This window comes from Canis lupus, chromosome 18 (genome assembly GCF_011100685.1).
Source record: "Canis lupus familiaris isolate Mischka breed German Shepherd chromosome 18, alternate assembly UU_Cfam_GSD_1.0, whole genome shotgun sequence".
NCBI lineage: Eukaryota > Metazoa > Chordata > Mammalia > Carnivora > Canidae > Canis > Canis lupus.
Genome location: NC_049239.1, coordinates 41593027 through 41665115, shown reverse-complemented (window position 1 = coordinate 41665115; position 72089 = coordinate 41593027). Strand labels below are relative to the sequence as shown.

General features: G+C 36.8%; 5 protein-coding genes and 2 pseudogenes across 5 annotated transcripts; 4 read left to right on the top strand and 3 right to left on the bottom strand.

Annotated features, from left to right (window-relative positions):
- Nucleotides 1-33: 33 nt before the first annotated feature.
- Nucleotides 34-963, bottom strand: LOC119864131 (olfactory receptor 4C45-like). Its single transcript, XM_038562485.1, has one exon. The coding sequence runs from the start codon at nucleotides 961-963 to the stop codon at nucleotides 34-36; it is 930 nt and encodes a 309-aa protein (XP_038418413.1).
- Nucleotides 964-12063: 11100 nt separating this feature from the next.
- On the bottom strand, nucleotides 12064-13061 carry LOC119864130 (olfactory receptor 4C5). Its single transcript, XM_038562484.1, has one exon. The coding sequence runs from the start codon at nucleotides 12994-12996 to the stop codon at nucleotides 12064-12066; it is 933 nt and encodes a 310-aa protein (XP_038418412.1). The 5' UTR covers nucleotides 12997-13061.
- An 18906-nt stretch (nucleotides 13062-31967) lies between these two features.
- On the top strand, nucleotides 31968-32900 carry LOC119864129 (olfactory receptor 4C12). Its single transcript, XM_038562483.1, has one exon. It carries the CDS (start codon nucleotides 31971-31973, stop codon nucleotides 32898-32900), a length of 930 nt encoding a protein of 309 aa, XP_038418411.1. The 5' UTR covers nucleotides 31968-31970.
- Nucleotides 32901-36998: 4098 nt separating this feature from the next.
- OR4C10C (olfactory receptor family 4 subfamily C member 10C) lies at nucleotides 36999-37928 on the bottom strand. Its single transcript, NM_001388637.1, has one exon. It carries the CDS (start codon nucleotides 37926-37928, stop codon nucleotides 36999-37001), a length of 930 nt encoding a protein of 309 aa, NP_001375566.1.
- Nucleotides 37929-52017: 14089 nt separating this feature from the next.
- Nucleotides 52018-52931, top strand: OR4C58 (olfactory receptor family 4 subfamily C member 58; the record flags this gene model as incomplete). Its single annotated transcript, NM_001388636.1, is given in 2 exon segments — nucleotides 52018-52354; nucleotides 52356-52931. Coding segments are annotated over 2 exon segments (913 nt in total), but the record flags the coding sequence as incomplete, so codon positions are not given.
- OR4A47GP (olfactory receptor family 4 subfamily A member 47G, pseudogene) lies at nucleotides 63916-64845 on the top strand (annotated as a pseudogene).
- LOC119864299 lies at nucleotides 70053-71327 on the top strand (annotated as a pseudogene).
- The last annotated feature ends 762 nt before the right edge of the window (nucleotides 71328-72089 follow it).

The following is a 72089-nucleotide window of genomic DNA, read 5'->3' as shown; positions in this document are numbered from 1 at the left end:
AGATTTTTAATGTAAATACTCTAATCATAATATTCATTTATCACCAGTTTTCATTATTTGTCCCCAGAGTTTCTTCATGACATTTTTTACTTCTGAATTTCTGAGGGTATAGATTAAAGGATTCAACATAGGAGTTACTAGGGTACAAAACACAGTCACAGCTTTGTCAGCAGGGAAGGAGGTCGTGGGTCTCAGGTACAGGAATGAACAAGGTACAAAGAATAAGATGACAACAGTGACATGAGAAGCACAGGTAGACAGGGCTTTGCGACGCCCTTCAGAGCTATGAGTCCTCAGGGAGCGCAGGATGACAATGTAAGAAGCAACCAGCATAGAAAAAATGAGCAAACATAGTGATCCACTGTTGGCAGAAATCAGGGGCCCCAAAGTGTGAGTGTCTGCACACGTTAGCTCCAGGAGAGGTATTAAATCACACATAAAATGGTCAATAACATTGGGGCCACAGAATGGTAACTGGATCATGAACAAAACCTGGATCCCTCCATGAACAAAGCCTAAAATTCCAGCCATTCCTACCAAGAAACCACAGACAGGTCGGCTCATAATGGTCATGTAATGCAATGGCTTACAGATGGCTACATAGCGGTCATAAGCCATGGCAATTAATAAAATGATCTCAGCACCAGCAAAGAAATGTTCAGCAAAGAGTTGAGTCATGCAGCCATTGAAGGATATGGTGTTCCGCTCAGAGATTAAGTCAAAGATCATTTTAGGTGCTATGGAAGAAGAGTAGAAGCCATCTATGATGGACAAATAGGATAGAAAAAAGTACATGGGAGAACCCAGAGCTGGGCTGATGAAGATGGTGACCGAGATGAGTAGGTTACCTGCCAGTGTGATCAAGTAGGTGATTAAAAATACAGCAAATAAGAATTTCTGCAGTTCTGGATTCTGGGTCAGGCCCAGCAGAACAAATTCTGTTACATTGTTCATCCTTTCCATGGAGTCAGCTTGGGTTATGAGCACATGGTCCATCTGGAAAGATCATAGATTTCTTTTTTTAAAAAAATGATATATTTATTTATATGTATTTTTTTTATTGAAGTTTGATTTGTCAACATATAGTATAGCAACCAGTGTCCATCCCATCAAGTGCCCTCCTCAGTGCCTGTCACCTGGTCACCCCATCGCCCTGCCCACCTCCCCTTCCACTTTCCCTTGTTCGTTTCCCAGGGTTTTGTCATGTTTTGTCACCCTCTCTAGTTTTTCCCACTCACTTTCCTTCCTTTCCCCTATAATCCCTTCACTATGTCTTATATTCCCTATATGAGTGAAACCACATAATGACTTTTGACTAGTATTTTTAATTCAACACGAAAATCTTCCATCACTTCTTTGGTCCTGGTGTCTGGGATTGATGGACCACACCTTCCATCACCTCTGCTTTGGAGATAGTTGTAAAAAGAGTCAAAAGGTTAAATTTCTCTTATTCACATACATACATTAAATAGTGACAATATGTCATAAACTCTAGAATAAAAGCAACGTGTTATTATGAATGTTGACTTATGATTGACTTCCAGACTCTGGCTCTGAAACCTTACAGATGGCTTTCTCTCATTGTTTTTGGGACAGATTTCATCAATGGCAATTATTTTGAAATTATATTTGCTCATTGGCATGAATATAGGTATATGACACAACATTCTTTAAAAAGTCAACTGTATATCAGATAGGAAGTGCCATCCTTACTATGTCTATACAAGCATTGTTCTTTGAGCTGTGATTCCTTTCTGTCAAACGAATGCACATACACACAGAGAGACAGAGTTGCTGATGGAGTGTTTCCCCTTCAGAATGCCAAGGAACTATATAACAGCTCTCTTAGCTGCATTCACTTGGCAGCCCTGGATGTTGTATCTGGCTAAACATGGCTATTACATACTCACTCTCCCACATCTTTACATGCAGATGTGTAAGTGATACAAAGATCCCTGAAAGTCCTCAATATTTCTTCAATGAATTATTTATTTATTTATTTATTTATTTATTTATTTATTTATTTATTATTGGTGTTCAATTTGCCAACATATAGAATAACACCAAGTGCTCATCCCATCAAATGCCCCCTCATTGCCAGTCACCCAAGTCATCCCCACCTCCCGCCCACCTCCCTTTCTACCACCCCTTGTTCGTTTCCCAGAGTTAGGAGTCTCTCATGTTCTGTCTCCCTTTCTGATATTTCCCACTCATTTTTTCTCCTTTCCCATTTATTCCCTTTCACTATTTTCTATATTCCCTAAATGAATGAGACCATATAATGTTTGTCCTTCTCGGATTGACTTATTTCACTCAGCATAATACCCTCCAGTTCCATCTACGTCGAAGCAAATGGTGGGTATTTGTTGTTTCTAATGGCTGAGTAATATTATCTGTGCAATTGTTCTTTCATCACATATAGAATAATGCTCTAGAATAGATAAATAATTTTAGTCAATTTTACAAATGGAATTAAATGAGTCATGAGGTTTCCCTGAATTTCCTACTATTGAGACAGAAGTACTAAGATAAATACAATTTTTTCTTTTGACATAAGTTTAATCAGTTAAGATGAACTTGAAGTTTTAATTGTCAATTGGTGAAAAAATTGAACATATACAAGAATATATTCTTTTTTGAATGATCTGTGCTTGGATTTTAAATAGGGAGTACATGTTACAAATGATCATGGGATATTTTATTCCTTCTCCCCCTTTATTTCTCCTTCCCCAATCCCTGCCAAAAAATACAACCACATATTTTTTCCTCAAAACTTTCAGGGCACAGAAGTCAGCATCATGACCTCTCACCTTCAATAAAGATAAGGAAAGATATCTTTTGTTTTCCAGAAAACTCAGGTCTCTTTAGTTGTTTCTTCTCTTCTCATGGCTCCTATAGGTGGCAAGTATGTGCTTAATCATTATTAATAGATTTAATTCATGAATTCTAACTTTACTGTGGCAACATGAAGGTCACGAAAAGGGGAAACAATTTCAACTTATCACATATAGAAACCTACCCAAGCAATCCACTTCTACATACATGTTAACTACAATGTTAAAAAAGTGACATTAGTGGTTCTCAACAGCATCTTGCGTTGCAGCATTATAGATTACATTTTCTACTTGTATTTTCATGTCATCATGTTCAAATTCATTTTTAGGGAAAAACATTACATTCAATTCACAGAACATAGCTATAAAAACTATATGGTGAAAATACATGGCTAAATTAAGTTGATCTGCTTATAATTTGAGGGAAAAGGTTTAGTTATTACCAACCTGGATCTAGTTGATTGTGGATTCCACTATTTTTAGACCATACCCAGTTATTTTCTTCTCCTGAGGGCATAGCTCCACAGCTGAAAATACACTCTGTGAACTAACAAGTGGGACACTGGAATTCTCTATTAGACAACTCTTCCAGTCTTGGTCATTTTAGTTTATTTTGGTTCCCATTATTAGTCTGAACTTATCCACAAAAATGAGCTTTTTATGTTAGGAAACTTCAATAGCTCTAGGATTTAATTTCTACTCACTTTCCTGGCCTTCTATGAAAGTATAAGCACATCATCAAAATACACATATTTTTTCAGATCTCAGAACTATATTTAATCTAAAGTAAAAATAATGGGAACAAAGAAAAATCTTCAAGTCAGAAAAAGCTAGTATATGGAACTATAAAATGTATAGGTGCATTGGATCCACTTGATTGAATTTTTTTTTTCAAATCCTGCAAAATTTATGTTTCCCAACAAGTTCATGAGCAGTAGGGAGAAAATTCTTTTTATTCCTGCTTTTAAACCACTAAGCTTGGAAGCAGTGTCTCCCATATAAATTTTAAGCTTGTTGGTATATCCATCTATCATCTATCTATCTATCTATCTATCTATCTATCTATCTATCTATCTATCTATGCTGCTTCTGTCATTTACTTAAATATCCAATAATTCTTTCTTCATTGACTTAAGAGAAGTATTTAAATAGACTTTCACTAAGTATGGGATTTGGTAATGCATTGATCTCTCAAGTCCTCAGAGGATTAGTAATTGGTCCTGTTGGAATCTTTGCTGGAAGCAACTGCTATAGTCTTTCATTTTCTCCTACTTGGCACCCAGCAGCATCATTAGGAGGCCAATTTTAGAAATGCAGTTGTGCCTTGGTTAAACAGGTATCTCTGGCTGTAGTTTAGGGTGAGATTTTGGTCAGATAACTTGGAAAGCTTCATGATAGGGCTTAGTTGATCATTTTGACATTGGTGAGCCTGGTACAGGATCGGGGGTGGTTTTAGGCATAGGTCAGAGTTCAGAGAATGGATTTCTCTCTGAAAATATGATTGTTCTAACTAATATAGTTGTCCTGAGAATAGAAATGCCAGTTTTTAAGGTTATGTGCCATGTTACTCTGGGAAACTGTGACTTTTAGTGGCTGACAAGGAGACTCAGATGGCAAAATTCTCAGCTACCAAAGATTGGGTAATTTATGAAACATATATCTATCAATTTCCTTTTGGGTGGCGTGTGTCTAGATGGAAGGGTCTCATGATTGTTGAGGGGAATATAGCTTTTCTCTTTATCTCACACAAAAGGAATTATGGAGATCTACAGTAAAGAGGAATGGTTCCACATGGTAGCTATTGAGAAAAATCATAGCTAAACATTATATATGGACATTCAGAGGTAGAGGATGGAAACACTATAGAAAGGAGGCTCCACTACAATCTTTTCTCCCTCCACTTGTGAGGGATTGAAGAGCTGGCTGAAATCCTGCACAGACTCATCTTTAAAAAAATCAACCTTTACCTTTAATGAAGCTGATACACTCCCGAATTCCAGAACCAGAATGAGAAACAGTGCCTTCAGCTCTGTCCCCAACAATTAACAATTTTGCTCACTTATGGCTGTCCCTCTCCCTTGTTTTTCTTTTAATTGTGGTAAAATACACATAATAAAATTTTTTTCCATTTTAACTATCTTTAAGTGTACAGTTAAGTGGCATTAAGTACATTCACATTGTTGTGCAAACATCTCCAACAACCATCTCTAGAACTTTTTCATTTTTCCACACTAAAAATCCATATCCTTTAAACAATCATTGCTCATTTCTCCCTTCCCCTAGATTCCGGAAAACATTTATTTCTGCTTCTATGAGTGGGACTATTTTAAATATTTCATATTAGTGGAATTATGCACTGTTTTTTCTATCATGGGCTTATTTTACTTAGAATAATTCCCACAAGTTTCATCCATATTGTCACAAAGAGAGAGTTTCCTTCCTTTTTAAGGCTGAAAAGTATTCCGTATATCTATATCTATATCATCTGTATCTATATCTTTATACTATGTTTCTTTTTTTTTTTTTTTAAGTCATGCATCTGTTGATGGACATTTAGGTTGTTTCCACAGCTTAGCTATTGTGAATAATGCTGAAATGAACATAGGAGTGCAAAGAATTCTTTGAGATCCTGATTTCAGTATTTTTGGATTATACCCAGAAGTGGGATTGTTGGATCATATGGTGTTTTTAATTTTTTGAGGAACCTCCATACTGTTTTCCAAAGTGACTGTACAAATTTACATTCATACCATCAGTGAACAAGCGTTCCCTTTCTCCACATTCTTACTAATACTCTCTCTTGTCTTATCGATAATGGCCATTTTAACAGATGTGAAATGACATATCATTGTGGTTTCGTTTTGTATTTCCCTGATAATTAGTAATGTTAAGCACATTTTCATTTACTTGTTGGCCATTTGCATATTTTCTTTGTGCTAATGCCTATTCAAATCTTTTGTCTATTTTTTAAAAAGCTTTTATTTTTGTTTATTCATGAGAGACATGCAGAGACATAGGCAGAGGGAGAAGCAGGCTCCTTGTGGGAAGCCTGATATGGGATTCAATCCCCAGGATCCTCGGATCATGACCTGAGCCAAAGGCAGACACTCAACCACTGAGCCACTCAAGTGTCCCTCTTTTGCTTATTTTTAAATTGGTCTATTTTTGCTATTGAGTTGTATGAGTTCTTTGTACATTTTGGATGCTAACCCCATATTAAATATATGTTTGCAAATATTTTTCCCATTTATATGTTGTCTTTTCAGTCTGTTAATTATTCCTTTGTTATACAGAAGATTTTCAGTATGATGTAGTCCTGTTTGTCTGTTTTTGCTTTTGTTGTCTGTTCTTTTGGTGTCATATCCATGAAATTGTAGTCCATTCCCATGTGATGAAGATTTTCTGCTATGTTTTCTTCTAAGAGTTTTATAGTTTCAGACCTTACATTTTAAGTACATTTTAAGTTGATTTTTTGTGAAGGTATAAGGGTTCAATTTCGTTCTTTTGCATGTGTATATCCAGTTTTCACCAGTACCATTTGTTGAAAAAATTATTCTTTTCCCATTGTGTATTCTTGCCACCCCTGTCAAACATAGTTGACTATATGTATATGCATGGTTTTACTTGTGGGTTCTCTATTCGGTTGTATTGGTCTATATGTCTATCTTTATGCTGGTACCATACTGTTTTAATTACTATAGCTTTGTAATATAGTTTGAAATCAGGAAGTGTGATGCTTCTAGCTTTGTTCTTTCTTTTTTTTTTTAAAATATTTTTATTTATTTATTCATGAGAGACACACACACACAGAGAGGCAGAGACACAGACAGAGGGAGAAGCAGGCTCCATGCAGGGAGCCCGACGTGGGACTTGATCCGGGGTCTCCAGGATCATGCCCTGGGCTGAAGGCAGGCGCTAAACCACTGAGCCACCCACGGATCCCCGCTTTGTTCTTTCTTAAGGTTGCTTTGACTATTTGGGGTAATTTGTAGTTCCATATGAATTTAAGGTTGTTTTTTTCTTTTTTTAAGATTTATTTATTTATTTTAGAAAGAGTGAGGGCATGAGTGAATGGAGGAAGGGGCAGAAGGAGAGGAGATCTCAAGCAGACTCCCTATTGAGATCAGACTCTGGCTTGGGGTTTGATCTCATGATCCTGAGATCATGATGTAAGCTGGAACCAAGAGTTGGATGCTCAACTTCTGAACCACCCAGGTGCCCCAGGATTGTTTTTTCATTTCTGTGAAAAATTCCATTCAGATTTTCATTGGGATTGTACTGACTCTAGATCACTTTGGATAGTATGAGTATTTTGACAGCATTGACTCTTACAATTCATGAACACAGGATGTCTTTCCATTTTTTGGCCTTTTTTTTGTTTGTTTTTACTTTCTTTCATAAATGTTTTGTCATTTTCAGTTTACAAATCTTCAAACTTTTTAGTTCATTTTATTTCTAAATTTTTAATTCTTTTTTTTGGTAACAGTAATTCTGGACTTATAAAGCAAGTTTAGAAGTGTTTTTTCCTTTTCAGATTTTTAGAAGTATTTGAGAAGAATTGGCATTTATCCTTTAAATTTTAGATTTCACCCGTGAAGCTTCTGGTGTGGGGTTTTTCTTTCTTGGGAGGTTTCTCAGTATGGATTCCATTTTCTTGCTCATTATTGTTTTTTTCAGATTTTCTATTTCTTCATGCTTCAGATTTGGTAAATTGTATATTTATATTTATATATTTCTTCCAGGTTATGCAATTTATTACCATATAATTGTAATAATTTCTTATAATCCTTTTATTTCTGTGGCATGAGTCTTTCATTTCTGATATTTTCTCAGTCTAGCTAAAGTTTGTCAGTTTTGTTTTACTTTAAAAAACAACTCTTAGTTTCATTGATTTTTTATATTGTTTTTCTAGTCTATTTCATTTATTTCTGCTGTAATCTCATTCACTCCTTCCCCTGCAACTTTGGAGTTAGTTTTTTTATTTCTTTTTTCTTTTTTTTCTTTTTTGTTAGTACTTTTCTGATTTCTTAAGGTATACTCTTAGGTTACTTGAGATCTCCTTTTTAAATGTAGGTATTAATTGTTATAAATTTCTCTTCTAGTATTGCATCCCATAGGTTTTGGTGTACAGTTTAAAATTTTTGTCTTGAAATGTTTCTTTTTAAAAAATATTTTATTTATTTATTCATAAGAGACACACAGAGAGAGAGGCAGAAACACAGGCAGAGGGAGAAGCAGGCTCCATGCAGGAAGCTTGATGTGGGACTAGATCCCAGGACTCCAGGATCATGCCCTGGGACAAGGCGGGCACCAAACTGCTGAGCCACCCAGGGATCCCCTATTTTGAAATGTTTCTAATTCCCCTTTTGGTTCTTCTTTGACCCATAGATAGTACAATAATGTGTTATTTAATTTCCATGTATTTGTGATTTTTCAGTTTTCCTTCTGTTTTTGATTTCTAGTTTCATTTCATCGTGTTCAGAAAAGATACTTTGTATGATTTTAATCTTCTTAAGTTTTTCAAGACTTGTTTTGTGACCTACCATATGATCTATCTTGCATAATCTTCCATGTGCACTTGAGATGAATATATATTCCACTGCTATTGGGTGGACTGTTCTATATATGTCTGTTAGGTCCATTTGGTCAACACTGTTGTTCAAGTCCATTGTGTTCTTACTGATTTTCTGTGTATATGTTCTAACCATCATTGAAAGTGGAGTATTTAAATCTCTTACTATTATTGTGTTGTTGTCTATTTCTCCCATTAGATCCTTTAATATTTGCTTGATATATTTAGGTATTCTGATGCTGGGTGCATAAATATTTATAATGCATCTTCCTGGTAAACTGACCCTTTTATAGTTATATAAAGTCCTTATTTATGACATTTTTTGTTTTAGAGTCTATTTTGTCTGACCTAAGTATAGTCCTTGCCCTCTTTCAGTTGCCACTGCATGAAATATCTTTTTTTCATCACTTCACTTGAAGACAATGTGTGCCCTTAAATCTTAAGTGAGTCTCTTGTAGACAGCATATAGTCATATTAAAAAAAAATCCATTTAGTCATTGTGTCTTTTGATTGAGGAGTTAACTCATTTACATATAAAATAATTATTCATATGTAAGGACTTACTCTTGCTATTTTGTTTTCTGTGTGTCTTGTAGTTCTTCCGTCCCTCTTTTCCTTTCTTACTGCCTTCCTTTGTATTTTGTTGATTGTTTAGTATTGATATGCTTTCATGATTTTCTCTCTTTGTTTTGTCTGTAATTGGTCTAAATTGGTCTGTAATTGGTCTAAAGGTTGGCATTCAAATTTGAATGTGTAGACTTTTTGTTTTGATTACTCAATTATCATTAACGCTCTCTTTTGTACCAGATACTTTTGTTCCTATTAGTTGAGGCAGAAATCTATATAACAGCTATTTCAGAGGTGAAGTGTGTCTTTCTTTTTTAAAGATTTTTTTATTGGAGTTTAGTTTGCTGTCATATAGCATAACACCCAGTGCTCATCCCACTAAGTGCCCCCCTCACTTCTAATCACCCAGTCATCCCAAACCCCTACCCACTTCCTCTTCCACTACCCCTTGTTCATTTTCCAGAGTTAGGTGTCTCTCATGTTTTGTCACCCTCACCGATATTTTCACTCATTTTCTCTCCTTTCCCTTTATTTCCTTTCACTAATTTTTATATTCTCCAAATGAATGAGACCATATAATGTTTGTCCTTCTCCCATTGACTTATTTCACTCAACATAATACCCTCTAGGTCCCTCCACGTTGAAGCAAATAGTGGGTATTTGTCATTTCTATTGGTTGAGTAATACTCCATTACATAGGTAGAACACATCTTCTTTATCCATTCATCTGTCGATGGGCACCAAGGCTCCTTCCACAGTGTGGCTATTGTGGACATTGCCGCTATAATCATCAGGGTGCAGGTGGCCCGGCATTTCACTGCATCTGTATCTTTGGGGTAAATCCCCAGCAGTGGAATTGCTGGGTCGCACGGCAGCTCTATTTTGAACTCTTTGAGGAAGCTCCACACAGTTTTCCAGAGTGGCTGCACCAGTTCACATTCCCACCAACAGCGCAGCAGGGTTCCCCTTTCTCCACATCATCTCCAAAATTTGTTGTTTCCTGTCTTCTTAATGTTCACCATTCTCACTGGTGTGAGATGGTATCTCATTGTGCTTTTGAGTTGTGTTTCCCTGATGGCCAGTGATGTGGAGCATTGTCTCATGTGCTTGTTGGCCATGTCTATGTCTTTCTCTGTGACTTTTCTGTTCATGTCTTTTGCCCATTTCATGATTGGATTGTTGGTTTCTTTGCTGTAGAGTAGAATAAGTTCTTTAGAGATCTTGGACACTGGTCCTTTATCTGATGGGTCATTTACAAATATCTTCTCCCATTCTGTGGGTTATCTTTTAGTTTTGTTGAGTGTTTATTTTGCTGTGCGGAAGCACCCTTTTTGAACTTGGCCACAACAACTTCTTGCAAGATACATCCATGACGGCCAGAGAAACAAAAGCAAAAATGAATCACTGAGACTTCATCAAGATGAAGTGTGTCTTTGACCGAAAATTATCTTTCTGGGGAATCATGTGTGAGATTGTTCAATAGCTATATCTAGAAGAATTTCATATCATTTTTTTGTCTTTAAGCAGAGAAAATAATTTATTCTAGGAAGAGCCCAGATTACCGTGTAAATGGTGCCCCTGTAATCGTGCAACAAGGCAGCATTTATTTTGGGATTAATCCTCTCTCATTTTTCAAAACAAATTCATTTTTGATTGATCTTTATTTCTCAGCATAATAAATCTACTTTGACTACATAGTTGGGATTAAAGCTATGAATTTTCAGTAAAACACATAATAATTATGCCTTTTTTAAAAAAAGATTTTATTTATTTATTCATGAGAGACAGAGAGAGAGGCAGAGACATAGGCAGAGGGAGAAGCAGGCTTCCTGTGGGGAGCCCAATGCGGGACTTGATCCCAGGACCCTGGAATCACAACCTGAGCCAAAGGCAGATGCTCAACCACTGAGGCACCCAGGTGTCCCACCATTATGTCTTTACCTTAAATATTTTAATTGTCCTATTGGTTATATAATCTATACCCAAAGCTTTACAGAGAATTGTTTCTTAAGCGGAGAGATTTTCCATATATTGTGACACTTTATGCTGATAAGCAATGCCTTTTGATCAACAACTTGTAAATACAGAGGGGTTTCTAATTGGAAGAGACTTTAGTCTCTTAAATGATTATTTAATCAATTACTGGTATGAAAGATGAACCATCAAAGATTACAGAAATGGTCAAGATCATGTGTCATCAGGGAAATACAAATCAAACCCACAATGGGATACCACTTTACAGCAGTTAGAATGGCTAAAATAACCACAAATGTTAATGAGGATATGGAGAAAGGGAACCCTCTTACATTGTTGGTAGGAATGCAAGCTGGTACAGCCACTCTGGAAAACTGGATGGAGGTTCTCCAAGAAGTTAAGAACAGAGCTACCTAGGACCCACCAATTACACAAGGGTATTTTTCCCAAATATACAGATGTAGTGAAATAATGGGACACCTGCATCCCAGTGTTCATAGCAGCAATGTCCATAATAGCCAAACTATGGAAGGAGCCAAGATGTCCTTTGACATATGGATGGATAAAGATGATGTAATATTATTCAGCCCTCAGAAAAAATGAATACCTACCATTTGCATTGATGTGGCTGGAACTAGAGGGTACTATGCTGAGTGAAATAAGTCAATCAGAGAAAGACAATTATCATATAGTTTCACTCATATGTGGAATATAAGAAATAGTGCACAGGATTATAGGGGAAGGGAGGGAAAACTGAATGGGAAGTCATCAGAGAGGGAGAAAAACAATGAGAGACTCTTAAGTATAGGAAATAAAGTGAGAGTTGATGAAGGGGAGGTGGATGGGGGATATGGTAATTGGGGGATGGACATTAAGGAGGGCATGTGATATGATGAGCAATGGGTGGTATACACAACTAATGAATTATTGAACTCTACATCTGAAACTAATAATGTGCCATATGTTGACTAATTGAATTCAAATAAAAAAAGATTACAGAAAGCAAGGGAAGCAAAATATACTTAAACTCACATATTTTGACCTGAAGACCATTGATCTTTCTGTTAGTCATACTTGTTCTTAAAATATGAATGACGTTTGTCTTTTTTTTCTTTTCTAGTCACATGAATTGTTATTACCCAAGATTACTTTGTGGCTCCAGAGCTTCCTCATGGCATTTTTCACTTCTGAGTTTCTGAGGGTATAGATTAAAGGATTTAACATGGGTGTTATCATAGTATAAAACACAGCCACTGCTTTGTCGATGGGGAAGGTGACCATGGGCCTAAGGTACACGAATATACAGGGTACAAAGAATAGGACAACTACTGTAACATGGGAGGCACAGGTAGAGAGAGCCTTACGCTGTCCTTTAGTACTGTGAGTTCTTAGAGAGTAAAGGATGAGGACATAGGAGGTGACAAGAATAGAAAAAATGAGCAGACACATCAGCCCACTGTTGGCGGCGACAAAAAGTCCAAAGATGTGAGTATCAGTGCAGGAGAGTTTTAGCAGAGGAAAAAGATCACAGATGAAATGGTCAATGACATTGGGGCCGCAGAAGGGCAACCAGACTATAAAAAGAATTTGAATCAGAGCATGAAGAAATCCCCCAGCCCAGGCCACGGCCACCAAGTTGGCACACATTTGCCTGTTCATTGTGATCATGTAGTGTAGGGGCTTGCAGATAGCCACGTAGCGGTCATAGGCCATCACTGTGAGCAGGATAATCTCAACTCCCCCAAAGAAATGTTCTGCAAAGAGCTGAGTCATGCACCCACTGAAGGAGATAGTTTTCTTTTTAGCAAGTAAGTCAAATATCATTTTGGGAGCCATAGTTGAAGAGCAGCAGCTATCTATGAAGGACAGGAAAGACAGAAAAAAATACATGGGGGAGCCCAGGGCTCTGCTGGTGCTGATTGTCACGACAATGAGTAAGTTGCCTGCCACAGTGAGAAAGTAGATGACTATAAACACAGCAAACAAGAGTTTCTGCACATCTGGGTTCTGCGTCAGGCCAAGCAGGATGAATTCCGTCACGTTGTTCATTTGTTCTGTGAACCCACTTTGGCATCTGGATAATTGATTTATCTGCAAACAGCACAGGGATTGCAATTGTTGCAGGCACATTTTGATCCAGCAAATGATTTCTGTCAGGATTGTTTTTTGTGAAACTTATGGAAACCCCAAGCAGATAAATTCATACATAAATAAAGTTGGGCCTTATTACTGGTCATATAATGAACACATAGCCTCTTTAGCCTCTGACAGATACAGATACGTAGACATATGCACACACACATTCACATACACTCATCCATAGACATAAATACAGTTTTACAATTGAACGCTCCTTCCTGTAATTGCGCACTGGTGGATATTCTCTGAACAATTGCGATTGTATTTTCTCCCATATGAAAACTGGAATGAAAGGAGGACCTGTAAGGAGGAGCAGAGGCTTGAATTCATGAGAAGCTACTGCCCTGGGTCTCTTCTCTTGTCACCTGTGCTGCTGAGGCTAAGCAGCAATTTGTTATTCTTGTTGCTTGTAACTTGTTTCAGGGTGACTATAAAATATCAGGCAACTCCAATTTGAAATTAAGAATAAAGTAGTCACATTTCAGAAAAAACTGAGTGTATGTTTGAGGTTCCACTGAGATTATCTGGCAGTTAGATTGGTGAGCTTACACCACATTTAAACAGAATTGTCTAAGAACATCATCAAACATGAAAAAGGGAGAATATCCTGAAGAGGATGAAAGAACATGATTCAATGCAAAATTCTCCAGATTTATTAGAAACTTTAGAATTCCCTGTGGGGAGAATTTGTTTTATGTAGTTTTCAAGGGTATTTGGCATATAAAAACTCAGTTTAAGGAAGGCTAGGAGAAACTCTGGATGTATTTAGAAAACACATTTTTTAAAGACAAGGAAGCAAGAGCATATAATTTGTTGGATGTTCTTTACAGTCAGATAGACTGCTTCTTCATTCTGTTTTCGCTGCTTAGCAGTCATGCAATGATATGTACAGAACTTAGTCTTACTGCGTCTAAACTTTCTCACATATAAAATAGGAAAAATAACAAATAGCACAGGGGGATTGAAGAATATCATTCCTACATAGACCAAAGTTTTATCCCAAGGGTAAAACATAGCTTTCTTACACACTCCAAATTCTTGAAAGAAGAATAAAAATGAAAAGACTTCACATATAATTATTCTTATCCTTGAAATATTTGATTGACATAATATTAAGGGAGAACATACATGAAGATAAAATAAATGAAGTATTGAAGAAGTTAGAAAACAGCCAGTTATATCCAGAAAAAAGATTGAATGCAGAAATCAGTATATCATAAAAATACTAGATTTGATAAATCCATTCAAAAGTTTTTTTAATATTTCAAAAGTACAAATAACTATGCACAAATACAACTGATAATGAAATAAGCTTAATAAGAAGCAAGTGTGATCATATTACAAAAGTACCTTATTTTTAAAGAATATTTAAAAGGATATGTGTAGTTCATAAAACATTTTTCAACATCTGGATAGGTATTTTTCAAAATAGAATAAATCTTCATGACATCACCCCCAAAAAAAAGAGGTAAAAGAGAGAACAAAAAGAATAGAGTGTATTAAACGTTCAAATAAAATATAGATTCATTCAAAAACAGAACACAAAGAAATAAATATATAATCTCTGAATGGGGAAGAGTATGTTAAGCAAAATGCACTGGTATGAGATACAGGACAATGGATTCAGTTACATAAAGATCTAGAGCAACTGGAAAAATACTTACAACAAGTATAACAAGTAACCATTATTATAGAATTTTTTTTTTTTTACTAAAAAGGTCTACTTATACCATTATGAAAACAAGGGCAAAGCTAATAAAAATATCACTCTCAAGGTTAAAGTAATAGACACCTAAAAATTCTCTATTTCACAAGTCATCAAAGAAGTACCATATAAAAACAGTGAGATGCTTTTAACTGGCAAGTTGGCAAAAATTTATGACAGTTATATTACGCAGTGCTGGCAGCTGTGTGTTGATATAAAATATTTGGGAAAGAAACTTGACTCTATGTAATAAGGGCTTTATAAATGGTAATGTCCAGAACTCCTTACGCTTGGGAATCTATTCTAGTTAAAAAATATGGACAAAAATTATGCATACAGGTAGTATTTTGTATTTTTTAAATAATAATTAAACATAATCCAAATTTCTGCATAGAGATGAATAACTGAGCAATTATAGTGATGAAATATCAGGTGGACATTGAAGTTATTTACAAGAAAAGTTAATAGTGTGGAAAGATCCTTCCAAAATCATATTGAGTGGAAACTACAGGATATGAAACAGTTTATATATTATGATCTAAATTGTTCCAAATGACATATATACATAGAAAAGTGTCTGAAAAAAGTCCCTTGCAAAGACTAATAGTGCTTACTTGAATTATAAGTTAAGGGCAATTTTTATATTCTTTAAATTTTTTTAATCTAAATTTTCTACAAGGAGAATAGATTACTTTTATAATCAGTGGAACAAGTTAGTAAAAGAAATATTTTCTTAGTCTCTTTTTGGGTTCATAATATCCTGAGTGACTGCTTTTCTTAATAGACCTTATTTGTGACAGTAGATACTGATATTTAAATCTAACTCACCTTAAAATGGAGGACCCTAGTATCACCTGGAGAACAGAATATTAATTAAAAAATTACAGGTTGTACCTACCTGCATGAATGCATTTGAGAAAAAAGTAACAGATTCATTCCAGAACAGGTATCTTAATTTGGAGCACACTTGACATGGAGGTAGCAATCACTGACCCATTCCTAGTGGCTTCTTTGCAAGTTCATTCATTTTTATGTTAGGTATAATATTTCTCTTATTCACTTTGTGACTTGAAAATGATTGCAGAGAGAAACTTCCTAAATAATTCTGAGTTCATTGGCTAGGTTTAGGTTTGCTTCCTAGGGTCGTACCTTCCTCTGAATGTGACACATGAACATCTCAGCTCAGATCATAAATTTCTTTACCTAGCTTCCAAAGTGTTAGACTTCATACCATATAGAGGGAAAAAAAATCTAACCATTGGGGGGACATCTCTTTCCAAGCCAGCTTACTGCCTATTTGCCAGTACTTTTTTGGTGACTAGATGAGGAATATTATAAAGGCCACTTGATCTAAAGCCTTGATAATAGTAAACTTTGTTAAAACAGAAAAATTAGGGATTGCAAGCACCATCCTATCAGCAACAAATGAAAGATGCCTTGGAGTAGCAGGAAAGTTAGCTGAAGTTAGCTCTTTAAGCCTTTTTCTTAGTAAGACTATGCTCAGTCAGAGATACCTCCTTTGGTCTTGGAAATCTGGATCCAACTGTATTGGAAACTCAGAACAAAACAGCTTCCGTGATGTGTGGCTGGTTATTTTTATGTGGTCAGCTGGGTCTATCTTTATCAATATTTTCCTGTGTGGTTTCAGGGAAGTATTTAAATAGGTATTACTCAAGTGCAAGGAGTTAAGGAGGCTCTGTCTTCTCAGCTCCCAAAGGATTAGAATTAGCAACTTCAATCAAGATGGTAGCCACACCAATTCATGATTTCTCTCTTGTTGCTATGGCATCTGTGACCAAAGGGATAGGAGAGAACCAGTTGGGTTGGGTTAGCAGCCCCTCTATGACTGTGTCTAGAAAATGATCTTAGAGTATGGGACACATGGCACAGAATATTCTAGTCATGAGAGTATGGATGCATGAGTCAGTGAGAGTCTATAAAATAGCCTTAATACTACCTATCTCACAGAGGTCTGGAAGTGGGGTGGGGATTGAGCAGATAACACATGATAGTATCTAAACCAGTGAAAAACTGCTATTCTATTGCTAATGCCCCAAGGATGGACACATGTAGGCTAGAGAAAGTGCTCTTAATAATAAAAATCTGAATCATGCTGACAAGAAAATGTTTTGCTGTATCTTCTATTTGCTAACTGTGTGACTTTGTTCTTCAGCCTCTTTTTACCCAAGTTCCCACATCTATAAAAAAGTGGGTGATAATGGTACCCGTCATAGGACTGTTGTGAGGTTTTACGAGATAATGCATGTGAAGTGCTGGAATTGTGCCTGGCATTGAGCAAAGGCACACTGCTGTCTGCCATTTTCTGTGCAGAACATTAAAGCTCATGGTATGACCAGTTTGGGTCTCTGGCAAGAATTGCCCCAACTAATATAATAATATAATATAATATAATATAATATAATATAATATAATAAATATAAAAATATAATATAATATAATAAATATATAGTATGGTGCTTGCAATCCCTAATTTTTCTGTTTTAACAAGCTATATAGATATAACTTATCTTCTTACTCTTATGGTTGCTAGAATCTGGCTACATACAGAAAGGAGAGAAGAAAGTTTTAAAGTATCAAATACTGATTCATAAGTCAGTATAATTCCAAAATCTTGCTACGAATATTTGACCTTGTCATCACTAAAAATCTGACAGGGAATTTGGGAGTCCTTGAAAAGGTTGTAGGAATAAAGGAAATGTGGACACAATGAGAACTGACCAAATAATAAATTTATGCCAAGTATGGTATTTCATATAATTCTCACATAAACCCCATAAAGAAGATATTAGTAATTATATTTTATGTGTGAAGAAGTTGATGCTCACGTGAGCATTATTTGGTCAAGATCAGAAAAGCTAATCTTTGGTAGAGCTTGTATTTATTTATTTATTTATTTATTTATTTATTTATTTATTTATTTATTTTTAATAATAAATTTATTTTTTATTGGTGTTCAATTTGCCAACATACAGAATAACACCCAGTGCTCATCCCGTCAAGTGCCCCCCTCAGTGCCCGTCACCCATTCACCCCCACCCCCCACGCTCCTCCCCTTCCACCACCCCTAGTTCGTTTCCCAGAGTTAGGAGTCTTCATGTTCTGTCTCCCTTTCTGATATTTCCCACTTTTTTTTTTTTAGTAGAGCTTGTATTTAAATACAAGAATCTAATTCTAAGCCTGAACTGTAGCAATTATGCTGTTGTAGCAGTTAGACACTGATTCTGTGATGTGTCTCATGTACTAGGAATGATGGGTGTGGGGGTGCTGATCTAGACCCTGGTGGGTTATTTAGAGGCCCTGGTTCTACCACCAGTGGCTGGCAGGACACATTCCTCAGACAGATCCCATGTGTAGCAGTGACATGAGGAGAGCCACAGAGAGAAAAACATTTTTAATCTTCCTTTCCTGCTTTTGGCTCCAATATGGGAGATATGCCTAGACATTATCTTGGAAGTTTTGTTTCTGGGAATTTTCTGATGCCTGTAGAATAGAAGAATGACTGAGCAGATGTTAGGACCAAGGACATCCTCTACATGAATGAGATGTGGTAGGGTCCTAGAGAAATAATGCACCAAAGCCATAAGCCTGGGTGTGATACTTGGTTCTTCTATTTACAAGATTCTGTATATGTTACTTCACTTAGTAGAGCCTCTAAAACAGCCCTAAATAGATTTGGTTTGTTGGGAAGAACACTGAGAGACTGAATATAATATCGTCCAATGAGTGTGTTATGCATAGAAAATACTTGGGAAATATTTTTCTGAAATAAATTGAGAGAAATGTTTGCATTTTATACAACTGTGATACTATTGGCTATTATTTATTGAATCCTGGCCAAGCTGTGTGATCTTGGCTAAGTTATTCATCTTCTCCATAGCTTGGTTTCCTTTTCTGCAAAATAGAGAATATTATGTCATGGAGTTGTTATCAGAATTAAATTAGTCAGTGAATGGGATATGAGATTGAGGGTGAATATTTTTCAGCATAGGAGAAACTTGATCATGTTTAAATGCTAGTGGGGTAGAGCTAAGAGAGAGGGTGGGGGAGGGGCAGAGAGTTTGATTACAGATCTGAGGAGTGTGCAGCGGAGGCACCACAGAGTGGCTATTTTGCAGCTTCTTTCTTTGTAACAAAACTCCATTTCTTCTGGTTTAGGTGGCCAGGTGTTTGGGGTAAAGTGTGGTCCATTCCCAGGCCAGAGTTGTGAATCTGGATTAGCCTAAGGCAATTAAGGTGATTTTCTCCTCTTTTCCAGTGATCAGTTTAAAGGTGGGCATGTGACACAATTCTGGCCAATGCAACAAGATAGAAACTATGGAACTTTTTCTGGGTGTTGCTTCTCTGTTCCTAAAAAGAGAATCATGAGAAAAATTTCTCTTCTCTGAAGAATGCCTTCTGTAAAGGATGCTGGAATTGCCACCTAGAGGTGCATCAGTGGGCATGTGAACTGAAAATTGCCTTAAACAGCCAAAGGGTGCACACTGTTTGCAAGGTGATTGCTTGCTTGTTATTGGACTTTATTTGAAACTGCCTTGCTTTTTTACGGAAGGATATAACATTATTTGGAGATCTGAAATATCCATAAGTCCCAGATTATATTAGATAATCATTCTAGTAGGTAGAGAAATGAAGAGAATATTTCTTTTATTAAATTGAAATGTAAGTAGAGAACTTGCAAAAGGGGGAACCTATTGAATACATGAACAAGTGGCTATGTTGCCTTTGAGCCCTACATTAGCTCCTTCTGAGGAGTTACCTAACTTCATTGCTAAATGGGTCCTTCCTTATGATCAATTTTTGGGGGATGCCTAATAAACAGTATGGTTTATAGATGATGGCTTGAGTTTGGAGAGCCATCACTCAGTCTGGAAAGCAGCTGTGTAAAGGCTGATTAATTGAAGAGGAAACTAAATCCACTCAGTGGGTTAAGAGCGGTGTTCCTTGTAGCACCAGAAGAACTAGATTATTGCTATCGTGATATGGTATGGCTTTTCTGAGGCTTGGGCAGTAGTCAATGGACTGGCAATGCAGACTGCAAAAGGGTCATTGAATGACCAAAAGATGAGGAGAACCCTGGGTTATATCAAATGAAGGATCCCAGTGAAAATTAATTTAATAGTGAGAAGTAATTGCTGCTAGAAAGGGAGCCAATCAGTTAATGATAATGTACCTGTTATTTTGTTTAATACTGGTGTAACTGGTAGGATTAATTTTATTTTAACAAAATCTATAATACTGATATGATCAAATGTATTGGGAAATTGAATTAACTTTTCCCCATGATGTCCATACAGTGAAATCTGGTTAGAGGAGGGACTAGAATTAGTTAACAATGAGTCAATTGTTATACTAAATCAATATATTGATACTTTTCATAAAATCTTAATTTCAGTAGTGGGAGGAGATAAAATAGTTTTTTAAACTTGTGCATGATGGTGAACAAGTTTGTGGTGGAATATTTGGTTAACTGAAATGTTTCTTTAAAACAATACCCATTCCCTATTTGATGACACAAGTTATTAGCACTTTGGAACTTGTGGATTTTTTTTTGCCTGTTCTATCAATGGTGCAAAACATGCAGGAGAAGGAATGATTATGAGTGATTTAATCTTGACCAAGAATCAGAGGGTGGACTGTGTAAGAAAGTTATTTTACTACTCAACAGGAAAGTCTGTTCTTATTTCTGGTTATGCAGATCTTTGACCCTTGGCTAGAATAAGACCAGTAGGATTTTTGGTCCCAAACTTCCCTGATGACTCCAAGAATCATTTTTTCCTGATGGCTTTTAGTTGGTATAACTGGCTTGACCAGAGGGACATAAACACCTCATTGTAAACTTATGCCTTGAGTTCTCCTGAAGCTAAGATTTCTCTCATGCTGGTCTTGGTGGTTCAACTGAAGATGACGCTTGCTTGTCTGTGTGAACGAGGACTTTTGAGAGATTGTTTGGATATCTCTTGGACCTTCAGTGTTTGCCAGATGCTTGCTTCACAGTATCATTGGTCTTTAAACAAAAGCATTATGCGAGTATGTTTTGTGGGGCTTATGAGTCCTTTCAAACAGGCAAACTTGTGAAATCTTTTCTGTTGATGACTCCCCTAGAAATATTTTTAGGGTTAGTAGCATAAAATGAGATGAACAATGATACAATTCCACAATTTTACATTTTCACCATTTCACAACATTTTTCTGTTGTATTGCCTGACCTAGTGCAGATTATTATGTGTTTAAACTTATGTGTACTGAAGGAAGCTAATATTGATGCCCGAGACACAATATCTTTGCAATTAAAATTGGAAATATGTTTTCCTAAGATATTTTAAGGAAGATCATAACTTCATCTCCTGTAGCCAATTTAGGGATAACTGTAAATGTAGCTCCATTACCAAGTGGCAAGGTCAGTCCTGTGATTCTTTTCCTATCAGAGCTTAGACAATCTGCCTGGGTGTGTACCCAAAGAGGTGTTAACATAACTGCCGTTCTAGTCAGCCCTGTGGAAAAAATAGTATAGTTGATCTAGAAAATCTGATGACAGGGAGAGATTGTGGGCCAAAAGTAGTAATAAATAGAAACAGACAGAAGCATTTATAAGTGGCTCATGATTCCAGAGCAGAATGCAATCATGCTATTTTCAAGAGACCACTTTGGAACAAGAGAGTATTCTTACCACCTCTGTCATATGTCAATGAGGAAAGACTGACTCTAGAAAAACCTGCAGACTTGTTTTCTTCATGGTAGGGGACTTACCCTGATTTTCAGGCTGTACCTAAAAACTTCAACTTGATCATTTGGAGAAAAGAAGTGAGGTTACACATTGATAACCCAATTTATGGACAGTTAGAGTTTGGCTTGGGGTTTATAGGCTATATTTACCATGTGCTCATTTTTCAGTTGACCTGAGAAGCACTACCAATTAATCACATAGGAGATATAAGGTTGAATAAGAAACACTCCACGTGGCCACAGATGGATATGATAAGTTGCTAAGCTGACTGATATGATGGGAAGTAGAATCTTGCTGACTTCCAGGTATGACAGAGCTTGATTTGATCCTTTGAATATACAAAATGTGGAAGTGGAAAGAATGTGTTTAAGGAAAGCAGAAATGAAACTCAGACAGACTTGAGGGAGGCCAACTTGGGTTTGTTTTAATGGCCCAGTATGTCTGACTTCTCTCCTTTGGAGTTATGTAAAAGATATTTATGGAAATTGCTATGACATACCAGATGGAACAGTATTTGGGATGGAACATACCCAATTGATAATCTCATAGGAGCATGCAGTATTTTTTGGTGATATCTTTTTCCCAAACTGCACAAACCCATCCATGTCCAATGGTAACAAAATATCTGGTGATTTAATTAGCACTGTTACTTAATAACCACCTTTTCTTTATAATCTGCAAGGATCTTAGTTGCTGAGTTTGGGGGTACTGAATCCGTCCAAAATAATGTTCATAGAAGTGTATCATGATAAGAAAGATTTATTTCCCCAAACAGGGACACTAGAGGGATATCTTGCAGGAGATAGACTATGGCTAGAAGTTGGCTTGGAATAATGAAGCAATAATGAGGGGACAAAGTGGATATTTGCTATAATGGAATATCATACCTATCACTTTTGATGGGAGAAGACTTGCAGACTTGTACCTTATGCAGGAAAACATACTGGCTATTTTAATCACTGTGTAATCTGATGGTTATGAATTCTAGTAGCCAGGAGTGCTAGAGGGCCAAGGCCAAGAGGTGGTTTTTATGGGAACATTAAGGTAAGCTTAATTTATGGCAGGATGTTATTTCACAGTTTGGCCTTTATTATTTTGTAATGGCCTGATACTACTGATATTTCTGTCAATTTTATCTTCCCTGTGGTTCAACTTGGTTGGGATTGAAAAGATAAAGGAAAGAGACTGTGTTGATCCTATTAGGGAAGAGATGGCAGATAGATAGTGTTACACAATGACACTTGGAAGCCAGTACTTCTGTACTTTGATATCTGGAATATGATGATATCCACAAACCAAGGGAATCCAGAATTTAGTAAACAATGACTCTAGTCACTCTTCCAGTCACTGGGAACATGTGGTGCATGGAGATTTGTTGGGAAGGAAAAAAGAATGATCCTGCAACTTCACTTGCTTTATGGTGTGTGGAACAGTAATCCTCCTGACATGGCTTTTTGGTGGAACAAAGGATGTGTAAGTTCATTGATGAAAAAATATTTTGAGATGTTGATTTGAATCCCACAGTTGTTATAATCCCTATGGAATTGGATTGAGCAAAGAAGAAATGAATTTGGCCTTAGAGAAATTAAAACTGTATGAAATGACTCAATTAATTTGTAAAAACATTTAAAATAACTGGATAATGCATGAAAGAGTACTTGGCCTAGAAGTAAATACTTGAAAGACTTTTGTAGGAATTCGATCACTAGCAGTCTGCTGTGTTTGCAGAATTCTTATTTGCTGTTGAATGGGTCAATACTAGTGGTCACTGAAGTATTACTAGGCTTATTCTTCTATATAATTTATTGTTGAAAGCGTTATGAGATTAATTTTATTTTTATTTTATTTTTATTTATTTTATTTTATTTTTTTTATGAGATTAATTTTAAAAGATAGTTGAGAATATGTAGAAAGGAGATATTGATTGAGGTCAGAGGATGGACTAGGAAGTCAGGAGTTAGAAACAGGTTAGCAACACATTTTCTATTTTTACCCATGAATACCTCAGGCAAGAAGGTAAAATGATTCAGTTAAAAGACCTTATATCTTTCATCCATTTTGAGTTTGAGTCTTTTGCTATGTAGAAGCTTTTTATCTTATGTTCCAATAATTCATTTTTTCTTTTGTTTCCCTTGCCTTTATAGATGTATCTTGCAAGATGTTGCTGTGGCCAAGTTCAAAAAGGGTGTTGCCTGTGTTCTCCTCTAGGATTTTGATGGATTCTTATCTCACATTTAGATCTTTCATCCATTTTGAATTTATCTTTGTATATGGTGTAAGAGGATGGTCTAGTTTCATTCTGCACATGGCTGTCCAATTTTCCAAGCACCATTTATTGAAGAGACTGTCCTTTTTCCAGTGGATAGTCTATACTGCTCTGTCGAATAATAGTTGACCACAAAGTTGAGCGTTCACTTCTGGATACTACATTCTGTTTCATTGATCTCTGTGTCTGTTTTTGTGCCAGTACCACACTGCCTTGATGATCACAGCTTTGTAGTACAACCTGAAATCTGGCATTGTGATGCCCCCGAATCTGTTTTTCTTTTTTAATATTCCCCTGGCTATTTAGGGTCTTTTCTGATTCCACACAAATTTTTTTATTTATTTATTTTTGATTCCACACAAATCTTAAGATTATTTGTTCCAACACTCTGAAGAAAGTCCATGGTATTTTGATAGGGATTGCATTAAATGTGTAAATTGTCCTGGGTAACATTGACATTTTCACAATATTAATTCTTCCAATCCATGAGCATGGAATATTTTTCCATCTCTTTGTGTCTTCCTCAATTTCTTCAGAAGTGTTCTGTAGTTTTTAGGGTATAGACCCTTTACCTCTTTGGTTAGGTTTATCCTAGGTATCTTATGCTTTTGGGTGCAATTGTAAATGGGATTGACTCCTTAATTTCTCTTTCTTCAGTCTCATTGTTAATGTATATAACTGCCATTGATTTCTGGGCATTGATTTTGTATCCTGCCACACTGCCAAATTGCTGTATGAGTTCTACCAATCTTGGGGTAGAGTCTTTTGGGTTTTCTATGTACAGTATCATGTCATCTGCAAAGAGGGAGAGTTTGACGTCTTCTCTGCCAATTTGTTTTTTTTTAAATTTTTATTTATTTATGATAGTCACAGAGAGAGAGAGAGAGAGAGAGAGAGAGAGAGAGAGGCAGAGACTCAGGCAGAGGGAGAAGCAGGCTCCATGCACTGGGAGCCCGATGTGGGATTCGATCCTGGGTCTCCAGGATCGCGCCCTGGGCCAAAGGCAGGCGCCAAACCGCTGCGCCACCCAGGGATCCCTTCTCTGCCAATTTGAATGCCTTTTATTTCTTTTTGTTGCCTGATTGCTGAGGCTAGGACTTCTAGTACTATGTTGAATAGTAGTGGTGAGAGTGGACATCTCTGTCATGTTCCTGATCTTAGGGGAAAGGCTCCCAGTGTTTCCCCATAGAGAATGATATTTGCTGTGGGCTTTTCATAGATTGCTCTTAAGATGCTGAGGAATGTTCCCTCTATCCCTACATTCTGAAGAGTTTTGATCAGGAATGGATGTTGTATTTTGCCAAACGCTTTCTCTGAATCTATTGAGAGGATCATATGGTTCTTGTTTTTCCTCTTGTTGATATGATCAATCACATTGATTGCTTTACGAGTGTTGAACCAGCCTTGCATCCCAGGGATTAATCCCACTTGGTCATGATGAATAATCTTCTTAATGTACTGTTGGATCCTATTGGCTAGTATATTGTTGAGAATTTTTGCATCTGTGTTCATCAGGGATATTGGTCTATAATTTTTCTTTTTGGTGGGGTCTTTGTCTGGTTTTGGAATTAAGGTGATGCTGGCCTCATAGATCGAGTTTGAAAGTATTCCATCCTTTCATCTTTCCGAACAGCTTTAATAGAATATTGTTTCTTCTTTCTTTATTTTTTTTAAGATGTCATTTATTTATTCATGAGAGACACACACAGAGAGAGAGAGGCAGAGACACAAGCAGAGGGAGAAGCAGGCTCCATGCAGGGAGCCTGATGTGGGATTCCATCCCAGGTCTCCAGGATCAGGCCCTGGGCTGAAGGTGGCGTTAAACAGCTGAGCCACCTGGGCTGCCCTGTGTCTTCTGTAAGCATTTGATAGAATTCCCCTGGGAAGCCATCAGGCCCCGGACTTTTGTTTCTTGGGACGTTTTTGATGACTGCTTCAATTTCCTCCCTGGTCATCGGCCTGTTCAGGTTTTCTATTTCTTCTTGTTCCAGTTTTGGTAGTTTGTGGTTTTCCAGAAATATGTCCATTTCTTCTAGATTGTGCAATTTATTGGAGTATAGATGCTCGTAATATGTTTTTAAAATCATTTGTAAAAAAAAAATAAAATCATTTGTATTTCCTTGGTATTGGTGGTGATCTCTCCTTTTTCATTCGTGATTTTATTAATTTGAGCCTTTTCTCTTTTGTTTTTAATAAGACTGGCTAATGGTTTATCTATCTTATTAATTCTTTCAAAGAACCAACTCCTGGTTTTGTTGATCTGTTCTACAATTCTTCTGGTCTCTATTTCATTGAGTTCTGCTCCAATCTTTATTAACTCTCTCCTGCTGGGTTTAGGTTTTATTTGCTGTTCTTTCTCAGTTCCTTTAGGTGCAAGGTTAGCTTGTGTACTGGAGTTCTTTCCAGTTTTTTGAGGGATGGTTGTATTGCGATATATTTCCCTTTCAGGACTGCTTTTGCTGTATCCCAAAGATTTTGAATGGTTGTATCTTCATTCTCATTAGTTTCCATGAATCTTTTAAATTCTTCTCTAATTTCTTGGTTGACCCTTTCATCTTTTAGCAGGATGGTCTTTAACCTCCATGTGTTTGAATTTCTTCCAAATTTCTTGTGATTGAGTTCTAGTTTTAAAGCATTATGGTCTGAAAATATGCAGGGGACAATCCCAATCTTTTGGTATTGATTAAGAACTGATTTCTGACCCAGTATGTGGTCTATTCTGGAGACCGTTCTATGTGCACTTGAGAAGTATGTGTATTCAGTTGCTTTTGGATGTAAAGTTCTGTAAATATCTGTGATATCCATCTGGTCCAGTGTATCATTTAAAGCTCTTGTTTTTTTGGAGATGTTGTGCTTAGATCTGTCATTTGTAGAAAGATACAGATGCAGTGAAACACTGGGACACCTGCACCCCAATGTTTATAGCAGCAATGTCCATAATAGCCAAACTGTGGAAGAAGCCACGGTGTCCATCAAAATATGAATGGATAAAGAAGATGTGATCTATGTATACAATGGAATAAAACTTAGCCATTAGAAATGACAAATACCCACCATTTGCTTCAACATGGATGGAACTGTAGGGTATTATGCTGAGTGAAGTAAGTCAATCGGAGAAGGACAAACATTATATGGTCTTATTCATTTGGGGAATATAAAAATAGTGAAAGGGAATAAAGGGGAAAGGAGAGAAAATGAGTGGGAAATATCAGAGAGGGTGATAGAATATGACAGACTCCCAACTCTGGGAGGCAAACAATGGGTGGTGGAAAGGGAGGTGGGTGGGGGGTTTTCAACATCATTTGTATTTCCTTGGTATTTGTCGTGATCTGGGTGACGGGCACTGAGGGGGGCACTTGACGGGATGAGCACTGGTGTTATGCTATATGTTGGCAATTGAACTACAATAAAAATATATATATATAATAAAAATAAAAAGAATAAGAAATAGAAGTCTTCAAATAGTTTAACGTTCCCCCTTAAGACACTTGAAAAAGAAGAACAAACTAAAACCAAAACAAACAAAAAGAAATAAATAAATGTTAGAACAGAAAAAAAATGAAGTAAAGAATAGACAACAGAAAAACAATCAAACCAAAAGTGGATTCTTTGACAAGATCACCAAAATGACAAACCTTTAGCTAGACTGACTTAAAAAAAAAAGGGAGTTCAGACTCAAATAACTAAAATCAGAAATAAAAGCTAGGACATTATTATCAGCTTTACAAAAATAAAAAAATATAAGTAGATCCTATGAACAGTTCTATACCAACAACTTATATAGATTAGATGAAATGAACAAATTCGAAGTCACAAACTAGTAACTCAAGATAAATGAATAAACTGAATATACTTATAACAAATAGATTGGATTAGTAGTAAGCCTTGCCACAAAGAAAAACTCACTCCAAGATGGCTTCACCTTGAAGTGAATTTTATCGTTTAGGGAAGAATTAACACCAGTCCTTCGCAAACTCTTCCAACATATAAGAGAGGAGGGAACATATTCAATAAGACCAGTATTGCCCTAATATCAAAACTAGACCATACTATCACTAGAAAACTATAACCAAGATCTCTTATGTAAGCATACAAAGATCCTCAACAAAATACTACTAAATTGAATCCAGTAGTCTATAAGAAGGGTTATATACCAAGGGCAAGTGGGATTGATCCAGGAATGCAACGTTGGTTCAAGATAGGAAAATCAATGTACTACACCAAATTAAGGGAAGAAGGACATAATGCTCAGTAAGGATAGCTATTACATTTTTCCCAGTCTGCTATCAACTGCCTAGCCATACATTTAAATATAGCAGCTGCTTCAATTCTCACAATAAGTGATTTTAACATTATCCTTTCTTTCAGGCTGTACAGTACACATTTGCAAGATTGCAGAACATATTTGGCTGTTCTCATCTCCACTGTCCTGAGAATACTATGTGTGAAGAAATTTGAAGAAATCTGTTTGCCTAGGTAAGGTTTCTATTTTCAGGTGGCGAGTGGAACTCCTACACTTCTAAAAAAAAAAAAAGTAATTGAAAAGGTATACAAATCTTTTTTTTTTTTTTTTTTAGATTTCTACATCAGACAAATTGGACAAGGATTTTTACCTTAATTTGGTCTCCAACTCTAGATCTCACTCTGCCTGAAAATATATTAAGTCCCAAGGTTCTTACGTGTTTGTTTATAGTACAGTCAATAGATTGGATTAGTATCTCAACCTCCTCTAATGACCTCAGCCAGGGAGGATATTTCCTCAGGGATATGTGATCTGAATGAAACCCCATGTTATTTTTACAGCTTTTAGCATCCTTCATGCTCCATTTTGTAATACTCAAGGGCTTGGAGGAGGAGTGCTTTACAACACAATTTATAGACCAGGAATGTAGGCTGTTAATACATGAACTTAACGTTCAGGAAAAAGAGCCATTCAGGTGAAGATGTGTTGTTCATAGACAGATTCTCCCAAATATCTATTTCTAAAGCAAAATCTTAAAAGAAAAAACATCTATAATTAATTCCTGAGAGAGCAAAGCCTTAGATAGAAAGCCTTGATGTTCTCAGTATCATCTCTAAACGTGATGGTTCAAGAAGAAACTGTTTTCTTATTTTAAGGGTAGAATAAGAGGGGGGTATTAAGTGATAGAAATATTTGTGTCTTTTTTTTCTATAGCCATAGAACTAGGTGTTGAAGATCAGAAGATTCTCTTAGTACCTAAGGACTTTGGATTCCAAATTCAAATTCAATATTTTCTTCTTCTTTGACTTGAATTTCCAAGGCATTGGAATTTTGAAAATGCCATTGTCTAGTCAGTGGGGAATTGAGAAATATACATGTACATACCATGAAATTTGTACAACGGTATATAATGGTTATTTCTTTTTCTTAAATACATTGAGCATTCTCCCTAACAACAGAGGTAACCATGGTAAGTTAACTAGAACTGCTGATTTTTAATCCAGTTTCTTATATTTCCATTTTCCCTTAAAGGGTTTATAATGAAAATCATTGAAATATTATTTTCGATATTTTATGGGGAACCACTTTGGGATGATATAGGATGTTTTGCAGAAATATTTGTTCTCCTCACTGTATGTGTATTTTTATATATATATATATATATAATGTATCAGGAATAATTTCACATTTTATGGATTCTTGAACCTGGAGACAGTGCAGCAGGGCAGCAGATTGAAGCTAGATGGTCCCTGAAGAGTTTCTGTCAGTGATAGGGCATATGAAATGATGGTTTGGAGAGATGGAGATTGGCTTTTGTATGGTCACTCATATTCTTGAAGCAGTGCTCAGATTTTCATAATTTCTAGTGAAAGAGGCGGTGGTGGGGGGAATTTGTTCTAGTGATAGAAGGAGAGATGAGAGGCAACTGAAAAAGACAGAAAGGGAAATTTAAGATGAAGCCAATATAGGGTGTATGACTTTCACTGTGGTCAAGATAGGTCAGCATGGGAGAGAAGAGAAGGACAACATTTGGATTCTATTTCTTAAGGGAAATCTTAAGCCCTAAAACTGAGAACCATAAGGAGAATGGGTTAATATATAAAATCTACACAAAAGAATGTACCTCCTGCTGCAATTGGGAAACTAAACTAAACTCCAGGCTCAGGGACACTTGCTATTCTGACTGTTAAACTTTCTTGGATTTTGTTCTAACTTAGGTAAGACCTTATTTCTTATATAGTGGATGTAGTCTCAACAATATGATGGAATTTTTGCATTCTTAACTTGGACTTAGCCCATTTTCTTATGGATTCAAGATAGGTATTACTAAAGATAAGAGATGAAGGTTAATTCTTTTTGTCACCTTACAGTGGTTTTTCCTTGGAAACATTCATCTTAAGGGAGGCAAGATGGAGAAAAAAAAATCATTGTATTGAGCATTAGAAGACTTTTTCTTGTGGTCTGATACTAATCAATTAGCTGTGTTTTCTTGGACTTTGTTTCTCTGGACCTCAGCATCCTCATCTTTTAGGAGCATATATGTTGATAAAATGCAAAGTACTGGTGCATTTTTAACGTATATCAATTTTAGTGTTCTATGCCTCCTTGAACTCATTAACATCTGACTCTACATTTAATAGCTTAGCAAAAGAACTTTCATGGATTTTATATGGTTACAGGTGGTGGCTTTCGGTACCAACCCACTTGTCCAAACTCTGACTTTGGCTGATTCTCAGAAGTAAACTGTATCTGTACTGGAGAGGCACTTAGTGCTGAAGAGCTAGAGACAGGCATTCGGGGTTTAAAAACAGTTGTTTCTTTTTAAAAAATCCTTATCACTTTCAACAAGTCATTTATCTCCACTTAACTAGAGGTTCATTTTACTTAAAATATAGATAACAGTGTACCATGTATAGCACTATTTGAAGATTAAGTGAAATAATGCATGTGAAGTACTTAGTATAATGCCTAGCACATGATCAACTCTCAAAAAATGAACTATTATTGTAGGAACTACATAGTATAAAAACAAATCTCTGCCTGCTATTAAGAATGGGGTAAAACAGAGATAAAACAAAAGTTTCCGTTTTGGAATATTTGAGTATATGGAATTTAAACAACAAAGATTTCTGTGCTTGGAAGAAGTTTGTCAGCTTCAGTCCTTACTTTCAATTGCAGTCTGAGGGTTATTTTATGGAAGATCAGGGTCATCCTGCTAGATCAACACCTTTCTGTAGTTCTCATTTATCCAAAAAAGTGGGAATTAGAGGGTTTCAGTGGTAATAGTTACACTACTGGTCTTTGGACTATGACAAGAAAAGAAACTGATCCTGTGCTTGAGTCTGTCTATTAATAGCGGATATTAAATACATCAATTTTGACATAAGACCAAGTTATTCTGCTTGTATGTTTGTTTCTATATGGTATGAGACAGATGAAAATTGTAATAGACAATCATTTAAAAATATACTTAATTTACTTCAAGATTGATAAGAAAGAAATGATAAATGAAATAATGATAATTAATTAGTCAAAGTTGGGGTTTTCTGTCTGATTTTGACCATGAAGCTCCATTTTTAGCCTGGACCTTCAAGAAGCTATAAAAACACATTAGTTGATTTTTGGTTCTCCCAAAGGCCATCTCCTCTAGAGAAGAGTTGGCTATTAGAAGTGTGCTCAATTTTCTTCTTAAGGGTTCTTGTCCCTGGAAAGATTCTCTGATGCATTGGGCTTCCAGAATGGAGACCACTATCTTGGGCCTTGGAACTCTAAGGCGAGCTTCTCAGTGAAGAATTTGTGGGATCATCTGGAAGAGGTGTTCTTTCCATATTCCTCATTCTGTACCTTGCCCATGTGTAACAGGGACAGTTTATCTTACACTTCACTGTCCTTTGGCATTTAAGAGTACATTGAGATACAGAGAATAAAGCAATCTGAGGTCCAGGAAAAAGCGGCAAAACTTAGCTTTGAATACTATATTTAAATACTATATTGAAGTTTAATTGAGTGTCCACTAAGAGAAGTTTTGAAGTACCTATTCCTTCAGAGTTTTAGAAAAGGAAGGAATCATCTGTGAGATTGCTAGAGTACTGTTAAAGGTCAGAGTTTTGGACTGTTTCATGATTTTATGGTTCCTTTTTTCTTTCTTTCATTTTTTAAAGGTAAAGCATTCCTCCCTGGAGTTCTAATCACCTATATCACATAGATGGAAAATAAAAGAAATGTGACTGAATTTATTTTAATAGGTCTTACACAGAACCCCACAATGCAGAATATAGTATTTCTGGGATTTTTGATTCTGTACATGGTAACACTCTCAGGCAACTTGCTCATTGTGGTTACCATTACCACCAGCCAGGCTCTGAACTCCCCCATGTACTTCTTTCTGACTCATCTTTCCGTGATAGACACAATTTATTCTTCCTCTTCAGCTCCTAAGCTGATTGTGGACTCCCTTCATGAAAAGAAAATTATCTCCTTTAGTGGCTGTATGGCTCAAGTCTATGCAGAACACATTTTTGGTGCTACAGAGATCATCTTGCTGACAGTGATGGCCTATGATCGCTATGTGGCCATCTGCAAACCTCTTCACTATACTACTGTCATGAACCATAGGTTGTGCATTCTCCTGCTGGGCGTGGCCTGGACTGGAGGATTTCTCCATGCAACCATTCAGATCCTCTTCACAGTCTGGCTGCCCTTCTGTGGCCCTAATGTCATAGATCATTTCATGTGTGACTTGTACCCTTTGTTGAAACTTGTTTGCATGGACACTCATACCCTTGGTCTCTTTGTTGCTGTCAACAGTGGTTTCATCTGCCTTTTAAACTTCCTCCTATTGGTGGTGTCCTATGTGGTCATCCTGTACTCCCTAAAGAACTATAGCTTGGAGGGGAGGCGCAAAGCACTTTCCACCTGTGTCTCTCACATTACAGTGGTTGTCTTGTTCTTTGTGCCCTGCATATTTGTGTATCTGCGTCCAGTGACCACTCTGCCCATTGATAAAGCTGTTGCTGTCTTTTACACTATGGTGGTCCCTATGTTAAATCCCTTAATCTACACCCTCAGAAATGTTGAGGTAAAAAATGCTATGAGGAAGCTCTGGAGAAAAAAAGTGACTTCAGATAATGAATAAGCAGAACCTTTGAGCACCACATCTAGAAGTAATAGAAGTAATCTAGTGCAAGCCTCTTGATCTACAGATGAAGACATCAACTCTAACAAGGAGCTGAATAACATCAGCAGATAACCACTTAAGCACAGAACTAGGGCTTGAGCTGGAATCCAAACTTCCTGTCTCTTATCCCATACTCTTGTCATTACAACTTACTGCTTTTTAATCCATAAATACTTACCTATTACTTGAAAATCTCAAATATCTTTAGAAGCTAGAACACATGAATCTAGAATATTGGATAGGTATTAAAATAATCTTATTGGATAGGTATTAAAATAATCTTATGTAACAGTGAGATGTTGATTACTACTGATTATTGAGAATAACAGGTTTAATGATGTTCCTTTATTTTTGGCTCTGGTATCAATATAACCTCTTTCTTTTGTGAATTTTCTTGTTTATTAAATTTTTATTATACAGTAAAAAGAGATAGTATTTATCAAATGCCTATAAGACCTATAGGTGTATTAGGTACTATACCACTCAGGGCTCATATAGGAGACAGATAACACAGTAATTTGAAAAGGGGATGTTTACATACAATTGTTTGTTATAGCAGAGCATTAACTGGAAATGGCTAATGATTACTCCGAAGAACGCCCTGGGACTGAGAGATGAATATCATAGAAAGGAACATGTTTAGAAGGTGGAATCCTTCCCCAAGGCAGGGATTCATCTTTTGGAGGAGTAGTTGTTGCCCATTGGATGGTGAAGTTCACTAGCTTGTCTTGGGCCAGAACTAGTTCATGGTAGATGGAGAGAGACTGACAGGCAAAAAAGGGACTAGTAAGGTGGGAACATCCCACTGGGTCACTGGTTGTCTGAGGCAGGTAAACAGAGGACTGTGGCCTCGACTGGCAAGCAGGAAACAACCCTCAAGGCTGCAGTTGGACCAAGGCTGGTGGAAAACGCCCCAATTATGGTGCAGGTCGACTGAACTGAGAACCTGATTTCTGGGTGCCTGTGAGATTCCCTGGAACCTGTCTGCAGAAGTGCCACTGAAACTCATTGGGAAGTCATCCATGGAGGTGGCAGTGTCAATATGACTAGATGTCTTTCCAGCCTCTTCCCTCAAGTACACACTCTGCATGGAGCCTGCTCCTCCCTCTGCCTGTGTCTCTGCCTCTCTCTCTCTATATATATATATCTCATGAATAAATAAATAAGTATAATCTTTAAAAAAAGACTACATATTTAAAAATAAAAAAATAAAAAAATCTTCCTTTATATCAAGTCAAAGAGTATGCTTCTATAAATTTCACCATGTAAATAGGAAGTCTAGTCCTTTTTCCCTGTGATTGCCCTTTAAAGTATATATAAAAATAGCTATCATGTGTTTCTCAAGTCTTTTCTTCTCTAGATTAAATATTTTCAGTTACTATAACCATTATTTACATGTCATGATTTTTGATTCTTCATGATATTGTCACATTATTGGCTTATTAAACATGTCTAGCCAATAAAAATAAAATAAAAATAAAAATATCAATATCAAATTTATTTGCATATTTTAAACTCAAATCTAGCATCATGGGGCTAATCCCCCTTGGTCATGGTGCATGGTATTGAATGCCTTGAATTCAGTTTTGCTGAGGTTTAATTTTTGACCAATAAAATTTCTGAGTCTTTGCATGTCTGAAAATGAATTTTATTTTCATATTTGAATCCTATATTGCATGATACAGAATTACTGGTTATAGCTTTTTTCCTTGAGAACATTAAAGATTTTTTTCATTAGATCCTAATTTCTACTTTTGCTAACAAAAATTCTGATGCCAATCTGATTTTTAAAATTTCTTTCATAGCCTTTTTTTTTGTTTTATAAATTTGGTATCCTACTGGATTTATAATAATAGACAAATTGACACTTTTATAGTTTGAGTTTTGGATATTTTTTTTGCTTTTTTTCTTTCTAAAAATGTCAAAATGGCTACTTGATAGACCACTGAAGACCACCCATAGTTGACCAAATCACACTTTCCATAACTGATATCTGATACTTTTATGGCTTTAATTGCCATCTATATACTCAAAGTTCTTACACTACCAGAGTGTAGGCCTCCAAACTTTCACATCCCAATCATCACTGCAACCTCTAACTACTCTCCTTTGCTAGTCTTATCCCCTTCAATCCATTTCCCACCCTGTAGCCAGAGTTATCATTCTGAAACTCAAATCTAACTATACCACTCCCTGGATTAAAAACAAACTTTCAATGTTTTTGAATTGGTTAGCCATATTGAATTGACTAGGTTTCCTCCGTACTCTTTGTTACCTCCTGGCCTTTTTTACATATTCCATCTTCCAGGACACTCTGCCAATTGACTTATTTCCACCACTGGGTTCTGTTTGTTATGTTATTTCATCCAGGAATCTTCTGATCCTATGTGTCTCTCCAATGTAGTTTCATAGCACCTCGTGACTCCACTCTCTTACATTCGTAACACTTGTAAAACTTCCTCCTGGGAATCTTTCAATGGATTCTAAGGTCTGTGAAGGGAGAATCTGGTTCTCTTTTTATTTACCACTGAAGCCCCAGCAGCTATAAACATGCCTGATACATTTCTTGGGCTCAAAAATATTTGTTGATAAATTAAGGAAGGACAAAAGAACGAATGGGATATTTTATCCTGAGACTTGTGTTTAGAAAGAGCCACATATTTTAATAATGATGTGGTACCAAAAACTAAACTGATTGGGACACCTGGGTCGCTCAGTGTTTGAGCATCTGCCTTTGGCTCAGGCTGTGATTCCAAGGTCCTGGGATTGCATCCCCATGGGGCTCCCCACAGGGAGCCCGCTTCAGCTCTGCCTGTGTCTCTGCCTCTCTCTCTCTCTCTCTCTGTCTCTCATGAATGAATAAAATCTTTAAGAAAGTAAGCTGATTAACAAAAAATCGTAACATAAGCAGGCCACATTCATAAGATACTAAAATGTCACCGAAGGTGGGAGAATATCAAGGTAAACTATCTGCTTATATATTGAGAATTATAGTTTTAATTTATTTTCCATCCTTAGTATAAGCAGGAATAAAAACAAATTGTAGTTCCCCTGAGAGCCCTAGCCAGAATTCTCCTTAGAGTTGAATCAGATAAAGGTGGGAAAGAATTCCCTAGCTTCCAGTACTACTTTCGTGCTCTTTATTTTTGAATTTATTCATCTTCCTTTATACTTTTCATTCATTCATTCATTCACTCAATATGTATTGTGCACCAGACATCATGTTACCTCGTAGAGGCTATTGTTACGTAGTAGACAAGTACTTTAGAGAGTATGACTGTATATTTAATAAATAGAATTTTCTGTCTGAAATCAAAATATTCTTTGAGTCATTACTCTTTCTGATAGGGTAACAGTGTAAGATGGCTGATATTAGCAATAAAAAATGGTTCTGAACCTACAACAGAACTTGGAAGCCTGGCCTAATCTTCACCTACCCCTTTAGATGTTAAATGGCTAAATCTTTTATAGCCCTAAACAGTTACATGTCATAGTGTTATAGGCAACATGTACAATCAATTGTGATATGTGAAAACAAGCAGTTATTCCTGAAAAACTATTAGGCTTTTGTTGTAGATAATGAACTAGTATATTTGCCTGGCATTTAACAGCATTTAAGAACATGATCTGGGAAATCAGCCAGTTCTGATTATTACTGGCTTTCCAATGTATCGGTATCTTTCCTTTTCTCTGTTTCCTCACCCGTTTCCCCTTTCTATCAGTTTCTATAATCAGTGATGATAGCAGGGCCTACCTCCTTGGATAGCAATAAATTCTTTCTTTAAGTTGTTATTAGAAGGAAAGCCTATGAATCCGTATATATGGTTGAAGCTAGTAAAACTAAACCCCAATTTGGTAGAGTTTTCTGAATATGCAAAGTCGTCCTGGGTTATGTTTTCTCTTTTCTTGCATCCATTGGTGCTACTCTCAATACAGAATTTATGATTCATAGTGGTTAATTTATTTCTCCCTCCCTTAGGCATTCCTTGTGGAAATCATCCAAAATGTCATTTTGGCCTTTGTTTCCATTGAATCAATGTTGAGCCCCAGGCACATTTATTTGTCACCTGAAATAGCTTTCTTACTACATAATTTCCTAATAGCATTCTTCATTTGGGCATTTCTCAAGGTATAGATTAAGGGGTTTAACATGGGAGTTATAATAGTGTAGAACACTGCAACTGCCTTATTAATGGATAACGTAGCTGCGGGTCTCATGTACACAAATATGCAGGGCACAAAGAATAGGACAACCACTGTGATGTGGGAGACACAGGTGGAGAGGGCTTTGCGCTTTGCCTCCAAGTTGTGATTCCAGAGGGAGCATAGAATGACCACATAGGAGACCATTAAGAGGAGGAAGATTAACAGACAGATGAATCCACTGTTGGCAGCAACGAAGAGCCCTAAAGTGTGGGTATCAGTGCAGGCAAGATTGATCAAAGGATTCAGATCACACATAAAATGATCTATGACATTTGGATCACAGAAGGGTAATTGGAAAATGAAGAGGATCTGTATAGTTGCATGAAGAAAGCCTCCAACCCACACCACTCCCATTAACAGGCCACACACTCGCCGATTCATGATGGTTGTGTAGTGCAGTGGCTTGCAGATAGCCACATAACGGTCATAGGCCATCACAGTAAGCAGGATGCCTTCAGCACCTCCAAAAAAATGTTCTCCAAATATTTGGGTCATGCATCCATTGTATAGGGTAGTCTTCTTTTCATGGAGCGAATCTATGATCAGTTTGGGAGTATTGACAGAGGAGTAGCAGGCATCAATAAAGGAGAGAGAGGCCAGGAAAAGGTACATGGGGGATCCCAACAATGGGCTGGCAGTGATGGTGATCACAATGAGCATATTACCTACCACAGTGATGGTGTAGATGACAAAAAACACAACAAATACAATTTTCTGCATCTTTGGATTCTCTGTAAGCCCCAGTAGAACAAACTCTGTCACATTGTTCCTAATCTCCATGCGCTTCACCTGATAGTTAATTATATTGCCTAAAGAGAAAATAATTTTTATTAATGCAACCCTGAATTTGCTAAACTTTCCATTCTAATATATAATACATTTATGGATTCTATTGAACTGTGAATTCTTTTGAGGTTGTGTATGTGTTGGAAATACAGATTATGGGTGCTTGAAAATTATTCAGATTGCCTCTCAGTTGAAGTCTTTGTTAAGATTATGGGCATATGGAGCTTTTGGAAACACAGGCAGAGACTACATGTGTACATATAGTCATCCCAGGTGACCAAGAGTCTAAATTGAAGTAGTAGATTATACACACCACGGTAGCCAAACCTGAGGTGTGGTAGTAGATGGATGTAGTCTCCAAACACAGAACCTCAGACTTTTCTCTTTAACATCTCGGAAATGGAGAACCATGGAAGGTAACTGAGAACATGAGTGGTAGGATAAAGAAGACTGTGAAGGGAGGAAGCTTGGATTTTATTCTCGTAAAGATCTTTGTGTGCTTTGCCTGAAATGATTTGAGGTTCATTTAGGGGGTGGAAGGAAGACACAGGAATCGCAGAGGCAGACAATTCATAGTAGTTGAATAAAAAGTAACAGGGCAATGGTGATGGGAATGTATTGGATGGATACAAGAGCTACTTACACATAATCATAATGCATGTTTCCTAAGTCCAATGACTTTAAAATAGCTAGAAATATACTTTTGAACAATTGATTGCTGTGTGCATGGTATGTAGCAAGTACTTTGTGTACATGGTCCTTTTTCATATGATGACCTGTGTGGTTGGTATTAATATCGTTCATTTTGCAGATGAGGAAACAATCTCAGAGATAAATGTTAATAATTATAACAATGATGGCAATATTAACCAAAGCTAACTGAACACTTAGTGTGCTTTAAGTGTTTTTGCAGATATTTGGTTAGGTAAGCCTCACTACAAACCTACAGGATGGCTCATTTTAATCCCTATTTTACACATTAGGGAATAGAAGCATAGAGAAGAAGTTAAGAATCTTGCCTAAGATGACTGAGCAGCTAATAAAGGCTGGAGCAAAGAAAGGTCAGGTTATACTTATGGTTATACTTGTTAATTGTTGGCCCTCCAAATTTTTAATCCATGCCCTTTATTGTTACTTTACAAGAAACAACAAGTTGAATTAGTCATCTCTTTTTGATATGACCATGATACTTGTAATTACTTTAATAGAACTTTATTTATTTATTTTATTTATTTATGATAGCCACAGAGAGAGAGAGAGAGAGAGAGAGAGAGAAAGAGAGAGAGGCAGAGACACAGGCAGAGGGAGAAGCATGCTCCATGCACCTGGAGCCCGACGTGGGATTTGATGCCGGGTCTCCAGGATCACGCCCTGGGCCAAAGGCAGGCGCCAAACCACTGCGCCACCCAGGGATCCCTACTTTAATAGAACTTTAGAGGCAAGCTTATGTGCAGCAGTTTCATCCACAGACACACAGCACACACAATGGCATATAGGAGCTCACAAATCTTAAAAATGTGGTACTCTTTCATTGAACAACCCTTTTTTCTTGATCTCTCCCCAAGTACTAAGTCTTTCTTACTGTATCTTCCTCTAAAAATTGGGCTGCTACACTCTTCTGCAAAATATAAAAACCAGTTATCCCCGTGGTTAATTGTATTGGTTTGAAAATCAGAAAGACCAGAGTACAATCCTTGTTCTTCCATTTGCAATTTATTTTATCTGGGGTGCATTACCTTAGTACCTTACATCCTTGTTTCCTCATCTATAAAGGAAGAATAATAATATCCACCTCACAGGTTATCCCAATTATTTGAAACATTGACCACACTGTTTGGGACACACAAAGGACTTTCATTTAATTTTATGACTGTGATTGCCCCTATGAGATAGGAAGAATTGACAGTTTGGGTAATAATACCACAGAAACATTTAACTATGCAATGAGTTTAGGAAGGATCACCACCAATTTTACACTCAAAGAAACAATAGAGACTTGTGTCATGCATAGAAGTTAATCCCAGGATCTGTTCTCCATGTTTGTGCTTGGACAAACAGCTGCTTATCTTTTTGATTTAATTTTCATATTTGTGAGTTTGTAATGTAATAAAAATGTCTTTTAATTATTATGATTTTTCTTCATTATTAGGAGGTGTCTTATGGTCAAAGCATGGTGCCTAATGTCAGAAAGCAGGGTCCTACCATTTTCTTAATGAGCCCCCAATTTTTTAAGTGTCATATTAGCTAATAATATTCATAAATCATCTTTTGAAGAATTGGGATAAGGATAAATTATTCTATTACTATGTTTGGAAGGTGTTGAAAAATAATGAGTAATATATGTGGGAAGTAACACTCTTTAATAAAGTATCAGCACTATTGAAAAACTTACCTTAGCTGTCTTGGATGATCTTAGTGATGTTTGCCGGGAATATTCAGCAACAGTCCCATCTTCAAACTGACCTCTACTTGTAATAAGTAATTTTCAATATGAAAAATATATCACACTTGGGAAGGGCCTATTCAGATAATTCGCTATCAATTCAACAGTTATTAAGAAACTGTATACATTAGATATGTGCAATTTTGGGGAGTATATCATTATTCCTCAATGAGTCTACTAAAATAAGAGTACTCTTATGAGTCCAAATCTTTCCATTGAGCCTAACACCTCAAAACTTTTTCACAGAAAATCTATTTGAAATGTGTTTTCTGGTTTTGAATTTAGAATGGATTCACTCGAAACACTACAGAGAAATAATCTATTTATGGCTTTGGTCCTGTGGAGCAAGAGGCAGACAGTGTGGAAAAATTACATTCAGGTGGTTCATTCTGCTCATGATGAATCTTGCTCTGGAGAGGTGAACAGAAACATTTTAACTTTTCTCTGTAAAGATATTTAAAGAGGTTTGCATCAATGTTCAGGGACCTTGTCTTGGAGCTCTTGTTTCCTCTCCCAGGAATTAATTATCTCCTTTGATGGAAAGGCTTTGTCTTAGAAACAGTATTCTAAGGAGACGTGTTGACAAACACTCATTCTTAGGTGGAGAATTGTATTTCCTACACTTGGAACCTAAGCCTGTGAGTCTCCTTCCTCTCTGTGTCCTGGGTTGTTCAGAAAACTAAATGCCAGGGCACTCGAATGGCTCAGGGATTGAGCATCTGCCTTTGGCTCAGGTCATGATCCTGGGACCCTTGGATGAAGAGTCTTGCATCAGGCTCCCTGCAGGGAGCCTACGTCTCCCTCTGCCTATGTCTCTGCCTCTCTCTATGTGTCTCTCATGAATAAATAAATAAAATTACAAAGAAAGCAAGCAAGCCAGATTCCATGTAAATAGAAGGATGCCATAATTCCAGTGGAACTGTGATGTAGTTCCCCTGTAGGCTGATGTCACAGAGGAGTTTCTCCTTAATAATCAATATTAAATCTTTTTAGGAACCCACTAATGATTCCTTAAGAGCTAGAGCAGTGAGGGCATAAAGCAAATGGACAGCCATTTTATAGTTCTTGGACCTCTTTTTTCTTTGGCTTATTGAAATATCATGAACAAATAAAGTTGTGTGAATTTAAAATGTATAACTTGATATGTTAACATAAGTATACATTGTGAAATAATCACCACAACCAAGCAATTTAACATTTTATCACTCAGGAAAAAGAACTTTTCCTCTATGGTCAGAAACATGACAGGAATGCCCACTCACCACTGTTGTTCAATATAATACTAGAAGTCCTAGCCCCAGCAATCAGAAAACAAAAAGAAACAAAAGGCATTCAAATTGATAAAGAAGGAGCCAAACTCTCTCTCTTCACAGAAGACATGATGCTTTTTGTGGAAAACCCAAAGACTCCACCCCAAAATTACTAAAACTCATACCACAATTCAGCAAAGTGGCTGGATATAAAAATCAATGCACTGAAATAAGTTGCATTTGTATACACTAACAATGAGACAGAAGAAAGAGAAATTAAGGAATCAATCCCATTTATAATTGCACCAAAATCATAAGATATGTAGGAATAAACCTAACCAAAGGAGTAAAGGATCTGTACTCTAAAAACTATAGAACACTTATGGAAGAAAATGAAGAAGACACAAAGGAATAGAAAAACCTTCCATGCTCATGGATTGGAAGAATAGTTAATGTTAAAATGTCTATGCTACCCAGAGCAATCTACGCATTCAATGCAATCCCTATCAGAATACCATTGACATTTTTCACAAAACTGGAAAAAGTAATCCTAAGATTTGTATGGAATCAAAAAAGACCCTGAGGTCCCTGAGCCAGAGGAATCTTGAAGAAGAAAACTAAAACTGGTGCATCTCAATGTCAGATTTCAAGCCATATTACAAAGCTGTGATCATCAAGATCGTATGTACTGGCACAAAAATAGGCACTTATGTCAGTGGAACAGAATAGAGAACCCAGAAATGGACTCTCAACTCTATGGTCATCTCATCTTTGACAAAGCAGGAAAGAGTATCCAATGGAGAAAAGACAGTCTTTTTAACAAGTGGTGTTTGGATAATTGGACAGTCACATGTAGAATGAAACCAGACAAAAATGAATTGAAATATGAATTGGATGAAAGATCTACATGTGAGACAAGAACCCATCAAAATTGTAGAGGAAAACAGAGGTGGCAACCTCTTTGATCTCAGCTGCAGGAACTTCTTGCTAGAAACATCTCCAAAAACAATGGAAACAAAACCAAAAATGAACTATTTGGACTTCATCAAGCTAAAAAGCTTCTGCACAACAAAGGAAACAGTCAACAAATCTAAAGGCAACTTATAGAATGGGAGAAGATATTTGCAAATGACATAACACATAAAGGAAAACCTTTCTTAGTATCCAAAACCTATAAAGACTTTATCAAACTAAACATCCAAAAGACAAACAATCCAGTCAAGAAATGGGCAGAAGACATGAACAGACATTTCCCCAAAGAAGACATACAAATGGCCAACAGACACATGAAAAATTCTCCACATCACTTGTCATCAGGAGATGACAAATCAAAACCACAATGAGATACCTACCATCTCACACCAGTCAGAATGGCTAAAATTAAGATAGGAAAAAACAAATGGTGAGGATGTGGATAAAGGGGAAACATCTTACACTGTTGGTGGGAATGCAGGCTGGTGCAGCCACTCTGGAAACAGTATAGAGGTTCCTCAAGAAGTTGAAAATAGAACTACCCTATGATCCAGCCATTGTACTACTAGGTATTTACTCCAAAGGTACAAATGTAAAGATCCAAAGGTGCACCTGCACCTTAATGTTTATAGCATCAATGTCCACAATAGCTGGAAAGAGCTGAGATGTCCATCGACAAATGAATGGACAAAGATGTGTTTTATATAGATGCAAAATGTGTTTACACATTACATATATAATGTAATATTACTCAGCCATCAGAAAGGATTAATACTTACCATTCATGTGGAATATAAGAAACAATGCAGAGAATCATAGGGGAAGGGAGGGAAAATGGAATAGAAAGAAATCAGAGAGGGAGACAAACCATGAGAGACTCTTAAGTATAGCAAACAACTGAGGGTTGCTGTAGGGGAGGTGGGTAGGAGGATGTGGTAATTGGGTGACTGGCATTAAGGAGGTCATGTGATATGATGAGTACCAGGTGTTATATAGAACTGATGAATTACTGAAGTCTATGTCTGAAACTAATGATGAACTAACTATATGTTGGCTGATTGAATTTAAATAAAAAATATAAAAAATAAAATAAAAGTCTATTCTTTAACCATTAAAATACTTTGCTATCTTTGTAAAAAAATACATTTGAGTTTATTTATGAACATTCTGTTATGTTTCTGGACATATCTATCTGTTTGTCTTTATGCCAATTAGGACACAATATTGATTCCAGGACCTTAAGAATAAACCTTGAAATTAGATGTCAAATAAGTTCCTCAAATGTGTTCTTTTTTTGAGAGTGATTTGCTATTATAGACACTTTAAAATTTATACATTTTTAAAATAAATTTAGAACAGATTTATTGATTTCTCCAATAATCCTGTTGGGGTTTTTATGGAAATCACATTGAAAATTTACAAATGATACGGTAAAAATATTGGGTTTTCTAGTCCATCACATGTACACATCTCCCTTTATGTATTAAATATTCTTTGCAATATTTTCTACTTTTCATATACCTGTTTTTTTAAGTTATAGATATAGAAGATCAGTTTTATAGAAAGGCATGAAACCAAATTTTTTCTTCTCTTAGATAACACTCTATTTGTTATGACTTTCAACATGCTCGACTACTAAATTTCAAAAACAAAAATTTACTTACAGTAATTATTTTATAGACTGAGAATTACCTAGCTTTCTGTATTTGTTTTTTTATAAATTTATTTTTTATTGGTGTTCAATTTACCAACATATTGAATAACACCCACTGCTCATCCCATCAAGTGCCCCCCTCAGTGCCTGTCACCCAGTCACCCTCATCCCCCGCCCACCTCCCCTTCCACCAACCTTGTTTGTTTCCCAGAAATAGGGGTCTCTCATGTTCTGTCTCCCTCCCTGATATTTCCCACTCATTTTTTCTCCTTTCCCCTTATTCCCTTTCATTATTCTTTAATTTCCCCAAATGAATGAGACCATATAATGCAATTGCACTGCTGGGGATTTACCCAAGATACAGATGCAATGAAATGCCGGGACACCTGCACCCCGATGTTTATAGCAGTAATGTCCACAATAGCCAAACTGTGGAAGGAGCCTCAGTGTCCATCGAAAGATGAATGGATAAAGAAGATGTGGTCTATGTATACAATGGAATATTATTCAGCCATTAGAAATGACAAATACCCACCATTTGCTTCGACGTGGATGGAACTGGAGGGTATTATGTTGAGTGAAATAAGTCAATGGCAGAAGGACAAACATTATATGGTTTCATACACCTGTTGAATAAATATTACCTATATGTCACCGTAATATTTTTATTATGTAAATGTAAAAAATGTAAACCTAATATTTTGTTTCTTAAATATTGGTTATAATTTCAATTTCTAATTGTTTAATGTTTTTCGCAGAAGTATAGTTGATGTTTTAATATTGACATAAACTATGGCTATGCCAAATTCACTGATTGGGTAAATCATTTATTTTAGCACACTTGACATTTTCTCTGTACACAATTATGCCGTCTGCAAAAAATTTTTACAATTTTACTTTTTCATTTCAAGTCTCTATGTGTTTTATTTCTTTTTTTCTTGTTTCAATGATGAGGACCTAGAGTACAATATATAATAGTAAGATTGTATATCCCTATCCATCTTCAAGATCAAGAGGAGTATACATCATTAATATGATGACATCTATAGATTTTATGAAGATGATTTTTATCAGTTTGAACAAATAATTTTCTATTGTTCACTTACTAACTTCTAAAAGAAACCTTAAATCTGGGTTGAAATTTATCCATTTTTAGGCATCTTTTGACATGATCATGTAGTTCTCCTTATTCTATAGTGACTTATTTTGAGTGATATTCGAATGTTAAACCAACCTTTATTCTTAGGACAATCTGGGTATGATTTTGGTGCATTATGATTTTTAGAAATTACTGATTAGATTTACTCAAATTTGTTAAAAGTCTTTTGCACATGTTCTTGTAATGTCATTTGTAATTTAGGCAATGCAGGGTCAAATAATGAGCTGCATAGTGTTTTCTCCTCTATGTTTTGAAAGAGTTTGTATAGGATTAGTTTTATTTCCTTACATAATTATTCAGTCAGTCATTTTTTTTAATTGAACATGTCACAAAAGAGGGTTAGTCAAAAAGACCAAAACTCATGTTATCATCACTCTCCTCAGATTCTTCTTTGTCTGTTTCCACTTTCTTCTCCTCATCTGGGGCAGTGATGGCAGATGGAGCAAGACCTCCTGCTGTTGTAGCAGGAACTGCTGGGCAAGTTCACCAGCCCCTGTGTTGTAGGTGAGGCTCCTGATGTTGCCATTGGCCAGGGCCTTTACAAACAAATCTGGCCAGAAAAGTCGAACATTTACACTGACTGCTTTAATGATGGCATTGATATTTTCCTCCTTAACATTCACCTTCTTGTGATGTAGGCTGAGTAGATGCAGGTGAGGTCTCAAACCAAGGTGATAGTGTGGGCGAGTTGCGGGTGGGCCTTGCTGGGGTTGGTTCTAGTTGCTGGGTGAAGTTAGGGCCTCACCCCAATGTAGACTTACCTTCTTCTGAGGACTGAAACTCTTGGCAGTAGCTAAGCAAAAGCAGCATTCCTTATTTTTAAAATATATGGAATTTGAAAAAAAATGTATAATTAAAACTGAAGCCATTGGGACTGGAGTTATTTTGAGAAGGATTTTTTTTTAAATATTTTTTTTTCAATTTTTATTTATTTATGATAGTCACAGAGAGAGAGAGAGAGAGGCAGAGACACAGGCTGAGGGAGAAGCAGGCTCCATGCACCGGGAGCCCGATGTGGGATTCGATCCCGGGTCCCCAGGATCGCGCCCTGGGCCAAAGGCAGGCGCCAAACCGCTGCGCCACCCAGGGATCCCCTATTTTGAGAAGGATTTTAACCACAAATTCTATTTCTTTAACTGATATAGGACTATTTTGGTTTTCTATTTCTTTTTCAGTCAGATCTTATAATACTTTTCAAAATAATTGGTTTTTAGTTGTCAAATGTATTGGCATTAGTTTGTCATAATATTTCCGTTTTTAGTTGTCAAATGTATTGGCATTAGTTTGTCATAATATTTCCTAGTATCCTGTTAATGTCTGCAGAATATATAATGCTCTATTATCTTTTATTCTTTCCTTTTTTTAGAGAGAGAGAGAGGAGAGAGAGTACACTTGCATATGAGTGGTGGTGGGAGAGGGCTGAGGAAGAGGGGAGAGCAAATCTGAAGCAGGCTCCATGCCCAGTGTGGATCCCAACCCCAGGCACAATCTCACAACCCTGAGATCATAACCTGAGCCAAAATCAAGAGTTGGATGCTTAACTGATGGAGCCACCAGACACCCCATGTTTTAGTCTTGATATGAGTGATTTGCCTCTTTTTTCTCTCTTATCCTTTCTTACTCTTCCTCTTTCCCTCTCCCTTCCTCTTTGTTATTCTAGCTAAAGTTTTGTCAATTTTATTTAAGCTTTTCAAAGAACAAGCTTTTCATTTCATCGATTTTTTCTATTGTTTTTCATTTTTTGTTTCATCAATTTTTGTTCTTATCCTTATGATTTCCTATCTTCTACTTTCTGATTAATTTCCTCTTATTTTTCTACCCGTGTAATCATGACAACTACCTAATTTCACAACATTTTTTATCACCCTATACCAGTTACATAGTCCATTTCTAGTTCTCCCCTTCCCTAGCCCCTTAGCCAGCCACTAACCTGTTTTCCATTTCTATAGATTTGTTGATTCTGGATATTTTATATACACAAATAACTTTTTGAGAACCACCAACTGTTTTTCCTCATCTCTAGACCATTTTATTTTATTTATTTTATTTTTTTATTTTTTTATTTTTTATTTTTTTCTTTTATTTATTTATTTTTTATTTATGATAGTCACACACACACAGAGAGAGAGAGAGAGAGAGAGAGGCAGAGACTAGGCAGAGGGAGAAGCAGGCTCCATGCACCAGGAGCCTGACGTGGGATTTGATCCCGGGTCTCCAGGATCACGCCCTGGGCCAAAGGCAGGCGCCAAACCGCTGCGCCACCCAGGGATCCCCTTATTTTATTTTTTAATAATAAATTTATTTTTTATTGGTGTTCAATTTGCCAACATACAGAATAGGAAGTATCAGAAAGGGAGACAGAACATGAAGACTCCTAACTCTGACAAATGAACTAGGGTTGGTGGAAGGGGAGGAGGCCGGGGGTTGTGGGGATGACTGGGTGGCGGATGAGCTCTAGACCATTTTATATCCCTATAGTAATGTATCGGATTTTTAATTATTCCTCCTTTCAAGAAGCTGGTTACAACTGGGGTTTTTCAGCTGCTTCATGCATTTTAACTCTTCTACTAAAGTAATTTTCAGGTAATTGATAGTGGCAATGAAACTCGTAGTCAACTTGAATATATGATTGGAAAAGTACAATTGATTGGTCTTAACTCTAACAGAATAAAACCACAAATGCCATTGGACCTTGGGTAATGTTTTTGTAGGTTCAACTTCAACATTACTTTGTCTCCAAGAATTCCATCTTCACACTAGTTTAAGGCATGTTCCTATTATGGCACTGTGTTCTTTTTTTTTTTTATAATGCTCACCGCTGTCTCTTCTTTTTTTTTAATAGTTGAATTCTTTCATATGAGGGCAGAGAAACTATCTGGGCTGTGGGGGTAAATATGTATTTAAAGTTTAGTTTTATGGGTTGCCTGTGTGGCTCGGTCAGTTAAGCATCTAACTCCTGATTTCAGCTCAGGTCATGATCTTGGGGTCCTGGGATTGAGCCCCATGTTGGGCTCCATGGTCAGTGGGGAGTCTGCTTCAGGGTTCTCTCTCTCCCACTTCTTCTGCCCCTCCTCCCCCTCATGCATGCTCTCTGGACATCTCTAAAAAAATAAATACATCTTTAAAAGAATGAATAAATAAATTTTAGTTCTGTCACTACTCAGCTTCTGATCTTGGGTAAATTACCTATATTCATAGTGCCAGTTTCCTCATTTGTAGAATAAAAATTAATAATAGTGCCCATCACAAGGTGTACATCACGTATTGTGTTTAATACAGGGCTTGGCATATAGCACTCACTAGTTACTGTTGTTATTATTGAACAACACTGTGCCTGGTATATTTTAGATGTTCCATGAACATTTATTGGGGAAAAAAAGAAACAAATAATCTAAGGTTCTAACTAGGAATAATTATCCTATTCCTGGAGGTCAATTCTAACCCTTGTCAAAAAAGTCCTTCTCTAGTCAGAGGGACTATAGGAGGAAGAGAGAAGCATTTGGCTACCACTTTGGCAAAGACTCCTAAAATTAACTACTCTTCCTTTGGGGGAATAGCATAGAGGTGAGTCACCATTTAAATAAAACTGATGCCTTTCTCGTGAGAATTGAAGGAGTTGAGAAGTAGGACTGTGAGGATTCCTTGGCAGAGTGAACCATAAAGGCAGCACCTCTTCTTGACTATGTCTGTGCCTGGACATGGGGAGCTAGTGAAATGATGGGAGAAAGCAGTGCACCCCAAGGACCAAAGTACGTATCTCAGCACTAAGCATAAATGCTCTGAAAAAAGGCTCAGAATTGGCTTCAAGGGATTCCTCATCTCAGAGAGTCTTAGTCAACTGCTGATGTTTTGGTAATTGAGTTTACTTTTCTGGCTCCATGTGCTTAGGGCTTGTATCAAGTGTCTCACAACAACATCTGCACAAAAAACTTAAAAACCTATAGATTGATGTGAATCCCACAGAAGTAGAAATGTGCTAATCTGCTGAAGCTCCTCCCCATTCCTCCCAACTCAAATTCCTTTTAAATACAAAGTGAATGTGTCTACTATCGGGAATAGTTTCTTATCTGAACAAATCATGCCACGGTGAGAAGTCCCAGACATACAAGATATAGGGAGGGTGTGTATGTAAGAAGAGCATAATTTTCTTCTTTTTGATTTCTGGAAACATTTTGATTCTTTTCTTTGAACAGTAAATTTACATAAATTAAATGACTATGACTTGGGTTTCATATACCTTGAATTGAAGATAACCCTAATGGAGTTAAGTATTACTGAAGCTGCAAAGGACCAACTGTTGACAAGACTGTAGTTTATAACCCTCAGCACCAAGGTAGGCAAAAGCAACTTTTTTTTTCTGACCAGTGTGTTTGTAAGGACAACCTATGACTTCTTGATTTGTCAGCATTTTTCTCTGATGTTGACCTGGAGGACTATAATCAGCAAGTAAATTTGATAAAAGTTCAGATTTCAGATGCAGCACATGTTGGAAATATTACAATACACTTACTAAAGTCTGAGATTACTTTAGTGTGTAGTGTTTTCATCCCCCTCCCTTGACTTTTTTTCTCTTTTCCTTTTTGGTTTTACCTTTTCTCCTTTTTCTTTCTCCCTTTCTCCCTTTGTTCTGTCTCTACATCTCCTTTGTTGCTCTCTCTCAAATGCTTCCCCCGCCTTTTAAAAATTTAAATTCAGTAAGCCAACTTATAGTACATTATTAGTTGCAGATGTAGTGTTCAATAATTCATCAGTTGCCTATAACACCTAGTACTTATCACATCACAGACCTTCCTTAATGTCCATCACACAGTTATCCCATCCACCCTCCTACCTCCCCTCCAGAAACCCTCAGTTTGTTTCCTATATTTGAGTCTCTCATGATTTGTCTCCCTTTCTGATGACTTCCCATTAGTTTTCCCTCCCTTCCCCTCATGCTCCTCTGACCTATTTCTTATACCCTAGTGTTCAAATACTTTCTAATACCTAATGTTGGTCATCACTGTGGATGCAAAATTGAATAGGGTTATAAAACTAGTAAGACACAACACTGTACAAAGCATTTATTTGAATAATGAACAAGGTTTATATTGTTTCCTGATTCCTGGAAAAATCCATGCTTGGTCATAGAGTTAAATTCGGAAGGAGTATGTTATTTTGTATTTAGAATACGTCTTCAACAAATCAATTAATGAATAGAGGATAAATTCCAGAAACAAAGCAAGCAAATTAAATAGCTTAATATTTATATTAAAGAGTCTTTTAATCACTTGCTTTCAAATTTTTTTCTTAAATCTGATGACTTTTTTTTTTTGCCATTTATTACTTTTTCTTTTTCTCCTGTTTCTTCTCACTTGGTTAGCTTATATTTTTAGCATCTTTGCCTTTTGGAGATGGTCAGAGACAATTTTGAAAGATTTTTTTTGGTGATACTCTTGTGAGAACAGTAAAATCATATTAACAACAACAATAGTAAATTTAAAATGATTTGATCTTCATGACACTCCTAAATACAGATATATTTATTCCCCACTTTAACAGATGAAAACATTGAATCCCAGAGAGATCAAATAAATTGATGCTATGTAGTTAATAAGTGGTGTATCCCAGATTTTAAGCTAAGTCTTTGAATTTTAAGCTCACTTCTCTTTGCTCTTTTTCCTTATATTTTCCTCCCTCTTTCTTTTGCCTCTTTTTTTCTTCTCCCTCTCAGTGATGCTTTATGACTGTTTACTTTTGGCCATCACTGGGAATACAAGAATGAATGATTACAATGCATTAAGGCACATTTTTGCCTTCAGGGATGCACCCTGTTGAAGAATGAGATATGAGTACCAGACAATGTGGCACAAGCCTTTAGGGCGATTTGCAAACTTCAGTGAGATTGGAAGGAAGTAGCAATACTATTTTAAGTCTTGAGGAAGCTGAGAAGCTACCAGACAGGTAAAGTACGAAAAAGTATGGCTTGTGAAAGAATCTTTATATATCTTTGAGTATTTTGCATGACCTCATTTAGAAAAAAATGGATTTTTCACTAGTAAACATGTCCAGCCACTTTGGAGGTAAAATACACAAATCTTTGGGTATTTGTGAATCTGCCACATCCATGGCTATATCATTGATTGGCTCTTCCAAATTGATGCATGGCATTTTTTTTTTCTGATTTTAAATGTTGCACACTTTTGTTGTAGAAAATTAAAACAAGGGATGCCTGGGTGGCTCAGTAGATTAAGCCTCTTGATTTCAGCTTAGGGACGATTTCAGGGTCATGGGATTGAGCCTGTACTGGGTGTCGAGCTTGCTTAAGATTCTCTGCCACCCCATCTCCTTCTGCCCCTCTCCCTAACTTGTGTTCTCTTTCCTTCTCTCTCTCTCTCTCTCTCTCTCTCTCAAAAAAATCAGAAAATTATAAAAAACAAAAACAATAGCACCTACATTGTCACTTACGAGAATACAAAATATGAAACAGTCAATAGGGTTTGGGGCTTGTTTTCACCTTCTGCAAAACTAGAAAAAATAAGGCATGCCATGAATATTCATTAGGTGAAAGTGTCATTATTGAGGATGAGTGTGACTTTCTTTTCAGGGATGTCACTTGTCACTTGAACGGATTTGATGGAGAAGATGAATAATGTGACGGAATTCATCCTCCTGGGCTTGACTCAAAATGTGGAACTTCAGAAATTTTCATTTGTTGTGTTTTTAATTGTCTACTTGGTCACCTTGGCAGGCAACTTGCTTATCATGATCACCATCAGCACCAGCAAGGCCCTGGAAACCCCCATGTACTTCTTCCTGTCTTACTTGTCCCTTATAGATGGCTGCTGTTCTTCCTCCATGACCCCTAAAATGCTTGCTGACACTCTTACTATGAGAAAAATAATCTCTTTTAGGGGATGTATGACTCAGGTCTTTGCTGAGCATTTTTTTGGTGCTGCTGAGATTAATCCTCCTTACAGTAATGGCCTATGACCGCTATGTGGCCATCTGCAAACCCTTGCGCTACACAACCATCATGAGTCAACAGATCTGTAGCCTCCTTGTGGGCGTGGCCTGGGCTGGAGGCTTTGTCCATGCAACCATTCAGATCTTCTTCACAGTCTGGCTGCCTTTCTGTGGGCCCAATGTTATAGATCATTTCATGTGTGACTTAAACCCTTTGTTGAAACTTGTCTGCATGGACACTCATACCCTTGGTCTCTTTGTTGCTGCCAATAGTGGGTTCATCTGTTTGTTAAACTTTCTCCTTTTGGTGGTCTCCTACATGGTCATTTTGCACTCCCTAGGGACCTACAGCTTGGAGGGGAGACGTAAAGCCCTCTCTACCTGTGTCTCTCACATCTCTGTGGTCATTTTATTCTTTGTGCCCTGTATATTTGTGTATTTGCGTCCAGCGATCACCTTTTCCATTGATAAAGCTGTGGCTGTGTTTTACACCATGATAACTCCTATGTTAAACCCTTTAATCTACACCTTGAGAAATGCAGAGGTGAAAAATGCTATAAAGAAGCTCTGGATCTAAAGGTGACTTCAATGGAGAAATAATCACAATAGCATAAAATGACCTTATCTTTTAAATGGCAAAGAGAAGATAATATAATTTCAATGGTTCAGGGCCAAGTGAACATTATATGTAAAAGTATGTTGATGTTGGCATGTAAGTTTTCTGAGGAAAGACCCAGGCAGGATTTATTAATCATTTAAAACTATGACATTCAGATTTATTTATTGCCCATTTAGTTGTCAAACTTTGATTACTTTCCGAATCAGTTGGAATAAGTCAATTGGAGAAAGGCAAACATTAGTTGGAATTCTTGTTAAAACACACATTTCCAGGATATAGACTCCAGAGATTCTAACTCATTGGGGGACTGTTCTTGGATTAGCATATTTTCATTTTAAAGAAATTACGTAGATATGTCTAAGCAGGTGATCTATGCATACACTTTGAGCAATAATGCTATAGACTATGTTTGCATCCTTACCTTATTATAAGATCACTTTGTTAGAGCATTTCCTGGGAAGAATATTTCATAGAAATTGCTATGCTATGAGCATCATGAAACTCAACTCTTCATAAGTCATGCAGTGCAAGCTCACTACCTTTGCAATGGCAAAACAAAAATGTAGTATTCTGTGAAGGTAGAAAAGGATTTCTCTATTCTTTAACTTCACTTCCTATACTTTTTAATCTTTTGTTATATCTAGTCTGATTCTCTCTTTTCCTCTCTTGCTTCCAAAGGAAAGACCTACTATCCTTGCTAGGTTACTTGGACTAAAATTTATTGTTATTGCAATAACAGTCATTTACATTGAGAATATTATTGTCATGATTTTGCTGTGTGAAGGAGATATTATGTAGCATTTTTTTATATGCACATTTGTAGGAATGAGTTTAGTGTATTCTAATCATTAAGAGAATAGTCTCTAAGTGAGATAGTTCTGAGATCAAAACTTAGTTTTACCACATTCATTGTGAACTTTAGGAAACTACAGTATCTTTGAGTTAAAGGTGAGTGATAGAGATATTATTAAGATTAATACATAATTTTTATAAATCTTTTATTACCAATAAATTCTCAAAGGCTGTTAGCTATTATGAAATTTATTACTGGAGTCTCTATAATATTGCAGAACCACTTAATCCAGTTTTTGAGCATTGGAATGGATAATACGTAGTATCTTTCTACCTTCTTTGAAGAATAATATTCTATACTCACTGGCCTTGTAAAATTCTTGGTGTCTGGAATGTTTCCCAACACCCTTGACCATTACATTCTCACATTCTCCTGTTTTTCTCATTTCTGTTAGCCTCATGCTTCCTAGGCCTTGGGGCTGGCCCATTTTTTGGTATGATTTTCTTCTGACAAGTCTTAATTGAAGGGCCAAAAAGTCATTTTATTATGAACCTGAAATCAACAAAAATAGGCAACCAGAATGTAAACAGAATTAAGTGAGTTACTTGTTTAGAGGAGGTGGTGTGGTGAAAGTAGATCTGGAGTCAGATTTCCTGAGTTTGAATGCAACCTGGGGAAATTATTTTATCCTTCTACAATGTTTTTCTTTATCTGTAAAAATGGTAATAATAATACAAATTTCATAATATATTTGGGCTATGTAAATGAGTTTCAAAATGCTAAATGCTTATGAAAGTTCCTGGCATGTAGTAAACATTATAAAAGTATATTTAAAAGAATAAAAAAAAAACAGTGCTAGACTAACTCTTAATATGGACAGATTTTTGCTTATATCTCTTTTTGAACTAGCAGGGTCCTCATTATGTTTGGGTCAACACCTCTATGGTTGTTGGTCCCTGCCTCCTTAGGTGAAAAAGACAGCTAGTTCCTTATATGATCAATACTATGTCAGATAACCTTTTCCTTGAACTTTAGGTAAGAGCCTTATTGAATTTATGATATTATTCAGCCTCTGGAAGTTAGTGTTAGTGGCAGTTTTGGGTGATGTGGAAAGATTTGAGTTATGGAGTAAACGGAATTAGTATTGAATTCTGATTAAGTTTATGTAATATTGTGTGAATTTCATCAACTCTGAGGATCTTATTTTATTTATTTATTTATTTTTAAAGATTATATTTATCTATTCATGAGAGACACAGAGCGAGAGAGGCAGAGACATAGGCAGGGGAGAAGCAGGCTCCATGCAGGGAGCCCAATATGGGACTTGATCCCAGGGCTTCAGGATCACTCCCTGAGTCGAAGGCAGAGCCCTTAACCACTGAGCCACCCAGGCATCCCTGAGGGTCTTATTTTAATCTGAGCTCCCATGGACAGTGAAATGGTAATACATTTTTTCGTATGGTAGTTTTAAGCATTAGATGAGACACTGCATGCCAAATATCCAGGACAATGCTTGTCACTTAGTGGGTATCTAATAAACGTCATTGTCTTTGTTGCTCCGTCAATTGTTCATTTGTATTCTATTTATGTCTGACTTTAAAAAAAAAACACTCTGATTTATACATGTTATTCAACTCTAGGTAGATATCTCTATTACAAGGCCATGAGACACTTTCCAAATTCTGAGAGTAAAGCCCTAAAAATTAATACAAGATGGATGAGATTCACTCTCTACAAAATTCACCTTAAAATGTGAGTGTCTCTGAAGTTACAATTAGATGAAAGAAAACGCCAAAATTTGAGACACTTTCTGTGATTAAAAAAAAACTGTATTACAATAATTAGTAATTGTAGTAAAAGTGGTTCCTACTTCTTACATTTGCTGCTACAAAGGCAAGTTACTGTTTAATCCCCGAAGATCTCTATGAAATAATGTTATTATTATTTCTTTCTAGAAGAACTGAAGTATGGAAAATTTAAATAATTTACTGTAGGTCACGCTAGAAAATGCCTGAGATGCAGTTTAGAACCGGTGCTCCTAAACACTATGGTATACTTCATAATAGAGACAGATCACATAGCACTTTGTAGGGAGATAGACAATAAATAAGTTAATATATATATGAAAAAAGTTACATTCAAGTGATTAAAAATTTAAGGATGTAGTCAATGTTATAGTAACTCTAAAGACAAGGGGCCACTCTAGGTTTTGTGTTCAAGGAAGACCTCAAAGCAAGAATTTATAGCGTTTATCTGTGTCCAGGTATGAGAGCAGAGAGCTGAAAGGCCATGAGTAAAACCACTAGAGAGGAGTTTCTGTACATGGGAAGGGGATTTTTATCTGATATGGGTGAGTGTCATTAACTACTCCCTTCTGACTCGGATATCACCAAGCAACCTTAACCTTACAATTAATTCAGCTCTAATTAAAGTCAGATGAAGTGAAATAAAACATCTGGACTCAAGCAACCGTCTTTCCCCAGAACCTGTATGTGCTTTCTGGCAGGTGTTTTCTTTGGTGGACTTGGTGTAGCCAATGACATTCATCTCCACTTTGCCTCTTCATGGCTTCTTTAATTTCCACAAATTTTTTCCCATGTGAAAGCATTTGCTTAAATTGTACATCTCTGCATAGTTGTCCCACTCAAGCACATCTCTTTGACCCTGTTATATTCATTCTCTCCCTTACCCACTAACTTCAGCTGCAATGGTTTCACTTTTGCCTATAGGCCTTTGAACTAGTCCTTTATTCCCCAAATGCTCTTCCTCTAGGCCTTCCTATTGCTTGGATTGTTGTCCTCACTCAGTCTGCAACACAATGGCCACCTCCTTAGAGGTCTTTAACCACCATCACCATGTAAAGCCATCCTCTATCTCCCTGAGTTATTCTGTCACAGTACTCACAATTTCTCTATAGCACCTTTGCCATCTGATTATCTGATTTACTTGTTTATTCTCTGTCTCTTCCAATTAGAATGCAAGCTTCACGAAAAGTAGGTGTTTTGGCTATTTTACGCCCTACTGTATTGCCAGCACTTAGAGTAGACTTGGCACACGGTAAATGCTTCATACAGACTTACTGAATAAAAGGACATCATTTCCACTTAACCTTCTTAGAATAAATGCATTTTTAAAAGAGACCCTTGTTAACTGGAAGCTCCTGAAGTTGATGACTTTCCATTCTTGGTGATAAATTGAAATGGAGAATTTTAGGTCAGTTGAATATATCATCTGGGGTTCTTAGCTGATGATCCAGCATCTCTGTAGATAGTCTCAGTAGAAGGGATATTTGATATGCAATTAAATATTTTAAAGATATTTGGAAGAGTGGGAATCACAGATTGAAGGCTGAGCTATCAGGAAGAGCTTGCAGAAGCATACCTGACTGGACTGGCATGCAAGGGAGATGCTGCCTCTGCTCTAATCAGGATCATCCTGCCCTGACTAGACTGCAGTGGTGCCACCACATTCCTGACCTCAAAGCTGCTCTGGAACTACCTATCCCCAGATAACTGACTTCTGCTCCAAGACTTGCACACAGACTCTTGGTTGACGGAACCCATCACATGTCTGCACCTTTGTTGCAGGGAAACAAGGAAAGGAGATTCTATGGATTTTATGTTGGAATAGTGGATACATACCTTGGAAACTAACATGTGTGGCATGCTTTTAAGAGATTTTGGGGCAGCCACACACTCGGATGTGCACAATTGGGGATGGGAGCTCACAAAATGGGTTTCATTTATCCCATAGATAGTTTTTTATTTCCACAGAGTTTAAGAGTATCCCAGTCTCTATCCTAGATCTAGGAGAAGAAGCAGAAATAAATGACCACAAGGAAGCTGAGGGCAGGAAAATTGTTGATACCATAGAGTTATTCATATCATTTATACCTGCTGTGCTAATAGTTGTGGTTAGTGCTAAAGTAGAAACGCAATGGACAGCACTGTCTTTCACCTTGTGGCATTAGCATACTGTAGGGTATGATGCAGTAGCACTTCCCAAATACCTCTTCTAGCTTAATTTTGAAATGTTTATTAGAAGGAAAATTTTCTCAATAATAAACAAAAATGCTTGTCTTGGTTTAGTGACTCTCATCTTCTTAAAAAAGCACCCCAAAATGTATTGTGTACTAGGTGTATCAGGCACTTTGCATACATTATATCATTCAATCATCATGATTTCTTGAAGTGCACATTATTCTCTTAGAGCTAAAAAATGAGGCTGAGGGATATTTAAAATAATGTTCTCAAAGTTATGCTATTGTAGGTAAGAAGGCGAATTAATCCTAGTCACCTCTCTCCAACACATTTGAAATTCTGTTTAAAATCCACAGTTGTCTAGGTTTAAAAGGGTACGCTCATTTCATCTTACCTCAGATCTCCATCTAGTTGGATCTTGGCTCTTAATGCAGGCCTCCAGGATATTCAGCTTATCCACATGCATCTGTGTGCTTCCTCTTCCTGGACACATGTCACCTTAAAAAATTTAATAAACTTTACTTTTAGAGAAGTTTTCAGATTCTGGCTATTTGAGCAAGAACTACAGAGAGTTCCTGTATAATCCTTGTCCCTACACATGCAAATTTATCCCATATGGACCTCTCACAAGACTGTGTATATTTGTTACAACTGATGAACCTATGAAACATTATCACACAAAGCCCTAATAACTTACATAATTTACATTAGAGTTCACCTCTGGTGCTGTACATTCTATGGGTTTGGACAAATGTATAGTGCCATATAGCCACCATTGTAGTATCATGCAAAGTAGTTTCACTGCCTTAAAATATTCTGTGCACTGCCTGTTCATCCTTCTCTCTCCCCTAACTCCTGGCAGTTACTGATCTTTTCACTGTCTGCATCATTTTTCCTTTGACACAATTGCACATAGTTGGAATCATACAATATGTAGCCTTTTGAGATTGCGTTCTTTCACTTAGTAATACACATTTAAATTTCTCCCATATCCCTTCCTGACTTGATAGGTCAACCTTTTAGTGCCAAATAGTCTTTATTTTCTGTCTGTACCACAGCTTTATTTATCCACTCACCCACCAAAGAGTGTCTTGGTTGTTTTCATGTTTTGACAATTATGAATAAAGTTGCTAGAAACATCTAGGCATAGATTTTTTTCCTTCTCATCTTGATTAAAGTATAATTGGCACATAATATAAGTTTAATGTGTACAATGTGATTTGTCATACATATATGTTGAAATTATTACCACAATAAGGTAAGTTAAAACATTCATCCCTTCACATAATTACATTTTTTGGGGGAGAACATTTAAAATTTACTCTCAAATATATAACACAATATTGTTAACTATGTCACCATACTGATTATTAGAACTGGTGCAGCCACTCTGGAAAACTGTGTGGAGGTTCCTCAAACAGTTAAAAATATGCCTGCCCTACGACCCAGCAATTGCACTGTTGGGGATTTACCCCAAAGATACAAATGCAATGAAACGCCGGGACACCTGCACCCCGATGTTTCTAGCAGCAATGGCCACGATAGCCAAACTGTGGAAGGAGCCTCGGTGTCCAACGAAAGATGAATGGATAAAGAAGATGTGGTTTATGTATACAGTGGAATATTACTCAGCTATTAGAAATGACAAATACCCACCATTTGCTTCAACGTGGATGGAACTGGAGGGTATTATGCTGAGTGAAGTAAGTCAGTCGGAGAAGGACAAACATTATATGTTCTCATTCATTTGGGGAATATAAATAATAGTGAAAGGGAAAATAAGGGAAGGGAGAAGAAATGTGTGGGAAATATCAGAAAGGGACTCAGGACTTACTCATATTCAGCTGGAAGTTTGTAGTTTTTGGTCAACATCTCCGTCTTTCCTTATCCCAACCTCCTGGCAACCACTGTTCTACTTTCTGATTCTATGAGTTCGACTTTTCTTCTTCAATTTTGAAGGATAATTACATACAGCTCAGGAACTTAACTTGGTGGATTTTTTTTCTTTTCATTTCTCTCAGCATTTAAATACTCCATTCACTTCTTTCTTGCATGGTTTCTGAGAAGTTGGATCTAATTCTTTCTTCTGCTTCTCATGGTGGTGGTCCCAGTCTAGTGATAGTGATGTGATTGTCTAGGAATGCCTGTGGCACTCACCTGGGCTTGTATTACTTGTAGTAAGTCCCCACAGACAATTCCCCACTGAGGCCAGTGTTGTGGCTGGACTGGTTCTTGTGGTTCTTACTATGATTTCAGGATACACTTGACTGCAGTAAAAATGATCAGGGAGCTTCAAGGTACAAGATTTTCTATGCACTAGTCTTAGAGGGTAAACAGCATATCTGAGGGCCACATCTGAGTTTGCAGTTAAAGGGAGCAAGAGTACAGACCTGGGGCTATGCCTTTATTAGGGTCTGATGGCAGTGGGGGCCTATGCAGGGTTTCATGGGTTCACTATTTATGGCTCATTTAAAGCATGAGAGTGAGAAGTAAGGCACAGAAAAGGATAAGCAGGGTCACTAAACTGGTCAGTTGTTGAAGTCATCCAGGGCTTTCTGAAAGAGGAAACTTCATGAGTGGAGGTGTCTTAATTCCTAACCTGGTTGCTTTGCTAGTAGCTGTGTCATATAGCTGGTAATATGTTTATTCATGATAGATGCTTTTGAAATGGATGTTTTGTCAATCAAAAACTTAATGTCAAGCAAGCACTTACAGTACAATCAAAGGGCTTAATGTCAGACACTCTCCTATAGGTAAAATACTTTTTCTTTGGTTTCTTTCAAGATTTAAAATTTTACCTTTGATTTTCTGAAGCTTAAATATGACATACTTCTATCTGTTTTTTTTTTTTTTTGTTAGGCATTTATCTTATGAAGTATTACCTGAGCTTCCAGAAACTTGTGTTCAACATTAATTTGGGGAGCAATTCTCAGTCATTATTGCTTAAAATCTTGCCTCTGTTATTTTCACTTTTTTCTAGTATTCCCATTACATGTATGTTACCTGTTTGGTAGTTGTCCCACTGTTTTGCATATTCTGTTCTAGTTTGTTTATTTGTCTAATTTTATTTTTCAGGCTTTTTTCTCTTTGATTTTCAGTTTTGGAAATTTCTATTGCCATGTCCTGAGGCTGTGTCCAGTCTATTAATGCTTGTCAAAGGCTTTCTTGAATTCTGTCAGTGTTTTTGATCTCTAGCATTTCTTTTCAATTTTTCCTTAGAATTTCTCTTTCTTAGTACATTATCCACCTGTTCTTGTCTTTAGTGATATAACAGGGCCAGTGTTCTGGAGTTCTATGATAAAATTTAAGTCTTCTGGTGAGTTTGTACTCTGGGACTGTATAGTTCACCAGTGCTTCTCATCTGACCTGTCCATAATGTGATAGATCTAAAAGAATATTTACATCTAGATGTTCTTTAAAAATTTTAAAATTTGGTGGAAAAGTCAAAGTTAATAGAATAAAGCAAGAGTCAGTCTTGACATACTCCCAGTGCATGACTTGATAATATATCTGGTTGGAAGGCAAAAAATGGCCCGTGATCTTTGCTTTACTGGGGAGAAGATGCTATTCTCTTCAGCACTGTTACTATTCTTTCAGAACATTTCAAGAATGTCCTCTCTAGATCTCAGTATAACTAATTTTGCCATACAAACAGAATAAGATGGCCCCAAAATGGAAATTATTATTTTTCTTTTTTGAGTTACTAGAAAAGAATTTAGTTTTTGGAGAACAATTTTCCTTTTAAAAGAGCTTGTTGCTGACTTTGACTTCTTATGCCAATAGATTTGCCTGCCTCAATAAATTAGCCTAATGTGGAAAAATTTTGGTTTTCTATTTGCATCATGGATTTCCTTTTAAGTAGATCTACAACCAAGTAATAACAATTTTCTGAAGTACTTAGAGGACTCTGCAAAAAAAGCACACATCTGGTCATGTGAAGTAAAATATATCCTTAAGGACTAATGCAGCTTTTTGTTTTTTTTTTATTTATTTTTATTTTTTTTATTTTTTTAATTTTTTTTATTGGTGTTCAATTTACTAACATACAGAATAACACCCAGTGCCCGTCACCCATTCACTCCCACCCCCCGCCCTCCTCCCCTTCTACCACCCCTAGTTCGTTTCCCAGAGTTAGCAGTCTTTACGTTCTGTCTCCCTTTCTGATATTTCCCACCCATTTCTTCTCCCTTCCCTTATTTTCCCTTTCACTATTATTTATATTCCCCAAATGAATGAGAACATATAATGTTTGTGGCGCAGCGGTTTAGCGCCGCCTGCAGCCCAGGGCGTGATCCTGGAGACCCTGGATCGAGTCCCACGTCAGGCTCTCAGTATGATGCCTGCTTCTCCCTCTGCCTGTGTCTCTGCCTCTCTCTCTCTCCCTCTCTGTCTCTATGAATAAATAAATAAAATCTTAAAAAAAATTAATGCAGCTTTTTGACCTAATTGGTCATACTGGATGGGAGAGGCATTTCCAGGTCTTTATGAGTTAGTTTAAAAGTCCTCCTGCTGACTGTAAGCAAACTTTCAAAAGGTAAACCTATAAGAGTTAATGGTGGAGATTTTCAATTGTGTGAATTATTTTATTATGCAGAAAATTCTTACAAACTTGAGCTTATGGGAATTGAACATTGAAAAGTCCTTCAGACTCACGGGAGCCTTGAAGTCAATCAAAGTTAGTTTTTTTTTTTTTTGACTCATAAGCTGCTTTATTTGCATGCAGAATTGTAAAGAATTGAGAATACATAATTGAAAAAATTGCCATAATAATTAAAAATGTTAAATGTCTAAACGCGTAACCAGAATTGGATATTAGAGAGTCCTCTTAGGTTAGGATACTTAAAAAAGAAGAATAAGAAGAAGAAGAAGAAGAAGAAGAAGAAGAAGAAGAAGAAGAAGAAGAAGAAGAAGAAGAAGAAAGAAGAAGAAGAAAAGTAGAAATATAAAAGCAAGTTTACCAAAATTATGTATGTATCACATATTAACATTTAATATATAAATGTTTTTAAATACAATTAAAATAAAATATAAATCCCTGGCATAGATGATAGAGTTATAGACAACCTAGCAGAGAAGACATGTTAACTAATGATCTGCAGTGTAACACAGTAAATACTACTCTAAAACTATAAGCAAATTTTACATATGTACAGAGGAAAAAACACTACTGCTTATTTCTGTTGTAAATATGATTCAATTATTTGTTCAAAGTTAGTTTTTAATCCCATCTCTGTCACTGAAGGGTATATGACTTTGAGAACTTAAGTATTCTAAGCCTGTTTTTTCAACTATAAAATGGGGATAGCAGTGCTTGCTACTGTAAAGATAAAATGTACATTAACTGTGATCTATATAGCTGTGCATATGTATAGATATAGATGTATATATGTATACATATATACATACATATACATATATATATACATATAAAATGCCTATGTAAGTGTGGAAATAGCACATGATATAGAGTTATGCATGACAAATAATAGATGTTGTTCTTGCAGTGTTACCATTTCCTCTCATTAAAATACTTTGTACCATATAATGACATGGAGATCATTTAGGAAGGAATAGATTTATTGTGGAAAATTAAAAACTTATCTTAATAAATACTTAATTGATATCTATTTGGAAATGTCAATTAGGTAGATGTATACAGAAAGCCATTCATAAATTGTTCTCCCACTTTGAATATGTAAATTACCTTGAGAGATTCTTCATTTAGGAATTACACTTTGTGTAGGACTTTATACATTCTGTGTCTTTCAAGAAATTTCCTTTCCATCTTGTTCTCTCACTTCTCCTTTAAAACTCAACTAAAGTACTGCTTTCTCTGGGAAGCCTTCCCAGATCACAAGTTGATTTATGTGTTAAGGCACATGGAATCCATAGTCTACATGAATATACTTGTAGTGACATTTATTAAATTGATCTATAATGGTCCGACTCCCTATATATGAAATCAATGAGAGGAAGAAACCACATTGTATTTAACTAAGTGATATCAATTATGATAGGTTTGATAGAAATAGATTTTGCATGCACACTTTTTATTGAATAAATAAAAATTAAGCTTATAATATACTTAAAAGTTTTTTCTTTGTTTTAAAGATAAACTGTTTCTAATAACAAAGGTCAGGACCTATAAGGAATAGAAAGAGCCAAGGAAATGGAACCAAAGAACAATGTTACTGACTTTGTCCTCTTGGGCCTCACACAGAATCCAAAGGAACAGAAGGTCCTTTTTGTTATATTCTTGCTCTTCTATATTTTGACCATGGTGGGCAACCTACTCATTGTGGTGACTGTTTCTTTCAGTAAGACCCTGGGCTCACCTATGTACTTTTTTCTTGCCAGCTTATCATTTATGGACGTCATTTATTCCTCTTCTATTTCTCCTGAACTGCTTTCAAATTTGTTCTTTGGGGAAAATATCATATCCTTCCAATCTTGTATGATCCAGCTGTTTACAGAGCACTTTTTTGGTGGATCAGAGGTCTTTCTTCTGCTGGTGATGGCCTATGACCGCTATGTGGCCATCTGTAAGCCCTTGCATTATTTGGTTATCATGAGGCAATGAGTATGTGTTGTGCTGCTGGTGATATCCTGGGTTGGACGTTTTCTGCATTCAGTAATTAAAGTTAGCACTATTTAGAGGCTCCCATTCTGTGGCCCCAATGTCATTGATCATTTTTTCTGTGATATGTACCCCTTACTGAAACTGGTCTGTACTGACACCCATGTCATTGGCATCTTAGTTGCTGCCAATGGAAGGATGATCTGCACTATTGTGCTTGTGCTCGTGCTCATCTCTTATGGTGTCATCTTGCACTCTCTAAAGAACCTTAGTTCAGAGGGGAGGCGGAAAGCCCTCCAGACCTGTGGTTCCCATGTCACTGTGGTGGTCTTCTTCTTTGTTCCATGTATTTTCATGTATTTAAGACCTGCTAAGACCGTCCCCCCTGACAAATCCCTGAGTGTGTTTTACACAGTCATAACCCCCATGCTGAACCCACTGATCTACACTCTGAGAAATTCTGAGATGACAAATGCTATGAAGAAGCTCTGGAGCAGAAGTATCATATCTTGCAGCAAATGAGCACATCTGCCACCATGAATGAGTCATTTGGCATTAGGGTTCATTTCCTTAGAATGCAGAAGTCTTCTTCTTCTTCTTTTAAAAGGTTTTATTTATTTAAAAGAGAATGAGTGAGAGCGAGAGAGACAGAATCTGAAGCAGACTCTGCATTAAGCACAGAGCCTGACATGGGACTAAATCCCCGAGCCGGGAGATCATGACCTGAACCAAAACCAAGAGTTGGATGATTAACTGATTGAGGCACCCAGGTGCCCCAGAATGCAGAAGTCTTCTTAAATTGATTCTGAATTTACTTTCTTTAAAGAATTTCTGGTAATTATAATTAAAGTATGGACTAGATGATTGTACTATAATAAGGTTTCCTCCCTGCTAGGATATAATGTCTTTAAAGTCTTGTGTATCACTTCACTTAGAATGATGTAATGTTTTTACAGCAAGGATTCAATAATAGGTGATGATTTAGGAAATTTTTGTATGATTACACTAAACAGTCATCAATTTATGTATTTATCTTTCAGTTTTTTTCCTGAAATTTGGTATTATTTTTAATTAGATTCTTGTCATTTCATCATTTTTATTATACTATTTAAAATATTCAAACATGTATAGAATGTCTTCCTTGTTAAGTTTTGATTGTCTTATATAAGAAAAGTTGATGTGTAATAGGTAATTATAGCAAAAATGAAAACCTTACAAAATAGGATAAGATGTAGGGCAGCCCAGGTGGCTTGGTGGTTTAGTGCTGCCTTCAGCCCAGGGTGTGATCCTGGAGACCTGGGATCCAGTCCACGTCGGGGTCCCTGCATGGAACCTGCTTCTCCCTCTTCCTGTGTCTCTGCCTCTCTCCCTCTCAGTCTCTCTCTCTGTGTCTCTCATGAATAAACAAATTAAATCTTTAAAAAAATAGGATAAGATGTAGCATAATTTTCCTGCTTATCTCTCATGGTCTCTAGTCTTCTTCCCTGGGAGCAGTCACTTGATTGGTTTCTGAAGACTTGTATCAGATAACAATCTTACAAATACATGTGCATTTAAATATACAAATGTGTTTTTTTTCCGTGTATGTAAATGTTTGCTTTTACTATGCAACATTTAAAAAATGTTTTATCTTATTTTATTTAAATTCCATTAATTAACATATAGTATATCATTACTTTCAGATGTAGAGTTCAGTTATTCATCAGTTCCATATTATACTCATTACATCACGCACCCTTCTTATTGCTCATGCAATACCTCTTTAAAATACACTTTTAATTTTATGATTGTTTTTATGTTTTTATTTTCTCTCTCTGTCTCTCTATATATATACATGCACACATAATGTGTGTATATATATATGTATATGTATATATTTATTGGAGTTCGATTTGCCAACAAATAGTATAAAACCCAGTGCTCATCCCATCAAGTGCCCCCTTCGGTGCCCATCACCCAGTCATCCCATCCCCCTGCCCACTTCCCCTTCCACTACCCCTTGTTTGTTTTCTGGGGTTAAGAGTCTCTCATTTTCATTTTAAACTGAAGTATACTTGATGTACTGTCTTAGGTTCAGATGTACAAGATAGTGCTCTGACAATTATAGACCTGACATAAGAATGCTCACCATATAAGTGTAGTCATCATCTGTCACCATCCAAGGGTAATTACTACAGTATTTATTTCTTATGTTGCATTATATCTTTTGACTTAAATATTTTATAACTGGAAGCCTGTACCTCTTAATCATCTTCACCTATCTTGCCTGTCCTGTCAGCCTCTCCCTTCCGGTAATCATCAGTTTGTTCTCTGTGTTTGAGTCTATTTTGTTTCTGTTTATTTTTTTTTTAGATTCTACATAAAAGTCAAATTATCTGCAACATTGAAGACCTTCCATACCTGTTTATATAGATCTCTTAGTTTTTCTTATATTAGGTAATACTCCCCTATAAGTATATACTAAAATTAATGTCTTCATTTCTCTTCAGATTGTTCCTTACCTTTTTGTATGACAAACAATTTTGCAATAAATACATGTTTTTGAATATGTGCAAAGATGGGTTCTGAGGAGTGGAGTTCTTGTTATATGTATTTGAGTCAAGATCAGATATTCATAGTAATTGCCAAACTGCCATCCTTGAGGTAATACTAACAGCTACACTGCTGCTCACAGTCTGAGATGCATTCTGTCCATATACTCAACAAACTGTGTCCAGTGCATACTTAAGGGACAGAACAATCTGATTAAAGTTATTTTATTTCATTTTAATACTTTAATAGAAGTCCTTTTTTTCTTTTTTTTTATAATAAATTTATTTTTTATTGGTGTTCAATTTACCAACATACAGAATAACACCCAGTGCTCATCCCGTCAAGTGCCCCCCTCAGTGCCCGTCACCCATTCACCCCCACCACTTGCCCTCCTCCCCTTCCACCACCCCTAGTTCATTTCCCAGAGTTAGAAGTCTTTATGTTCTGTCTCCCTTTCTGATATTTCCCACACATTTCTTCTCCCTTCCCTTATATTCCCTTTCACTATTATTTATATTCCCCAAATGAATGAGAACATACAATGTTTGTCCTCTCCGATTGACTTACTTCACTCAGCATAATACCCTCCGGTTCCATCCACGTTGAAGCAAATGGTGGGTATCTGTCGTTTCTAATGGCTGAGTAATATTCCATTGCATACATAAACCACATCTTCTTTATCCATTCATCTTTCGGTGGACACCGAGGCTACTTCCACAGTTTGGCTATTGTGGACATTGCTGCTAGAAACATCGGGGTGCAGGTGTCCCGGCGTTTCATTGCATCTGTATCTTTGGGGTAAATCCCCAACAGTGCAGTTGCTGGGTCTTAGGGCAGATCTATTTTTAACTCTTTGAGGAACCTCCACACAGTTTTCCAGAGTGGCTGCACCAGTTCACCTTCCCACCAACAGTGTAAGAGGATTCCCTTTTCTCTGTATCCTTCCAACATTTGTGGTTTCCTGCCTTGTTAACATTCCCCATTCTCACTGGTGTGAGGTGGTATCTCATTGTGGTCTTGATTTGTATTTCCCTGATGGCAAGTGATGCAGAGCATTTTCTCATGTGCGTGTTGGCCATGTCTATGTCTTCCTCTGTGAGATTTCTGTTCATGTCTTTTGCCTATTTCATGATTGGATTGTTTGTTTCTTTGCTGGTGAGTTTAATAAGTTCTTTATAGATCTTGGAAACTAGCCCTTTATCTGATACATCATTTGCAAATATCTTCTCCCATTCTGTAGGTTGTCTTTTAGTTTTGTTGACTGTATCCTTTGCTGTGCAAAAGCTTCTTATCTTGATGAAGTCCCAATAGTTCATTTTTGCTTTTGTTTCTTTTGCCTTCGTGGATGTATCTTGCAAGAAGTTACTGTAGGCCGAATTCAAAAAGGGTGTTGCCTGTGTTCTCCTCTAGGATTTTGATGGAATCTTGTCTCACATTTAGATCTTTCATCCATTTTGAGTTTATCTTTGTGTATGGTGAAAGAGAGTGGTCTAGTTTCATTCTTCTGCATGTGGATGTCCAATTTTCCCGGCACCATTTATTGAAGTGACTGTCTTTCTTCCAATGGATAGTCTTTCCTCCTTTATCGAATATTAGTTGACCATAAAGTTCAGGGTCCACTTCTGGGTTCTCTATTCTGTTACACTGATTTATGTGTCTGTTTTTGTGCCAGTACCACACTGTCTTGATGACCACAGCTTTTCAAAATTCTTTTAATATAGTTGAGTTTAAGCATCTTCTCATAAATTTAACATGACTTGCACTTTTTTTCCTGTGGATTAACTATTAAAGACTTTATTTCATTTATTATTGATCTCTCCAATGCTGATTTTTGAGTCATTTATGTACTAAAGAAATGATCCCTTTTACTATTGTATATGCATTATTTTTCTGGCTTGTCATATTTTTATTTTTTTTTTTATTTTTTTTTTTTAAAGATTTATTTTTATTTATTTATGATAGACACAGAGAGAGAAAGAGAGAGACAGAGAGGGGCAGAGACACAGGCAGAGATAGAAGCAGGCTCCATGCAGGGAGCCCGATGTGGGACTCGATCCCGGGACTCCAGGATCGCGCCCTGGGCCAAAGGCAGGCGCGAAACCGCTGAGCCACCCAGGGATCCCCTGGCTTGTCATATTTTTAACTTCTTTTATATGATGTAAAATGCCTCAAAATTTATTTTGACATAGGAATTAAGTAGGGATTGAATTTTATTTGTTCCCCTAAAGTTTCGTTGCATAGTTTTTTTATAGTTGCATAGTTATCTTTTAACTTGAAATCCTGACTATATATTCCATTTATATTTGGTTCCAATCTATTCTGTTTTATTTTATTTTTTTAAATAGTTTTTAACATTTTTATTTATTTTTTAAAAAGATTTATTTATTTATTTATTTATTTATTTATTTACTTATTTATGATAGACATAGAGAGAGAGAGAGTGAGAGGCAGAGACACAGGAGGAGGGAGAAGCAGGCTCCATGCCAGGAGCCTGACTTGGGACTTGATCCCAGGACTCCAGGATCGTGCCCTGGGCCAAAGGCAGGCACTAAACCGCTGAGCCACCCAGGGATCCCCTATTCTGTTTTACTCACCTCTTTGTTCATAGCCCAATTGATATGCAGTACATTGTTTTGATACATAATACATTTTGATTTGTAATGGGACTAACATTACTCATTTCTATTCTTTTTCAGATTTATGCCTAGTCTTGCATATTTATGTTTCAAATTCAAATGTAAAAAAATAACTTAGCAAATAAGATAAATAATCTTAACATTAAAATAAGTTGAGTAAAATAAGTTTAACATGGTTTAGTTACAAAACAAAGTCAATTATTAGGTTCAAGAATTCAATTTAAGGAGATTAATCTAAGAAGAGTTTACTGCTTTCAAGTACTGAGAACCGTTATCCATGGACGGATCTTTTCATTCAACAACTCATCTTTCATAAGCTTGGGTATTGCTTCTATTTTCTGCCTGTGTGGCTCAACCCTTCCAGATATCTGTTGCTCTTCATCCATGACCCCTGAAATGCTGCTTGGCATTTTTGCAATAGAGAAACCATCTCTTTTATGAAGTGCAGTACTGAAATTTTTGCTGAGCACCCATGTGGCCATCTGCAAATCCCTGTAGTATGAAATCATCAGAAGGACAGGGATACAGCTTTGTCTTTCAGGTGGCATGTGCTAGAGGCTTTGTCCTTGCAACCACTCAGGTCCTCGTCACATTGTGGCTGCCTGTGTGTGGCTCCAATGTCATAGACCATTTGTGTGTGATGTAAATCCTTGGTTGAAAGCCATCTGCATGGACACTCATACCCTTGGTCTCTTTGTTGCTGTCAAATGTGCGTTCATCTGCCTGTGAACATTTTCCTCTTGATGGTCTCCTAGCTGGTCATCATGTCCTCCCTGAGGGCCTGTAGCTTGGAGTGGAGACCCAAAGCCATATCTGCCTGTGTTCTCATGTCACTGTAGTGGCCTTATATTGTGTCCTGAGTGTTTATATATTTGTATCCAATCACCTGCTTCTCCACTGATCAAGCCAAGAATCCATGGTAACTCTTTTGTTAAACATAAACCTGTGTACTCAGAAATTTGGAGGTAAAGAATGCGAAGATGAAGTTTTGAATTCTGCAAGGAGAGAGCATACTGAGGACTGCAGTTTGGGTTGGGATGGGTGCCCCAAGGCAGCCTGGAGTCCTCTCAGTGGAAGGGAGAGCCATGTTCCGAGGTGGAGAGTCAGCTCCGGGGGTGCCTTCCCTGGGCAGAGCCCTGATCCATCTGTGAAGCCAGATAAGGAAAAACTGGAGCAAAATCCCAAGGAGTTCCAGGACAGCAAAGCTCTGCAAAAAGACCTGGAACAATTTGCCAAGCCTCTGAAGCAGAAGTGGATCACTCTAGGATATACTCAGGCTGATATGGGGCTCACCCTGCAGATTCTCTTTGGAATGTGTTTCCCCAAACAGTCATCTGTCCCTTTGAAGCTCAACAGTGCAATTTCTCGAACACATGTAAGCTGTGGCTCCTGCTGCAGAAGTGTGGGTGGAAGCTGACAACAATGAAAATCTGCAGGGGAGGTAGGAACAAAGCAAGGATCCTTGTGCAGGCTGCAAAGAGGAAGTGAACAAGGATGGAGAACCGAGTGAGGTAACCTGGAGAACATGTTCCTGCAGGGCTGGAAAGCCCCTGTGCTTCTGATCAGGCCCGCAGCTTGGGCGTGTAAAGGATGTGGTCCAAGCTTATTTCTGTAATTAGTAGTGACTAATGGCAAGGAGAGGACTTTGAGGTTTCTGGGTCTTTTTTCTCAGGAGCACCAGTATCCTTCCCTCTGGCACCAGGGCCCCTTTCTGGTACCCCAGGCTATGGGGGCCCTCACTTTACTACTTTGGGCTCCTTGGTGCCTCTCTCTGAGGGTGAAGCCTTTTCCTCTGTGTCTGTCACCGCTCTGGGTTCTCTCTTGCATTCAAACTGAGGAGCCAGCCCTTCCCAGGGATGGGGGCAGAGGAAGGGGAAGAGCTAGGGAATGAGAACCTAGGGTTAGTACCAGGGCTTTAGGATTAAAGTTCTCCATTCACTGTAGAAAGGGTTTGGCACTACAACGGGTGTGGGGACAGAGTTTGGGGGGAACTGGTTGGAGGGAACGTAAAGTTCAAGGATGCTCTTGTTTTTAATCCTCACATCACTTATCACTTTGTTTTTAAATAAAGAAGCCTGGGACACAGTAAAAAAAAAAATACTTTAGGAAATACTAATCATGAAAAGTGTAGCTTCAATCTGTTACCATACAAAGTTACTATAATATTATTGAGTATATTCCCTAAGCTGTACTTTTCATTCTTGTGAGTTATTTATTTTATTCCCAGAACGTTGTACCTTTCAGCCCCTTCACCTATTTCGCCTATTCCTCTACTCCCTCCCCTGTGGCAGCTGCCAATTTGTTCTCTGTATTTATGAGTCTGGTTTTGTTCTTTGGTTGTTTTGGTTTCTTGATTAAATTCCACATGGAAGTGAAATCTTTTGTGACATCTTGAAGATATCCCTCACCATCCATGTAGATCCTTTAGTTTTTCTTGTACTCCATATTACTCACTTATAAATATGTACCACAATAAATGTATTCATTCCTGTTTATATTATTACTTTTTTATGACAAAGAATTTTACAATTGTATATTTGTGAATATGTGGAAGTATGAGTTCCTAAGAGAGTAATTGTTACATGTATTTGAGTCAAT

What these genes read in the sequence shown, in the direction of transcription:
- LOC119864131 (XM_038562485.1), bottom strand. Translation starts at nt 963, where the DNA reads ATGGAAAGGATGAACAATGTAACAGAATTTGTTCTGCTGGGCCTGACC.
- LOC119864130 (XM_038562484.1), bottom strand. Translation starts at nt 12,996, where the DNA reads ATGAACAACGTGACGGAATTCATCCTGCTTGGCCTGACGCAGAACCCA.
- LOC119864129 (XM_038562483.1), top strand. Translation starts at nt 31,971, where the DNA reads ATGGAAAATAAAAGAAATGTGACTGAATTTATTTTAATAGGTCTTACA.
- OR4C10C (NM_001388637.1), bottom strand. Translation starts at nt 37,928, where the DNA reads ATGGAGATTAGGAACAATGTGACAGAGTTTGTTCTACTGGGGCTTACA.